This window comes from Pongo abelii, chromosome 6 (genome assembly GCF_028885655.2).
Source record: "Pongo abelii isolate AG06213 chromosome 6, NHGRI_mPonAbe1-v2.0_pri, whole genome shotgun sequence".
Taxonomy (NCBI): Eukaryota; Metazoa; Chordata; class Mammalia; order Primates; family Hominidae; genus Pongo; species Pongo abelii.
The window spans coordinates 106,653,261-106,725,349 of NC_071991.2; positions in this window are offsets into that span (position 1 = coordinate 106,653,261).

Below are 72,089 nucleotides of genomic sequence, written 5' to 3' on the forward strand. Positions count from 1 at the left end.
CAATGTAGAAGAGTGCTTTATAATGAAAGCAAAATATTTCATTTATTATATTTGTATGAAATACAAATATTCTGAAAACATTATCAAAGAAAAATGCGAATACTTTGAAAATTAGCCACACCTGAGCTTTTATGAATTTACAAATTATGCCATTTGCATCACACCTCAAGTCTGCATTTAAATCTCTTTTAAGAGCTAAGACTAAGGTTCCCCTTTGCCTACTCACAATACTTTCCATTCTTTCCTCAAAATTCCTTTCAACACAGTGTATTAGAAATGGATAACACGGCTGGGCGCTATGACTCATGCCTGTAATCCCAGCACTTTGGGAGGCTGAGGCAGACAGATCACAAGGTCAAGAGATTGAGACTATCCTGGCCAACATGGTAAAACCCCGTCTCTACTTAAAAAAATACAAAAATTAGCTGGGCGTGGAGGCACACGCCTGTAGTCCCAGCTACTCAGGAGGCTGAGGCAAGAGAATTGCTTGAACCCAGGAGGCGGAGGTTGCAGTGAGCCGAAATTGCACCACTGCACTCCAGCCTGGCGACAGAGCGAGATTCCGCCACACACACACACACACAAATAAATAAAAACAAAAATAAATGGTTAACAGCTCCAAAAGACTCTTTTCCTAGTAATCTCTGCTTATTTTACTTCCGTTGCCTCAGACACCACCATTTTTCCTTAGGATGAGAATTTAAAGTGGTTACTCTGAATCTGTTTTATTTTTCATGTGTAAAGTTTGAGACAAAGCAAATCTTGCAGCTTGTGTTGTAATTAGTGTAAGAAAGTAATACAAACAGCAGGATGGTGGTTGTTATCATGCTAAAATCATTCCTATGGGATATTTTGAGGGGAAGGCACAGATGTTACAGAGAAGAAAATGCAAAAAAAAAAAAAAAACAGTAGTTATTATATATATCTTTATTGGAGAGGAAGATGAAGGATGCTCCCCCAGTCACTGAAATGATACTTCTACAAACATGGATGGACAAGCTGCCTTGTTCAAGAGTACCATACTGAAAAACTTCTAATTATTTAGTCAATACAATATTGCTCACAGGGTGGTTTTTCAAAATGGCTCAAATTATCTTACTAAAATGTTTTAAAGTAGCAACAAGATGTTTTAATTTTAGTTTGACAATCAATATTGTGAAGAGACCACCAAACAGGCTTTATGTGAGCAATAAAGCTGTTTATTTCACCTGGGTGCAGGCGGGCTGAGTCCGAAAAGAGAGTCAGCGAAGGGAGATAGTGGTGGGGCTGTTTTATAGGATTTGGGTAGGTAAAGGAAAAAGGGGGGCTGTTCTCTGGTGGGCAGGAGTGGGGGTCACAAGGTGCTCAGTAGGGGAGCTTTTGAGCCAGGATGAGCCAGGAGAAGGAATTTCACAAGATAATGTCATCAGTTAAGGCAGAAACAGGCCATTTTCACTTCTTTTGTGGTGGAATGTCATCAGTTAAGGCAAGGACTGGCCATTTACACTTCTTTTGTGGTGGAATGTCATCAGTTAAGGTGGGGCAGGGCATTTTCACTTCTTTTGTGATTCTTCAGTTACTTCAAGCCATCTGGGCATCGCAAGTCACAGGGGATGCGATGGCTTGGCTTGGGCTCAGAGGCCTGACATTCCTGCCTTCTTATATTAATAAGAAAAATAAAACAAAATAGTGTTGAAGTGTCGGGGTGGTGAAAATTTTTGGGGGCTGGTATGGAGACAGAGAATGGGCGATGTTTCTCAGGCCTGCTTTGAGCGGGATTAGGGGCGGCGTGGGAACCTAGAGTGGGAGAGATTAAGCTGAAGGAAGATTTTGTGGTAAGGGGTGATATTGTGGGGTTGTTAGAGAAACATTTGTGGTGTAGAATTATTGGTGATGGCCTGGATATGGTTTTGTATGGATTGAAAAACTAAACGGAATAAGAGAAGGAGAAATACAGGTATTAAAGGACTAAGAATTGGGAGGACTTAGGACATCTAATTAGAGAGTGCTTAAAGAGGTTCAGCATAGCCTTGCCAGCAAAGATTATTTACTTTAAGAGTTAAGAGTGGCGGTTTGGGGATAGCGCCAGGAGATATCAGCTGTGATGGCTTGGAGAAACAGCATAAACCGGCAGTGTAAACAAGAGCAGGGCATGTATGAGTAGTTGAGAACGGTGAATAGGAGTATGACTAGACAAAAAATAGAAAGGATGACAAGTTTTTTGGGGCACAGTCTAAGTTGGTCTGGTGTCTGGGATGAGACTGGGGCCTAATAAAAAGGAGCATCTATACAGGAGCTCAAATGGGCTGTACCCTGTAGCATTCTGAGGACAGGCCTGACTTCTCAGAAGGGAAAGTGGTAAAAATATCATCCAGTCCTTTTTAAATTGGTGGCTGAGCTTGGTGAGGTGTGTTTTCAAAAGATCTTTAGTCCGTTCTACTTTTCCTGAAGACTGAGGACCGTAAGGGATATAAAGGTTTCACTGAATACTAAGAGCCTGAAAAAGTGCTCAGCTGATTTGACTAATAAAGGCCGGTCTGTTATCAGACAGTATAGAGGTGGGAAGGCTAAACTGAGGAATTGTGTCTGACAGAAGGGAAATGACTGCGGTGGACTTCTCAGACCCTGTAGGAAAGGCCTCTACCTATCCAGCGAAAGTGTCTACCTAGACTAAGAGGTATTTTAGTTATCTGACTCAGGGCATGTTGAGTAAAGCTAATTTGCCAGTCCTGGGCGGGGGGCAAATCCCTGAGCTTGATGTGTAGGGAAGGGAGGGGGCCTGAATAATCCCTGAGAAGTAGTAGAATAGCAGATGGAACACTGAGAAGTTATTTCCTTGAGGATAGATTTCCACGATGGAAAGGAAATGAGAGGTTTTAAGAGGCGGGCTAGTGGCTTGTACTATAGCATAGCCTGCCTTTGCTTGTGTGTGGCGATTAGGCCTGGTGGAACTGCAATCAATAAACTAAGTGTGATCAGGGTGAGGAACAGGAAAGAAGGAAATATGGGGAAATGGGGTGAACGTCAGGTGGATCAAAGAGATGCAGTCATGAGGGTCAGGTGTGGTATCCGGAATAATGTGGGAGGCCGGATTGAAGTCCGGGCCAGGAACAATGGTTAATTGTGGGAGGCTCAACAAAGAGTGAGTATAGCTGAAGGAGCCAGGGAGCAGAAAGTATATGCGTCAGGTGTGAGGAGGAAAATAGATTTGGGAAGTTATAAGAAATGAAGAGAGTGAGTTGAGCATAGTTTATGATTTTTAGGGCCTCTAAAAGTATTAAGGTGGCAGCAGCCGCTGCATGGAGACATGATGGCCAGCCTAAAACAGTAAGGTCAAGTTGTTTGGACAAAGGCTACAGGACGCCATCCCGGTCCTTGTGTAAGAATTCCGACTGCACAGCCCTGCACTTCAGCTGTGTGTAATGAAAAGCGTTGCGATGAGTCAGGGAGAGCTAGGGTGAGGGCGGTCTCTAAAGCTGTCTTCAAGGAATGGAAAGAGGAGTGGGGAAAGGATTTAGGATCTATGGGATCAGCTAGGTTTCCTTTTGTGAGTTTATATAATGGTTTTGTTAAGATGGCAAAACCAGGTATCCAAAGGTGAAAGTATCCAACCATGCCCAGGAAGGAAAGGAGTTGTTGTTTTGTAGAAGGGATTGAGGTTTGGGAGATTGGTCGGACACGATCAGCAGGGAGAGCACGTGTGTTTTTATGAGAATTATGCTGAGATAGGTAACAGATGACGAAGAAATTTGGGCTTGACTGAAGTAATGGGGCTGTCTGTGAAGCTTTGCAGCAGTACAGCCCAGGTAATTTGCTGAGCCTGATGGGTGTCAGGGTCAGTCCAAGTGAAAGCTAAGAGAGGCTGGGATGAAGATTGCAAAGGAATAGTAAAGAAAGCATGTTTGAGATCTAGAAGAGAATAATGGGTTGTGGAGGGAGGTATTGAGGATATGAGAGTATATGGGTTTGGCACCACGGAGTGGATAGGCAAAACAATTTGGTTGATAAGGTGCAGATCCTGAACTAACCTGTAAGTCTTGTCTGGTTTTAGGACAGGTAAAATGGGGGAATTTTAAGGAGAGTTTTTAGGCTTTAAAAGGCCGTGCTGTAACAGGTGAGTGATAACAGACTTTAATCCTTTTAAAGTGTGCTGTGGGATGGGATATTGGCATTGAGCGAGGTAAGGTTGATTAGGTTTTAATGAGATGGTAAGGGATGCATGATCGGTCACCAAGGAGGGAGTAGAGGTATCTTATACTTGTGGGTTAAGGTGGGGGGATACAAGAGGAGGATGCAGAGGAGGCTTTGGATTGGGAAGAAGGGCAGCAATGAGATGTAGCTGTAGTCCAGGAGTAGTCAGGGAAGCAGATAATTTAGTTAAAGTATCTTGGCCTAATAAGGGAACTGAGCAGGTGGGGATAACTAAAAAGGAGTGCTTAAAAGAGTATTGTCTAAGTTGGCACCAGAGTTGGGGAGTTTTAAGAGGTTTAGAAGCCTGGCTGTCAATATCCACAACAGTTATGGAGGCAAGGGAAATAGGCCCTTGAAAAGAAGGTAATGTGGAGTGGGTAGCCTCTGTATTGATTAAGAAGGGGACGGACTTACCCTACACTGTGAGAGTTAACTAAAGCTCGGTGTCGTGATGGTCTACAGGGCTTCAGAGGCGATCGGGCAGCGTCAGCCGCTAAGCCGAGAAGATCTGGGAAGTAGTCAGAGAGCCTTGGGCCAGAGTTCCAGGGGCTCTGGGAGTGGCTGCCAGGTGAGTTGAACAGTCCAATTTCCAGTGGTGTCCCACACAGATGGGACACAGCTTAGGAGGAATCCTGAGCTGTGGGGGTTCCTTGGCCTGGTGGCCAGATTTCTGGCACTTGTAGCAAGCTCCTGGGGTAGGCGGTTCTGGAGGAATGCCTGGACACTGCGGTTTAGGCATTTGGAAGTTCTTGTGTGCTGGAGATGTGGCTGGGGTTTGTCTCACAGTGGAGGCAAGGAATTGCAACTCAGAAATATGTTGCTACTTGGCTGCCTCTACTCTATTATTGTACACCTTGAAGGCGAGGTTAATTAAGTCCTGTTGTGGGGTTTGAGGGCTGGAATTTAATTTTTGGAGTTTTATTTAATGTAGGGAGCAGATTGGGTAATAAAATGTATATTGAGAATAAGACGGCCTTTTGACATTTTAGGGTCTAGGGCTATAAAGTGTCTCAGGGTTGCTGCCAAACGAGGCATGAACTGGGCTGGATTTTTATATTTGATGAAAAAGAGCCTAAACGCTATCTGATTTGGGATAAAGAAAAAGGAGTATTAACTTTGACTATGCCTTTTGCTCCAGCCACCTTTTTAAGAGTAAATTGCTGGGCAGGTGGGGGAGGGCTAGTCATGGAACGAAACTGTAAGCCGGACCGGGTGTGAGGAGGGGAGGTGATAAAAGGATTATAAGGTGGAGGAGTGGAGGCTGAGGAAGAATTGGGACTTAGCTCGGCCTGGTGAGGAGGGGAGATGTCAGATAGGTCTGTAGAAAAGGAAGATTAGAAAGACTCAGCGACACTTGGGGTTGGGTCTGAGGGGACAGATGGGAGGGAAAGAAGGAAGATTTGGGACAAGTTGCATTGGGAACAGAGACTGGGGAGGGCCCAATGTGTAAAAGAATGCCTGAATGTCAGGCACCTCAGACCATTTGCCCATTTTACAATGAGAATTATTTAGATCTTGTAGGATGGAAAAATTGAAAGTGCTGTTTTCTGGCTATTTGGAACTACTGTCGAGTTTGTATTGGGGTCAAGCAGCATTTCAGAAGAAAATAAGACACTTAGATTTTAGGTCAGGTGAGAGTTGAAGAGGTTTTAAGTTCTTAAGACACAGGCAAAGGGAGAAGAAGGAGGAATGGAAGGTGGAAGCTTGTCCATAGTGAAGGAGGCAAGCCCAGAAAAAAGAGTAGAGACAGGGAGAAGGGGTGGGGGGTTCTTGCCCTCCAGAAAAGCAGAGAAGGGGTTGGGGCACAGAAATAAGGGATCAGGACACAGAGATAAGAGGTCGGGGTTCCTCCCTCTCCCCCAGAAAAGAGGGACTTGCTGCTAAGGGTGAAGGACCAAGGCAGGCATCCCTGCATGGTCTGACACCTCTGAAACCTGGGTGAATAATCAGAGAGGCATCCCTGCAATTATTAAACACCAAGGGAAGGCTGCTTTCCCTAGTCTGTGACCAGCGCCGGAGTTTTGGGTCCACGGATAAAACGTGTCTCCTTTGTCTCTACCAGAAAATGAAAGAAACTGAAATTAAGAGAAGGGAGAGATTGAAGTGTGGTGCCAAGATTGAAAGGAGAAAGAGGTTGAGGGATAGTGAGGGAGGTTGGAGAAGAGAGTAAAAAGAGGCCGCTTACCAGATTTGAAATTGGTGAGATATTTCTTGGGCTGGTCGGTCTGAGGACCTGAGGTAATATGTGGATCTTTCTCACGGAGCAAAGAGCAGGAGGACGGGGGATTGATCTCCCAAGGGAGGTCCCCTGATCCAAGTCATGGCACCAAATTTCATTCAAGTCCGTGTGAAGAGACCACCAAACAGGCTTTGTGTGAGCAATAAAGCTGTTTATTTCACCTGGGTGCAGGTGGGCTGAGTCCGAAAAGAGAGTCAGCGAAGTGAGTTAGGGGTGGGGCTGTTTTATAGGACTTGGGTAGGTAAAGGAAAAAGGGGAGTTGTTCTTGGCGGGCAGGAGTGGGGGTCACAAGGTGCTCAGTAGGGGAGTTTTTGAGCCAGGATGAGCCAGGAGAAGGAATTTCACAAGATAATGTCATCAGTTAAGGCAGGAACAGGCCATTTTCACTTCTTTTGTGGTGGAATGTCATCAGTTAAGGCGGGGCAGGGCATTTTCACTTTTGTGATTCTTCAGTTACTTCAGGCCATCTGGGCGTATACGTGCAAGTCACAGGGGATGCGACGGCTTGGCTTGGGCTCAGAGGCCTGACAAATATGAATTTATATATGACATTGTATTAATTTTTGACATTATTCTTACAATATTAATGGTTTTAATTAACTCTAATAGGAAATACTTAGATAAATCTAATAAACTATATACCTTTCTATAAATAATTATCACTATTTCATAAATTAGTTTATTATTATTATTTGGAAACACCAACACTACCTACAGCACTCACCACACAAACAGCATTTTTTTTTTAAAAATAATCTGCCTCTTTTATTCAACTATTATTTAAAGCTTGTAGGAGCACTAAACAAATGATTCAGTGTTGTACTCAAGTTCAGGATGCTGGTAAAAATAGTACATCCCCTTTTAAACACTTTAATAAATATGGGTTCTGAAATGCAGTTAAATTGATGGCTCTTCTGCTCATGTTGGATCCTCTGGTTTTGTAATTTCATGATGTGGATTTACAAACTATGTCATTTGCATCACACCTCAATTCTTCATTTAAATCTCTTTTAAGAGCTAAGAACCAGGTTCCTCTTTGCCTACTCACAACACTTCATTCCTTCCTCAAAATTCCTTTGCAATGTAGTATATTAGAAATGGATAACAGCTTCAAAAGCCTCTTTACCTAGTATTCTCTGCTTATTTTACTTCCTTTGCCTCAGACACCACCATTTTTCCTTAGGATGAGAATGTAAACTGGTTACTCTGAATCTGTTTTATTTTTCTTGTGTAAAGTTTGAGACAAAACAAATCTGTAACCAGTGAGACATCTGGTCCTCACCATCTCATTAATTTACTTATTTGTTCATTCAGGGTATACAGTACAGTGGTTTCAGAATTGTCAACCTTTACCTCTTTGGGAAACAAAGTTGTCAACTAAAGTACAGTACTTATCTGTGCTTGTTTTATTCTTGAAGACCTAATTTATTTCCAAAACCACTTAAGTCAGGACCTTTCTCCCCCCGTTGAGGTTATTACATACATATGTAATATAGATAGATAGATAGATAGATAGATAGATAGATAGATAGATAGATAATAGATAGACATTAAGATGGTACAAAAGTAATTGCAGTTTTTGCCATTAATTTGAACAGATATGGCTGTATATATATTTGTCAAATTTCATTTTGGGAACCTCCAGTCTCCACAGTGGTTCTTTTTTTAAACTTACATATTTAATACATTAAGTTTGATTCTTTTTGCTGTAAAGTTCTATGGATTTTCAAGATGGACAGTGTCAGATATCCACTATAATAGTATTATTCAGACAAGATTTACCACCTTAAAATATCTCCTGGGCCAGGCACGGTGGCTCACGCCTGTAATCCCAGCACTTTGGGGAGGCCGAGGCGGGCGGATCACGAGGTCAGGAGATCAAGACCATCCTGGCTAACACGGTGAAACCCCGTCTCTACTAAAAATACAAAAAATTAGCCAGGTGTGGTGGTGGGTGCCTGTAGTCCCAGCTACTTGGGAGGCTGAGGCAGGAGAATGGCGTGAACCCGGGAGGCAGAGCTTGTAGTGAGCCGAGATCATGCCACGGCACTCCAGCCTGGGTGACAGAGTGAGACTCTGTCTCAAAAAAATAAAAAAAATAAAAAATAAATAATTCTGTACTTTCACAATCAACCCTCCCCTTTGAACCCATAGTATTGACTGGCCTCTTTACCACCTATATATTTTTGCCTTTTCCAGAATGTCATATAAAGGGAATCACACAGTAGTCCTCTGTGACTGGCGTCGTGCATTTGATATTATGTATTTATAATTCTTTTATGTATTTGCAATGCTGGTAGTTCATTCCTTTTCATCCTAAATAGTATTCAATTGTATGGATGTCTCAGAATTTGCTTATCTGTTCACCTGTTGATGGATTTCTTAACTGTTTCAATATTTTGGTGATTATTGACAAAGTTGCCATAACATTCAAATGCAAGTTTATGTGTGGATATACATTTTCAAATCAGTTGGGTAAACACCTAGGAGCAGGATTGGTAGAACAAATGGTATGGTGCTGGTTAGTTTTGTAATAAACTCTTCCCCTGCCAGAGTCATGAAGGGATCTTTCTTGTTAGAAACTCTTGGGTCTCTGGAGATAAGACCAATGTAAGTGTAAGAGTTCCACCTCTGAGAATTTTTTACTCTCATACTGGTCCATGCTAAGCCTCCAGCAGTTTGTCAACACTTGCCATTTAAATTTTCCTACCAGTTTGCAACTCCAGCAACTTCTGCTTCAGGGAAGTCAATCGTGACTCCATCTGTCTAAATGTTCCTGTCCTTCCAGATTTCTGGGTGGTTGTTTGTGCTGGGTCAAAGAAAAGTAAATAATTTTGAGTTTGTCCAGTTTTTTTTTTTTTTCTTGATGTATGCACAAAAATGAAAGTAATTTATTTTTGGTTTGTCCAGTTTTTTTTTCTTGATGTATGCACAAAATGACAGCTTGCAAGTTCTTTACAAGTTAGAAGAAATACCAGAATGTATTTTTTATTGAACATTTTTTACAATTTTTCTTCTGTGTTTTCTTTCCGTTTTCAGAATTTCATTCATCAGATATAGCAGATTATGGTTTCATTCTCTCTCCTTTTTTTTTTTTTTGTTTAATTCCATTTTTTTGTTATACTTCCTGGGAGAGTCCTCAAATTTATTTCCAAAATAATACTAAACATATTTTTTAAAAAGAGATGAGTTTTTAATTTTCATAAACCTTCTTGTTTTCTAATTTTCTTCTTTATTATATCCTCTTTTGATTATGGTTGTATAATTTATTTTTATAACTCCCTACAATATAAATTATAGGTTATAGAATCTGTCTTTTGCTGTCTGTTCTACATCTGTTCTCCCCTGCACTGAATTCTGATTTTATTTTCATTTGTCTCATTTTATTTCATGTCCAATTTTCTTTAATATCTGTTTAAAATTATAAGTAAAGCTTTAAAAATGTGATTGATTCTTCCATTTGTGTGAGTGGTGCTTCAGTTTGATCAGTTTGAAGGAATCTCTATCTGCCTGTATGTGGAGCATATGGGGTTAATTTACCTGGGGTGGAGATAATATTCAAGAAGAAAGAGATGTTAGAACAGGAATGTTAGGGCTAGCCTTTCTGGAAAGAAACACAGAAGGCTGATGAAAAGTTCTTCATGTAGAAAATAGGCTTTCATTGAATCTCCTTTCTTAAGTTGTATGCCTCAATTTGCTATCTTCCTTTGTGGTCTTAAATTCAGAGTTTTCTTGTTTGTTTATTCTGGAAACCAAACCCTTTTTCATTTCAGCCATTCAAAATTTGATTAAAATTTGTTATTCTGTCTTTTCCTTGGGGTAAATCCTTTTTTTTCCTTCTATAACTAAATTTTAGTTAGTATTTATTAGAGAGAAGACAAACACATGTTGTTAATGTGTTTACCACACTCAATATTTTGATCTTTTATTGATAAATATTTATGGATAATGTCTTATATTCTTTTTCTACATGGATGTAATAATTTCTGCACTGGGCAAGTTATTAATGATAGCTTGGTAAATAATGTGATTCTTGAAAAATAAAATCAGAAATTAAAAAGTTTCAGTTTCTATAAGATATAAAATTTAAGTATACATATTATAAGTAAGTGCATTTGACTGGTATTACATATATAAGTAACTGCAATTGACTGGTATTACATATATTACACATATACACACACATACATATACATATAAAGTTATTTATTTTTTAATCCATTTTTCCCATAGCTTTAGGTTTACCACTTCTAAAGAAGTATGAAGTTGTATTCTCAATTCATTCAGATAGTCTTTCAATTTTAATAGAAAAATATAAGCCATGTATAATGATTGTCATAAATATTACTTTGGTTGTCTACCCCTACTTTACATTTTGTATTTTTACTCTTTTAATTAACATGAAGTATATATTATAGATTCTTGAAATAGTTTAAAGGCATAAATAACATCTATTTATTTTTTACTATTAATTGCCGTTAAGTTAAAAGATACATTAAATAAGTATCAGGAATAAAAAAGTGTTTATTTCATATTTCACATGTAAGATAAAGTAAAGATTATAAATTTATATGCTTCTGCTTCTTTTTCCCCACACCATTTTTCTTTTGTTTGTTTTACATGTGTACTTGCAAATTTTAGACCCAGATTAGAAACATCTCTTTAATGTTATATACTTTGATTTTATATATTATTTTGATGTTTGTATTTTTAATGTTTATAACAATTTCTGGACATTTTTAAAGCATTTTGAATGTTAGATATGTCTTTTTTAAATTCTCCAACATTCAATTTTTTATAAGTTAAGTTTTTATCTGTATGTAATCATTGTACATATTTTGGGGGCACATGTGATGTTTTGATACATGCATTGACATCCTATTTCTTGAGTTAATCATTTTGCTTTATGTATTGGTCAGCTAAAGTATTGCTTAGTTTCTTATATCTCCAGAAAGGGTAAGCTTGTGATATACTTCCATTTATAAATCTTAGGATATCTGAATATTTTTTCATAACTGAATTACCACCTAGTTAAATCCATTGCTATTGTTCCCAAAGCTTTATAGATACCCCTTCAATATTTATTATCGTGGAGGAATCTGAGGCTAGTTTGACGTCCATCTTGTCTTTATACCAAGAAAAATTATCTTTGGTCTTTTCTGTGTATGCCAAGAGTAATATTGAATGTTGAGTTTTATACCAATGATTACATTGCCCGCTTTATTGCTTCTGTGAATTATTGCTTCTGGGAAAATATAACTTTGTGATTTTAATTTTAATTTTATAATAACCTATTCTTATCTAGTCAACTGTTAAAAATCATCTCAGTTCATTATAACTTCATAACATTTTGACTCTCTTGTTTTGTCATTCATTTTTTAAAATTTCCTAAGAACACAAGGTAAATTTATTTATAAAATTTAACTTTCTTTTCAATAGTAAATCTTTATCAAAAATATATTTTGTCTATGCACCTTTAAAGGACTATTATAGTCAATTACATTGTAATCTATTTAATGGGCACATGTAAGAGTTGCTTATGAACTGCTCATTGAATAAGCAGCAGTCTAAACAGTCTTTGATGATTATTTACCCCTCGTTCTCGCTAACGAACGATAAAGCTGCTGTTCATACCCTCCTTTCAGAACTAGGTTTCAGTGTTTAATGACACAAAAACTTCTTCTAAAAATTAGGATATCAAGTAGTTATTTATCTAATGGGCCTTTACTAAACTGAGAACAAATGGATTGCTTTCTCTGTCTAATAATCTGATATATTATGGAATATTTTTCTTCAGATGTACCTGAGATCTTTTTTTAATCAGCCTCCAGCTGCCTATAAATTCTATAATAGTCAAGGCAAGAGTAAAATGATCAACTCTTTCACCATCAACAAATGGCAGTAGCAAGTATTGTGTTTTATAATTTTAATAAGTATACTTATAAAAATAATTCAGAACTTTATAATTCTCAACAATAATATTTATGAAAATGTTTTAGTACTTGATTTGTTTATAGGTTGAAACATTTCCAAAGTCTGTAGATTTTAGCATAGTAGGAAAATGAAATAAGTATAAAATTGTTAAAATTAACTGCTTCCAAGACTTCCCCGTATTTTCAAGTATCTAGTTTATTTCCAGTTATTCAATGTACCAATAACTATCAAATTCAAACCAAATCACATTATAATTTTGAAAATTATAAAGTTCCAAATAACTATGAAACAGAGAAATCTTAATGATGGAATTAAAATGAAAACAAATTGCCCTGATCACCTCTGGCAGAGCTCTTCATGTGTTTCTGATATATGTTTTCCTTCCCTTAAATAATGAATATTCTAGGTCTCTAAAGTAGGAGTGCTCACTAAGAATGGGTGAAAATCCCATTTGCTTTCTAATTAGCCTCTGTGTTTTACAATAGAATTTAATTTGCTCTTTTATTAATAGGAATTCCTTTTGATGTCTAACAGAGTGCTGCTTAATATTTCTAATTTCTCCATACAATTTTACATTTTATCTATTTTTCTATTGGTCATTTGATGAGAAGTTGGGGGATGTCATATTGGTTAATGCTGGCTAGCTACCACCTTAACGTTAAAGTAAACTTTAAATGGTAATACACGGTTCTAAACACATTGAAGTTTGCAAGTAATTTGGATATACAAAATAGCAATAATACTCTTGCCAGATGGCTGATAAATTATTACAGTAAGGCAATGACTATATCAGAAAAGTGAGATTTGTTTTCCTGAATGTACCTTTGCTCTTCTTCATTTAATATGTGCATTTTGTTATGACTAGAACTTATAGTTTTCCTGAAAATTTTCTAGACATAAAGATTTTAGCTGCTCTAAATATGAAGGTGGAGGAATGATTCTTACTGCTTGTTTTGCTTCAAAGAAACTGCCAGTTCTGTGACAACTAACACATATTCAGTCCCTCTATTTGATACCCATTTATATAGTTGCTCCTTAACCTGAACGTGCATCCACTTGCCCTGCAGAAACACCTGAATGTTCATAAATTGCCTTACTTTTTATCTCCATCTTACTGTACAACAGAAATCTGGATGAGTTGGAAAGACCAGGATACCAAAGGAATTATGATGATTTGGTTTTATAATAGCCAGAGGCATATAGGCCACAAATGGGAAAATAGCATGGGTACAGGAGCGATGAGGTAAGAATCAGGGCAAACAAAGCCCTAGCGTATTAGATCTGTGGTGTTAGTTCTAAGAATCAGCAGAGGCAAATTGTCCCCTTTAGTCTTTCACTTAATTATTTATTTTTTCAATCCACCAAGAGATGGATTCTGAGCATTACCCTGGACATGCTTAATCTGGAGTCCCTGCATTGATGCTGACCCTGGGCCTTCTGCTCGCTTGGGTTATCTGCTACTTTTGCACCTAGAACCAGTCAAGCCTACATCAAGATGAGGTGTTCTGGCTCCTGGTAAATTATTTATAGCTCTCAGAGTTCCTGGGTACCCTTGTAGAGGTCCCCCTGGAGAACACAATGGAAGTGTAGTTTAGAGGAGATGCATGGTGAAATCAGGGTCGTTTCTTCCAGTGCTTACTAATAATTTGTCAGAATTATTGGATAGACAATAATGGAGAAATTTCTCCAAATGATCATGTCAAAAACTTAATGAAACCGTTTTGAGATGAATGGCAACTAACAAAATGTGCCCAGGACTCATAGCATCGGAATGCTGTTCTCTATTTGTAAATCCCATATTTTTGTAGTTGAAACACATTTCTTCTTTTCTAACCTTTAAAACAGACTCTTGATCAAGGGAATAGATCCTTATTTTGTGAATAATCAGTTGACAACATGTTAGTTTGGAGAGATTATCACTTTTTGCCAAAGTCTACACCATCTGTTCCACACTCTAATTACCAATAAAACAAAGGACCTAATTCACAATTGCATAATAAAAAAGTTAAATGTGATTTAAATGTATTTGTTTTTTATTTAAAGAAGTTTCAATGATGCATCTGTTACTCATTTTTCAATATTTTGACACAGATCATAAGAAAATAGTAGAATAAGGATATGGCAAACAAATATGCAAGCTTTCTAGAGGGACAATTTCTATCAGTATATAGACCCTAAAACCTGCATTATTAGCCATTAAGCTAGTGATTGAATAAATGAGTTTATTATAGAATGACTGGGTTTTCAAAAATAGTATTTAGTTTCAAAAATTCACATTGCCTGGGAAATTATATTGGTAAATTTATAAACTACTATATCTAAACAAGAATCAATCACTTTAAATCAGCAAAAACAATTTATATGCAGCCTATTAGTTTCTGTTTAGTCAGTGTGATTGGAGGTGGGAAATGGTTGGGAACTTCCACAGGGATTCTCGGCCAAAAAAATAAAAGTGACATATAATTGGAAAGTGAGAGAGAAATATCAATATATGTCTTCCTTTCTTGAATATACTGATATTACTAGCTGAACAATACTATCGAAATGCACATTTGTAAAATGAAACTGGAAGTTGGGTTATTTTTACCTACCCAGCACCAATACTATCAGTGTTTTGTTTTCCATCTTGTGGAACTGCTTTTTCCTCTACGGTCTATGGCTTTTTTTATGGGATTGGTGGGCATACCTATCAAAATGTTCAGTCCACTCACAATTAACTAGATATGCTACTAAAATTAGATAAATGGCAGCAGACTCTGAACCTTCTTCTAGAAGCATTGGGAAAAAGAACCTCTCCCTACTGGTGTTGCTTATCTGTGAATATGTGAGTTTGGAACCTTCTGGGGCCATCTTTGTATCATGAGGATAACAGAGCCAAGTGGTCAAGAAAATCAAATTTCTGATGCCATTTGAACTTTTGGACCAAACTGTGCTTGAGACTAAATTTCCCCTGGACTTATTAATTATATAATTCAGTGGTTTTATTAATTATGCAGATTTTATTTTAGTCCTTTATCTTGCAACTGAATGAGTTTTTATTAATCTTAAATTTAGTGAGAACACATCAATTCAGTATTCAAGTGTTTTTCAGATGTAGATATAAAAAAAGATAAATACATACTGACAGCCCTATATCCACCATCAATTTTTATGACATTTGCATCAAATATATTTTAAAACACAAACAGAAACAAAATATTACAGGTAAAAATTGAACTCCCCCTCTCCAATATCACTTCTACTTCCACCCAAAAGTCATCATCCCCACTAGAACCTCGTGTTAATTATTAATAATTAAACTAGTGTTAATAATTAAACTAGTGTTAATTATTTCCATGTATGGTTTTATACTTTAATCACAAATCTAATAACATTTCATATTTGCATTATTTATATAATTAAACTCTATTAAATGGCATCATTTTTGTTTTGGTCCTTCTACAATTTAGCTTTTGAATATTTTTTGCTCTTCATCATTTTGGAAACTTGCCTACATCTTAGTTTATTTCTTTTAAATTGCCATACAGATATTCATTTTCTACATATACCACAAAGTAAGCATCTTCTTGTTGATGGACATTTGTATGATTTCTAACTTTTCACTACAATAACACAAGTGCATTGTAATTCTTGAATCTGTAAATTGAAAATACGTATATTCAGAAATAATAGACATAGCTAAAATACTCCTAATTTTTTTAGACAATTATTTTGGAAGTTTATGAGTTATCTAATGAACAGATTGTTTTTGTTCTTTTTAAAAACTGTTCCTTATAATTGCACTTTTCAAAGAATAAATGTCAAGATTCAGATTTATATTAGAACTCTCCTAGCTTTTTCTTCTTAAAATTGAGTTAAAATATAACTTCCGTTAAAATTAATTTTGTTCAATACTCCCCAAGTGAAAACTAAATCTAGAAGTATGATTAAAATCATGGGATGAGTAGACACATATATAATTGGAAATCCTGATATGAAGAGCTTATAATTTTATGACTTAAGAACATATAATTTTATGAAAAGTTTTATAAATCTTATTAAAATTCATAAGATTATGATATAAAGAAAAATACAGGCAGCTCCCATTGTGTAAATAATGTACATTTAAAAATTCAAGGCCAAAGAGAAGAAAATGATGTGTGATTATTGGAAAGTTGAGAAAAGAGCACAGGACCGGAACCAGATATTTGGCTGCTGCTCTTCCCTCTTTCATGGACAAGCTAAATGTTCAAGGACAAGTAAGTTCATGACATAAAGAAATTTTTCAAAATTAAAAAAATTTAGACATTTAAAAATGTTTGTGATTGGAATTCAGGGTTAACTTCTTTAGATCTAGAATTCTTCATCTGTAAAATGAAATTGATGCCTTAGGGTGACATTTTATCTGAGTGTAGGATCCCAAGTGAACGTTACTAAAGCCAAAGAGGTTACTCTACAAAGACCTTTTAAAAGAGTAGAAGGAAAATATTAGAATATGATTAGGGGAATGGTTTGGCAATTCATTGCAGTAGAAGAGGTTATAATGCTCAGAAAATTCAGTAGTTTATGGCTCAAATTTTAGCAAGAAAAGAAGCAAAGAAGATAGATTTTAGGAAGAAATGCTCACCTACTTGAGCCTCCCTATCTTCCTAGATCCTGGCTCAATAATTCTCACTACAGTGTTAGTTTTCTTCTGCTTTGAAGAAGTGCTAGCAGATTCAGTGTCTGGTTAAGAAGGACCATCTTTCTGGCTTGTAGGAGGTCACGTTGTTGCTATATCCTCACATGGCAGAGAAAGAAGTCTTCGGTCTCTCTCTTTTTTAAGGGCACTAATCACATCAGGAGGGCTCCACTCTCATGAGCTCATCTAAACCTAATTACTGTCAAAGTCCTCATCTTCAAACACTATCATATCAGGTATTAAAGCAATTCAGCAAAGGAATTGGGGGGAACCACAAATATTCAGTCCATAGCATTGCAGACATTTATATATATTGACTGACGTTTATATTTATTGAAACAGCTGGCTTCCTTGGCCTGACCTGGGAAAACCCAAGAAGCCATTATAGCACCTTACCTCCTTGAGGGTCAGCTGAAGCAGGATTTGGGTCTGCATCACAGCTCAACTTCTCCCTCAACTGGGTGTTCTTGCATCGTTTTCCTTCATTCCACAGACATTGACCACAAGAGTACGCCTTAATAAGTGTCCTGTGTGCTGAACTCCATCTCAATGTCTGATACCTGAGGAATCAAACTTCTGACAAGGGAAATTAAAGGGAAGAGATATTGAGGAACTTATAGCTCCAAACTACTGAGAAACATCATGCCTCATATACAAGAAACTCAACATAGCCATGAAAATAAGTAAAATGAAGTTATATGCAGGCATATCACAGGAAGATGAATGAGAACTGAGAACAAAGAGAAGCCTTAAAACTAGCCAGAGAAAAAGGAAGGCTAATTTTAAGGAACAATAGTTAGATATTTAACTCCACAATAGAAATAGCGGACACCAAGGAAAATGGAGTGATGACAATCAAGAATAAAGAAGATATAAGGATTTTTGTTAGCAAAACAAACAAACAGGGAGAAAAAATAAAAAAAAATCAAATAGAAAAAAACTTAGAGATCATTGGGTTAGAAACCAATGATAAACATCTGTATATTGTATAAATTAACTATATTACTTTTACATAATTTATGGATTAGGGAAAAGAAACCATAATAAAGACTAGAAAATATTTAAACTGAAAATGATAAAAAATATTTTACATCAAAACTTGTAGGTATAGGTAAAGCCATGCTTTAAGAATAATCCATAATTATAAAACTTGATGCAAAGAAAGCACCAGGCCAAGACAGATTCATCAATGAATTCTATCAAATATTTAAGGAAGAAATTAAAATAAGTTAACATGAACTCTTCCACAAAATTGGAAAAGAGAGAACAGTCTTCAACTATTTCTTTATGTCAACATTACCTGTATGCCAAAAATTGAAAAGAATAATACAAGGAGGTTAAATTACAAGCCCAAGTCATGAAAAAACTAGATACAAAAATTCTAAATAAAAACATTAAGAAACCACATTCACCAGTATATGAATGGGATAAAATATCATAGAAAAGTTGGGCTGATTGTAGGAATATACAATTGTCTTAATATTTTGTGAAACCAAATTTACATTTTAGCAAAATGAAGAAAAACTATTAGAAGACACCAGTAAAAGCATTTTATTATCCATTCTCAGGGAAAAAAACCTTAGCAGAATAAACACAGAAGGAAAGAACTTTGCCTTTAGTTTTGAAATCAGACAAAGATACCTGCTAGTACCAGTAATTTATAATATTTGACTTCTTGCCTTTAGAGGAGTGCAATATACAGAAATAAATATTATAAGGATTTTCAGGCACGAAATAAGTGTCAGTATTTTTAGAGAATATAATTATGTTCATAAAACTTTTTAAATAAAATGAAAATCAGTTAATAAGATTACAGTGATTCTGAAAACAGTTGCTAGGTACCAATCAATATATAAAACTCATCTATAGCCTGCAAATCATCAGCAAACATAAATATATGTACCATCTAAAATGACTCCACGAAAATAAGATATATGTGAATAAATCTAATAAATAATAACTAGGACATTTTCTAAAAAACTGTGAACCATTACTAAAAGAAATGTTAAATAACAAAGTAAATGAAGGGAGATTTCTTGTACATAAACTGGAAAATATCGTAAAGATGTTGGTTTCCATAAATTGAATCATAGACACCATGATATAATCCCAATAAAAATCTCTACAGGTTTTATATGCAGGTATGTGTGTAACTTGAAAGGTAATACAATATATGCAGAAACTCAAAGGGCCAAATATGTGAAGACACTCTTGAAGAAGAAAAAGGATTAATTATATAATATTGATAAATACTGTAGCAGAATAAAGAACTCTGAAATTCAGAGTCTTGCAAACATATGGAAACTTGATTTATGACAAGGGAGTTATTGCAGACTAAACAGCATGAGTAATACCATCAATACATAGTGCTGGCAATTTGATATTTCTATAAAAAAGAATTTTTGTCTTTATTGGATACCAAATAGAAGATCATATCAAGTTGGGGGAGGAAGCTGATCTAGATGCAACAGCAAAGCTACGAAGATTCTATAACATAATACTGAAGATTATTTTTCTGACCTCTAAGTCATGGAATGACTTCTTAAAGTAAAATTTAGAAAACTTGCCAGAAATAAAAAAAAGTGGATGAATTAAAATTGAAATTAAGTATTTATTTGCTTTATAAAAATCTATTGAAGAAATGGGGAAGTAAGCAAAGAAATACAAAAACATATTTACAACACATGCATCCATGATATCACTACTACTTTTCTATTACAAAGAACAGAAAAATTGGTAACTGAAGTAATGATTTTTGTTTTTTGTTTGTTTTTTGAGACAGAGGAGTTTAGCTCCTGTCATCCAGTGCAATGGCGCAGTCTGGGCTTGCTGCAACCTCTGCCTCCTGAATTCAAGCAATTCTCCTGCCTCAGCCTCCTAAGTAGCTGGGATTACAGGCAGCTGCCACCAGGCCCAGATAATTTTTGCATTTTTAGTAGAGAAGGAGTTTCGCCATGGTGTCCAGGCTGGTCTCAAAAAGAAAAGATATCAAAATGTTCAATAAACATATGAAAAGCAGTTCAAAATCATTAGAACAAAGGAAAATGAAAGTCAAAACTTTAATGAGGTAACCTCTATAACACTCACCAGAATGAATGCAATTTAAAAATTCAGAGGAATGCCAAGTAGTGATGGGAATGTATAGCATTGGGAGCTCACATAAACTACTGGTATGTGAGAAAAATTGAGAACTATATACTGCAGTTGAAGCTGCACAGGTTTTAAGAACCAAAATCATACACCTAGATATATACCCAACAGTAATTCATGCACATATGCACTAAGAGATGTGTAACAGAATGTCCCATAACAGCAATACAGGCATAAATTGAATTTTCAATTGACATTAAATGAATAAACAGATTATGTTTCTTTGTAGAAGTAAAAAAATATTCAGCAGTGAAAATGAATAATCGAGTATTGCTACAGGAAATAACATAGTTAAATCTCATAAAGCCAATGTTGAACCAAAGAAACCAGACCAAAAAGACAAATGCTATATGATTCTAAATATTTGAAGTTCAAAATAAGGAGAAACACAAGTATAGTATTCTTACTACACTATAGTATAGTAGTCTCGATACCCTATATAGTATTTATATATAGTATTTATACGCACATTTAGTTGGTGTCTAAAGAACAAACTTCCTTTATAAAGAAAAGCCAGGAAGCATCTCCATAGAAGCAAAGATACTGGTTAACTTTGGATGGGAAGGAAGTGGTAAGTGGTTTGGATAGAACAAGATGAAAGTGAATTTTGGAGGGGTGCTGTTTACTATTTTTTTTTGTCTTGGTATGAATAATGATTACTTGGAATTCATTTTGTGATAATGCATTGAATAAAAATACATTTAACAAAAAATACACAAGCTTAAGCCTTAATTCTTGCCAAAATACCCTTTAGGTAATTCACGCTATAGGGCACCATGAGGCTGGGAATAGAATGAGTATTTCAGATTAGAGCTCCTCATGATCTAAAACAAGTTAGTAATGTTTAAATTTGGATACACAGGTATGATTGAAGTGATAGTCTGAATGTTCCTCTCATTTACAACTTGTTAATGACCTGTTGAGAAGCAGCCTGAGGCTATCTTTCACTTTTACTAAGTCAGTCATTAAGAGAGGAAACTGTAAATGACCAGCAGGAAGTAAATTGCCCTCAGTTAAAAATGAAAATGTGTTAACTTCATTTGACTAATAAAATTACTTTTGGCATTAGGCCATAAAATAGAAAACAGCTACAATTCCTACTGGGAAGTCTGAAAAAGGAAAAAAGATATTATGTACTCTGATGCTTCTGGATTGGGAATATCTAAATTTTGTCTAAAATAATTATATTTCAAAGGGCTAGGAAGTCTTTTATCATTGGCAGATAAGAAATATTTTTGAAAAACATAGGAGCTGTAGTAATAGTAAAATAGTACTAATATTTTGAACTCTTGGTTAAGCAAATGTTAAAGTAATAAAATTAAATTTTATTCAGGAAAATGAAACTGTGCCTTAATTTATTGGCATCTATTCTTGGGTTTTGTTTTGGTTTTTCTTCGTTATTTTGTTGTTTGTTTGTTTTTGTTTTTGTTTTTGTCTGGAGACAGGGTATCTCTCTGTTGCTCAGGCTGGAGTAAAGCGGCGGCAATCATAGCTCACTGGGCCAATTCCTGAGCTCAAGTGATTCTGCTGCCTTAGCCTCCCAAGTAGCTGGGGCCATAGGCACATACCACCATGTCTAGCAAATGTTTTAAATTTTTTTTGTAGAGGTGGGGTCTTGTTTTATTGCAAGACCAACCAGTCAGGTTGGTCTTCAATTCCTGACTATAAGCAGTCCTCCTACCTTGATCTCCTAAAGTGCCGAGATTACAGGCATGAGCCACTGTGCCAGCCAGCATCTATTCTTAAGTCAAGGTACTAATATTAAATGTTGTGTTTTCAAATGCACCCATTACAATTATATGCACTACAAATTGATGCAAATGTGCCAGAACTCTTCTTGAACTTTCCTATTTGCTTCTCTGCCTTTGAGTCCTATGTTTCCTCTGTTGGAAAGATACATCCCTCCCTCTCATTTTTCTGCTTTGGTACGTATACAATGGAGTGACCTAGCTCCTATGCCATCTATTCTAGGAATCTTCCATCTCCTTCATTCCTGGATCTCCTTATTTACACTTTTAGCACATAAAGTGTCACAATAGACTAATTCTTCATTTTTCTATATGTGTTTACATGGCACTAAATTGTAAAATTATTTAAGGACAGGGACATGTCTTATTTGCCCTTGTATGTTCATTGGATACTAACCTGGCTTCTTAGAAGCTTGGGGGATATTTCTTTCTTTTTTTTCTTTTTTCTTTTAAGATGGTGTCTCTCCCTGTCGCCCAGGCTGGAGTGCAGTGGCGCGATCTTGGCTCACCGCAAGCTCCGCCTGCCAGGTTCACGCCATTCTCCTGCCTCGGCCTCCCGAGTAGCTGGGACTACAGGGGCCCGTCACCACGCCCAGCTAATTTTTTGTATTTTTAGTAGAGATGGGGTTTTACCGTGTCAGCCAGGATGGTCTCGATCTCCTGACCCCGTGATCCGCCCGCCTCGGCCTCCCAAAGTGCTGGGATTGCAGGCATGAGCCACCGCACCCTGCCAGATATTTCTTTAATTTAAGATAAAGAAAGACTAAAGACAAGATAGATTGTAAGTTTCATGTTTTCTCCTCTCATGACGAAATTATTTTCAGTTCATGTGGGAATGCATCCCTATTTAGTGACAAAGTTAGCTGTACCAAGTTTTCAGTGGTCCATATTTAAAGGTTTATTATTTGGACAATATTACATCAAGGCCAGTGCTTTAAGGAGCCACATTATACAAGATATATGACAAAACTAATATTTATTATTTATCCATATGTCCTTACACTTTAATAGCTACCATTTATTGAATACTATGTGCCAGGGAGTCTTATAAGCACTTAGTTGATTTATCTTTTTCCAATCATACCACAGACCTAAGGCTGTACTATTTGATCTCCATATTGTAAATATGGAAATGGAAAGTTCAAGACCCTAATCACTAGCACAAAGTAGCTGAGCTACTAGGGAGCAGGAGTTTGACATTGGTAGAAACCCATTCTGTTACTGATACTTTGGGTAGTGTGAAACCAAAGTCAACACTCTAAAACATTATGATAAAGTCTTCTTACAAATTACATCTTGAAAACCTCCAGAATGCCTTTTGCACAGACATCAAGGTTTCAAAATGGTACCTCCCTTGATAATATCACTAATATAAAAACAAATCACTTGTATTTGAAACACGTGAGGGTAAAAACAAATGTGCTATGAGCAAAATAGATACTGATAGTTCAAGAAAGTATATAACCATTAATGAAATCATAATTAAGATGTATAGTGTAATGTGGTGAGTTAAAGTTAATAGTAGCTTGAATTTTACCCTATTTTATAAACTTCTGAACAAACTACTTGACAGATAATGTTGATGCTATAATATTTTAGGTCATAGAGGATTTATGAATTAATATTTTAAGAGGGTCTTTAAACAACCTTTGATTTAAGAAAAATATATGAAGTTATTATAGTATGGTTTTCTTATCAAACTGTTTAGTTATTTCATTGTGTACTTAGGAGTAGAGGAGTTTCCTTAAAACATACGTTAGAAAAGAGCTGGCATAGACTTTGCCTTCAAATGTTTTACTTATTCAGGTTTCCTTAGACAGGTTGATAAGACTTGATGATCTTAACAATGTTATTGTAGCATCACTTCTTTTCATTCCAATTCAGATGACATTTACTGAAGCATAAATCTTAGTCATTTAATAACTAGGCTGACATGGCTTACCTTTAGTTGCTCTTAAGCAAAATGATTATACTATAAAGCTAGGTACTCTTTGAAGGGCTGGGCATACACAATGTCCAATGCATAGTAATAGCTCAGAAAATGTTGTAGAATGATCCTTTGGTTAAGGAATGAGTTGGGGAAAGTATAATAAATGTGGCATGAAACTGGGATAGATAGAGATCCAATGAAGAATTTGAGAAATCAGTTCTGTCCATTCCCCAAGAAATCAGACTTTAAAACAAGTAGCAGTGGCAATGGGTGAATTCCGCATTTGTCTTTGCACTTAGTCTGGTATGTTCTGAGGTGAAACAGTTGAGTGCATAGTTGGCTATAAGGGTGCCTATTTCTATGGAACATGATAGTCCAGAACTAGGCTCTTTACAAGCAAACCTTAGAGCACAGTATTTCATAAAGAATTCTTTTAGCCCCCAGCTTGGTTTAGTTTCAGCAATTTGTGAACAAATTTATACCAACAGAATCTAGATAGATCCTACATCCTCATAAATTGTTCACATGGAGACTATATTCAAACCAGAGCATCAGTTACTGCCTTAGAAATATGGCTGAAATGATAACACAATCAGTTATGGTTCCTCAATAGTGCAATATTGACACTACTATTTAGTTGGTGTTCTTTTTGCAAACAGAAAATATGCTTTCACAGATTGCAAAAAATCAGCAGGTAGCCCACCTATTTTCAGCCACATTTTCCCTCATTTACTGACAACCACATCATGTCCCAAGCCAAATCCTATTTATCAGAGTTTTCTGAAAATTCCATGGTCTCAGATACTACAAAGACTTTTTACTTGTGCTTCCCTAGAATGACCTTCTCTGTACATGATACAATTTTCACAACTCAAGAAAGATTATTAGATCAAAATGGCACATGGGAAAGCTGTCTCAACTTCTCACTAAAATATAATGAAAGCATAGAACAAGATTTTAAAAGGTCACAGATAAAAACTGACAAAATAAAACCCAAGTGCTAGAAAATTACTGGCACTTTCTCTGATTTTAAGACAGATGAAAAATAGTTTTCTTTTGTTTTGTTTTGTTTTAAAGGGACTGGGAGTAGTAAGAAAAGTATGTGACAAAGTCCTGTGAAAGACCTACCTGGTTTCACTTCGTGAAGTAGAGTTGAGACTAAGACGAAATAGAGATAGGAAGAAAACAACTACCTCCTACCTCCAATCCTCACCCCTTGCCCCACGCTACTCCCTCAGCCACCATCAACTGAGATTCTTGATTCAGAAACCCTGAGCCCAGCAATACAATGTCCTCTGACTCCACTTTTTTGGATGCATTGTGTAGTGGGCAGAATACAGCACTCTTCTTTACTCTACTATCGCAAATTCTAAAGTCATTTCTGTTCAGTCAGAGATTTCAAATCCCTGAGGCAAACAAACAAAAATATGTAAGAAAAAAAAAAGTGGGCAAAGTAGCAGGATTGGAATAGAATTCCCATTAGAAAATGAGAGTTTTCAGGGATAGGCATAGAAAGACCTGCAGGAGACATAACAGGAAGTTCCTACCTCAGAGTGGAGGGCAGCAAGGACAAGGGTCCATTCAGAAAGAATGACAGAAAATGTAGTGCTAATATTGAAACGTTTTTGATCTTATTTTCTTAAGCAATGTTTCTGATTATATTTTTATTATTTTAAATGTTTCTATTAATATATACTAGTTGTACACATTTTGGGGGTGCATGTGGTATTTTAATACCTGAATATAATGTGTAATAATAATCAAATCAAAGTAACTGGGATATGCATCACTAAAATATTTATTTTTTTTGTATTGAAAACATAATTATTTTCTCCTAGGTACTTTATAATATACAATAAATTATTCTTAATTATAATTTCCCAACTGTACTATTAAATTTTATAACTTATTCCTTCCATTTAAATGTACCCATTAACCAACCCTTTCATTCTTCTCCTCCTCTGCTTCCCTTCCCAGCCTCTGGTAACCACCTCCATGAGATTCGCTGCTTTAGCTCCCTCATATGTGTGAGAACATGCAATATTTGTCTTTCTGTGCCTAGCTCATTTCACATAACATAATGACATTTAGTTCCATTCACATTGGCACAAATAACGGAATTTCATTCTTTCTTATGGCTGAACAATATTCCATTGTGTATATGTACCACATTATTTCTATCCATTCATCTGTTGATGGACATTTAGGTTGATTTTATGTCTTGGCTATTGTCAGTAATGCTGCAATTAACGTGGGAGTGCTGGCATCTCTTCAATATATTAATTTCCTTTATATATATTATATATTTCATATATTTATAAATTTATATAATATATATTTATAAATATATATTTAATATTATATATTTATAAATATATATTTAATATTATATATTTATAAATATATATTTAATATTATATATTTATTATATATAATATATTATATATTTAATATTATATATTATATATAATATATAATATATTATATATTTAATATTATATATTTAATATTATATATTTATTATATATTACATATTTAATGTTATATATAATATATTTAATATTATATATAATATATATTATATCTATATTGTATATAGATATATATTATATATAATTATATAATATATTGTATATTATATATGTATATTATATACAATATTTATATATTATATAATATATAATATATTTGTGTATATAATATATAATATATAATATTGCATAATGTATATGATATATATTATATATTAAATATAAATATAAATATTTATATATTATATATAAAGGAAATTAATATATTGAAGATATATATATGTGTATATATATGCATATATATGCATACACACACCCCTGCAGCAGTGGGATTACTGCATCACATGATCACGTGGCAGTTCTGTTTTTAGTTTTTTGAGGACCCTCCATACTGTTTTCCATAGTGGCTGTACTAATTTACATTTCCACCAACAGTGTGTGAGCTTTCCTTTTTCTCTGCATCTTCACCAGCATTTATTATTTATTTTCCTTTTGATAATAGCCATTGTAACTGGAGTGAGATAATATCTCATCATGGTTTTGATTCATATTTCCCTCCTGACTGATGATGTTGAGCATTTTTTCATACACCTGTTAGCCATTTGTATGTCTTCTGTGAAAAATGTCTATTCAGTCATTTTGACCATTTTTAAATCAGATTTTTTTGTTTTTTGTTACTGACTTGCTTGAGTTCCTTGAGTATTCTGGTTATTAATCCCTTGTTGGATTGACAGTTTGTAAATGTTTCTCCCTTTCTGTAGGTTGTCTATTCACTTTGTTGATTGTTTTCTTTGCTATGAATTTCCCTGATAATTAGTGATGTTGAACATTTTTTCATATACTTGGAGGCCACTTGTATGTCTTCTTGAGAAATGTCTGATCCTTTGTCAATTTTTAATTGGGTTATTGTTTTCTCATTATTGAATTGTCTGAGTTTTGTATGTATTTTGGATATCAGATTTATTCCTTGCAAATATTGTCTCCCATTTCATAAGCTGTCTCTTCATTTTTTTTTGTTTGCTGTGCAGAAGATTTTTAGTTTGATGTAAACCCATTTACCTACTTTGAGTTTGCGTTTGCCAGTGTTTTGGGGGTCATATTCAAAAAATTATTGCCCAGACCAACATCAATAAGGTTTTTCCCTGTACAGTCTCAGGTCTTAAGTTTTTAATCCATTTTGATTTGTCTTTTGTACATGGTGTGAGATAAGAGTCCAATTTCATTCTTGGTTTTTGGCACTTTTGTTGAAGTTTATGTTACTGAAACACCAGGGATTCGGTCTAGGTCTTGCTGCTTGCAGCACAGAAAGCCAATCACTGAGATGGCAAGTATTAACAAGGAAGAAGGCTTTAATCAGGTTCTGCAGCCGAGGAGATGGGAGCTCAGCCTCACATTCATCTCCCTGACTGACTAAAACCAGGGGTTTATACAGCATGGAAGAAATGTGATGATGTGTAAGAAAGTAGGAGCTAGGCAGGGCAAGAAAGCAATCATGATGAATGAGGGGTCTGGTGTCTCATTGTCTGGATGTGGTGGTCTGGTGAGTTTCAGTTCTTTGATACTTGTTTTTTTTTTTTTTTTTTTGAAATGCCTGTAGGTCCTTTCCTGAGGAAGGAACTCAGATAAAACAAATATTAAATTCCAAGTTGTAAGACCAGAAAGGTCAATTTCTATGTTTATTCGAAAGAACAGTCTATGGGACTATTGGGATGGTTTCAATCACTTGACGGTAAATGTGTGGATTTATTTCTGGATTCTCTATTCTATTCCATTGGTCTATATACATGTTTCTGTATTGGTACCATGTTGCCTTGGTTCTGTAGCTTTGCAGTATATTTTAAAATCAGATAGTGTGATACCTACAGCTTTGTTCTTTTAGCTCAAGATTGCTTTAGTCATTTGTGATTCCATATGAATTTTAGGATTATTTATTATATTTATGTGAAAAATGCCATTGGAATTTTGGTAGGGATTGCATTTAATCTGTAGATCACTTGAGTAGTATGGACATTTTATGAGTATTAATTCTTTCAACCCATGAACATGGGATACCAGTGATATTTTATCAGATATTAATATTGCAATTTCTTTTAAAAACTCTGTTTATATTTTTGCTATTAACCATAAAAACTCAATCCTAATCCTCAGGTATTTTTTTCTACATTATATCCCTCATGGTCCTATCTATTCTCATGCATTTATATGTCAACCTTATGACAAATAACTCCCTTATTTATATAAAGCCTGTCTTCTAAATTCCATATTCACATCTTCAAGTGTCTATTTGACTTATCCCCTTTGATGTATTACAGACCTCCCAAATGCAAATAATCCAAAGTGGAACTCTTGATTCACTTTCTTACCCAAATCATTGCACTACTTACATGCTTCCCTTTCAATCTGTCTTCTGTGTATCAGTAAACAGCCTTACTATCTACCCCATTGATCAAGCAGAAAACTTTCATTCTTCCCTTTCTGGTGGACCAGGCTAGCTATAGGAAGAAAAAAGTATCCCCAATATTGTAAAATATTCTCCATAGTGATCTTCCTAAACCAAGAGTTACACCAAGGTAATCATCTGTCTGTATTCTCTATCACAGTACTGTTTATTCCACCGTACTGATTTTTAAAATTATTTGTGAGTTTTATTTTTCAAAGGGGCCTGAGCTTCTTGAGTTCAAGAACTGTGTATTTTAGGTATACTCGTGTCATAGCGCAGTGGTTAAAATATTCTAAATATTTAAATTAAGGCAGATTTATTTATAGAATCTTTGTTAGTAGTTTACCTTTAAAAATCAGGATCAGGAATCAAAAATTACTTCTAGCTGAATTGCTCCCCAAAGGCATATATCACAATGTTTGTGTTTCTGAATTTTTGAAATTGCCATTTATATGGTATATGAACAGATTAAACCTAACACGGTTTTTAAAGTTACAATATTCATCTCATATCACTGTATCACAGAGTATTGTATAAACAGTGGGTTCTGTGATGAATTTTTCTTCTATAGACTGAATCCTCAATTTCAGTGAATTGTCTTGTTAGTCACATTTTGTCCAAGTTACCATATTCACTGCTTTTCTCCAGCCCCTTCTCTTTACCCAGTTTCAGGCCACAGTAGTCTTGATGGCTTTCTACAGTGATTCTGATTCTCAATCTGGTTATGTTTTGCAATGATCAACTATCCCGATCCTCAGGAAGCTCTGACACTGAAGCCATTGCCCTTGAAAGTCCTAACATAGAGCCAACTTCTGACTTCCCATGTAGGACCTGAAACTTGTAAGTTTTAATCACATACATCATTTTATTTATGTGTCCCTCAGTTTTTCATTTTCTGTGCCTTTCCTTGGTAGCAATAGAGCACAGTTATCTATAAGCCTTAGACATTCCACTTAATAATTATTTCCATTTACTTAACCTAGGATTTGGAACACCAATAAAGCTTATTTCTCTTGTTGATTTGATCCTCATTAAGCTTAACTTCTATGAATGTAATTTTATTTTTCCTTTTATCCTAGTCTAATTTGTTCTATGTACCACTGGCATCGTTACCTATTGGAACAGAATATATATGGATTTGAACTTAAAAAGAATCCCAGACTAGAAAAAATTTTAAATGAAATTTGAGGTTCATGCTAATCTTGATACAAGATTTAGGGACTGACATGTTTACATAGATTTAGATTTCTGGGGGAATATGCAAACAAATATTTACCCATATGAAACAGGAAAAAAAGCAATAAAAATGCATTTAAAAATGTAATACATGGGGGCCAGGTGTGGTGGCTCATGCCTGTAATCTCAGCACTTTGGGAGGCCGAGGCAGGTGGATCACCTGAGGTAAGAAGTTTGAGAGCAGCCTGGCCAACATGGCAAAAGCCCGTCTCTACAAAAATACAAAAATTAGCTGGATGTGGTGGCGTGTGGCTGTAGTCCCAGCTCCTCAGGAGCCTGAGGCACAAGAATCACTTTAACCATGGGAGCGGAGGCTGTGGTGAGCTGAGATCACGCCACTGGACTCCAGCCTGGGTGACAGAGCAAGACTCTGTCTCAAAAAACAAACACAAACAACAACAAAAAACAATACATGAAGATAAGCAAAAGAGAAAAATGAACTGTCTTAAAATATAAACTAATATTTATTGTACACTTTCTCTATGCCAAGCACTATCTGGCAAAGAGCAAAGTTTACATGAATTAACTTATTTAATCTTTACAGAAATGCATAAAGTAGCTACTATCTTTAGTTACACTATACAATTTAGAATTGAGTAAACTGAGACACACAGTATCTTACCTAAAGCCACAAAGTTAGGTACCAGAAGATCTTCCTAATGAAAGGAAGTATGATATTATTACAATTTACCAGACAAATTAAGATTTTTATCATTGTCACAATTATCTAAATATATTTATCATGCTACTTTTGTTTACTTGGAGTAAACAAAGTAATTCTCTAAGTTATTTGCGTTAAAATAGATCAAACGTATAAAATAAGGTAAAGTTAGAAAAATACTATTATTAATAGTTTCAAACAAGGTATCAGACATCCAGATGTTGAAAAATAAGTGGATATTTTATTTCCCTAATTTCAAACGTCCAGATACTTAGTAACTACTGATATTTGTCATCATGTAGCAAAATATCCAATTAAAACTTTTAATTTAAACCAGATGTTTTATCATTACATAAGTTTGGTAATAACCTGCACAAGAACAAAAGACCATATTTTTTCCAGGCTGATAATTGTTTATGAACAATCTACCTCAAAAATGAACTGAATACAAAAGCAGAAATTTCAAAAGTTATCTCAAATAAATTGTGCTAATGTCATGTGACAGCTACACAACAGTTTTAAAAGTATGAATATTAGAATCAAAACATGATTATCTCTGAAACATGAGTAAAAAAGTTTTTGAAGAACATATAATTACATTTATATAAATTAAAGCTACACACAGAATACTACCTGTTACTCAGTAATATATAAAACAATTTTGTAAATGTACTATAAACACATGTGAGATTCATGATTAAGGTGGCCTGAATGTAAGTAGGGATATTGTATAACTTTCTCTCTAAAAGGAAAATTTCGAGGTTATTTCCAGTTTCTTTTCTTAAGACAAAATCAATGTGGTGAAACATGTTAAAGTGTTAGGTTTCTGCCAAAAATCAATTTTTTTTAATAAAAAATTAAAAATTTCAAATTTTATGTGATAGCAACAAAATTCCATACTTATTAACAGTCACACAATATGATGCCCTACCCTCATCCCCTAGCAACCCATAGTCTAATTTCAGTTTCTGGAGATTTGCCTATCCTTAACATTTCATATAAATAGAATCAAATAACATGAGATTTTTCTAGTCTGGCATCTTTCACATTGCATAAGGTTTTTAAGGTTTATCCGTGGTATAGCACGTACAGTAACTTCATTGCTTTTTATAGCCAAATAATATTCCACTGTATGGATGTACCATATCATGTTTATTCAATCATCAGTTGATGGGCATTTGGGTTATTTCCACTTTATGTCTGTCATTTATAATGACTCTGTAGACATTCATGTAGAAGTTTTTTTGTGGACATATATCTTTGATTCTTTGAGGTATACACCTAAGAGTGCAGATACTGGGTCATATGATCATATCATGTTTAACATTTTGAGGAACTACAAACTAGTATATTTTCCAAAGCAGCTGCACCATTTTATGTGCCCACAAGCAATACCAAGTGTTCCATTTTTTCCTTGTCTTGGCAACACGTATTGCTGGGCTTTTTATTACAGCCATCATACTGGATGTTAAGTGCTATTTTATTGTTTGTTTTAATTTGCATTTCCCAAAGGACAGATGATTCTGAATATCTTTTCATGTGCTTATTGGCCACCGGTATATCTTCTTTGAAGAACTGTCTATTCAAATCTTTGCTCATTCTTCAAATATTTTTTTTTCTCTGTTACTTCTCCTCTGGGGTTCTCATTATGCACATGTTAGTGTGTTTCATAGAGTCCAAAATGTCTCTGAGGCTCTGTTTGTTATTCTTTATTTTTTTCTTTTTATCCCTCAGTTGGAAAAATCCCAATTGACTTTGCTCAAGATCACTGACTCTGTCTTCTACCAGTTAAAATTCCCTTTCTAGTGAAGTTTGCATTTAAGTTATTGTAATTTTCAACTCCAGGATTTTGGGGCTTTGTTTTTATATATAATTTCTTTATTTCTTCATTAACTATTCCCTATGTGGGGACATCATTTGCAGCTTTCTCTTAGCTCTTAAGACATGGTTTCCTTTAGTTCTTTAGACTTATTTAAAATAGCTGATAAAATATTTGTCTGGTAAGTCCAACATCTGATGTTCCAAGGAACAGTTTCTATTGCCACCTTTTTTTTCTCTCTCTCTGTATGGACCATACTTTCCTGTTTTTTGTGTGTCTCACAAGTTTTTATTCAAAACTGGACATTTTAGTAGTATAATATTAAAAATTAAAATATTTTGTATATATTAATTTATTGTTTTATAATGTGCAAACTCTGGAAATCAGATTTGTTACTCCATTTTATACAAGGTTTGTCATTGTTGCCATGTGTTGCTCTTGTTTCTGCTGCCATTTGTTGTTTAGTGACTTTCCTGGATTAAAACTTTAAGACTTGTGTTTTGTTATGTCCCACCTCTAAAGTCTCTGCTCCATTAGCTTAGTGGTCAACTAGTGATCAGATAGAGATTGCCTTAAATTCCTTAGGATAGTAAGTCGTTCAGCTTTTGTTAAGAAGCTAAGTGCGTATGCTGGGGCAAGATTTCAAAGCTCCCATTAGGTAGTTTACAATTCTACCTTATCCTTCACTTCCTGTTTGTGCAGAACCTCAAAGTCAACCAGAGTTGAAAATTTAAGAGCTTAGGTTTGCCATGGTCATGTACAAAGTCTTGTGCAAATGCATAGCTTTATAGATGCCCAGGATTGTCAGAGATTTTCAACCCTATGAACATCTCATTTCCCAATATTTTCTTTTAAGATTTTTTTTGGTAAGTCTCTTGTTAGTTCTGATTAGTAGTGCTGCCTCGGATAGTACTGCTGTAATGCTAAATAACTGCTGCTGATTTTTTTTTTTCTTTGACCAATACACTGTGGTTAAGGCTGTTCACATAGTTTGTGACCTGAGTAGGTTTAATTAAAGAGAAACCCTGAAAATGGAACTCTTCAAAGGTTGGAAGCTCCCAAACAGAGCACTTTCTGAAACTGTCAAATAGTGACAGTTCTCTAGGGATGAGACTTCTGGGAACTCCAAGCCCATTCTGTTGGGCTGCCAGACCCAACACTAGGTCGTGGGGGTGACGAAGTCCGGTGGAGTCAAAGGATTGAGAAAAAGACAGTTTGAGAGAGAAAGGTGGGACACCAGAGGGCCATCGTGACTGTGGAGGCTGCGAAGGCCCTGAGCTCTGGGAGCCCATGCTATTTATTGGTAATCCAACAGAGAAACAGGTGGTGAGAATGTGGAGGTCAAAAGGGCAGGCACATGATCTACAGCTGTGATGATTTAGCATTTATAAGGAACATGTTCTTCTACTTGAGATAATGGGAAAACAATTGATCTAGGAGCCTAGGAGGGCTAGAAGCAAGGAGTCTAGACACATTCCAGAGAACACTGTGCAAGCCCTGCCTCAGCTTTCTTCCCAACCCTCAGCTTTTTTCCCAACCCATTCTGCTCCATCCAGTGGCTACTAGTTGTCTGTTTTTCACAGCTACCATGGTTATATGTCTGCTTATTTCCCAGGGTGCCATGGAGCTGGGGAGAGGAGGGTGTGATTTCAGCAAGTTAAAATGCAACAGTACTCACTGCTCTTACTGAAATTCAGCTTTTTTTTTTTTTCTTAGTAAAAAACTCGACATTGTTGCAATTCTTTAGCTAATCTCTAGTGTTCTGAAAAAGTTGACTTTGACAATTTTTTTTTCAGTGTTTTTATTGATTTCATGGAGTAGGTTTCCACCATTCTCAAAGGCAAGTCTCGACTCTTATTTTTTAACAGAAAGTAAGCGTAATGTTTCAGTGATCTGTAGGATGTCATGAACAAAGCAAATGATTCATTAACCATTTATCCTCATATTGGATGTGGGTATGCAAAGGGTACCAATGTGGGATCTTCTCCAGTGAACAATAAAATTACAAAACAATAACTTAAATGGAAATCTACATGTTGTTTTTAATTAGCAGCATTAAACATTTTCCCCTTTTATAATACATAGAGCAAATTTTGAAGGAAACTCAGCAAAAAGACCAGAGAGTAACAATATCTCAGGTAGTGTCTAAAGAAATTTTTGTACAATAATAGTGATAACTCCATGACTGAAGTAGCTCAGAGCAGTCTGAAGAATATGAGGTATGCAAAATGTATCAGGCCTAGAGAGATATGAGCATGAGACTTTAGTCATCTCCAACCCCCAATACTGATGCCCAGGGTTAATTGTTTAAAGGCATTTTGTTTTATTTTCCTTCCCTGTCATTTCCAAGCTAGCTGATAAATTACCTTAAATGTTACAACAAATTGCACAATGTGACCCTCACCCATTATCTTCATGTTCCGGGAATCTGTGATAGTAAGAACAATGTATAGCCAATCTATAGCTTATATCAGGAGTTCCCAACCCTCAGGCTGTGGAACAGTAAGCGTCCATGGCCAGTTAGGAGCAGGGCCACACAGCAGGAGGATAGCTATAGCCCATGAGCATTACTGCCTAAGCTCCGCCTCCTGCCAGATCAGCAGTGGCATTAGATTCTCATGGGAGCAGGAACACATTGTGAACTGTACATGCAAGGAATCTAGGTTGTGTGCTCCTTATGAGAATCTAATGCCTGATGATCTGAGGTAGAAGAGTTTCATCTCAAAACAATCCCTCAGCCGGGCACAGTGGCTCACACCTGTAATCCCAGCACTTTGGGAGGCCGAGGTGGGTGGATCTCCTGAGGTTAGGAGTTTGAGACCAGCCTGGCCAACATGGTGAAACCCCGTCTCTACTAAAAATACAAAAATTAGCCAGGCATGGCAGCGCACGCCTGTAATCCCAGCTACTAGGGAGGCTGGGGCAGGAGAATTGCTTGAGTCTGGGAGATGGAGATTGCAGTGAGCCGAGATGGCACCACTGCACTCCAGCCTGGGCAAGAAGAGCAAGATTGTGTCGCAAACAAAACAAAACAAAAACAAAAACTCTCCCACACCCCGATGTGTGAAAACATCTCTCCCACGAAGCTAGTCTCTACTGCCAAAAAGGTTAGGGACCACTGGCTTATGTCACTTTAATGAACCAAGGTAAATTCTTGGTAAACAACTTAAGATCTGCCCCCGCCCCTTTTTTTGTTTGTTTAAAAACCCACTGTCTCTGTTGTTAATCGGAGATTAATTGGAGATAACAATATATTTAGGGCAACTGGAATCTATGTCTCCCAGGTTGCAGTCCTCAAAGCTGGCCCAAATAAACTCTCTACTTATGTCAATTTTGCCTCAGTTTCTTTTCTTTAGGTAGACATGTAAATCAAGTTGATGTAGCTACATAATATAAATAAAACATTATGTGGCTGATAAAGTAAGTGTCCTTGAAAACATTTTAATAAAACTTTTGGTTAGGTCACAAAATCATCAGATGGAAAAGTCACAAAAAGATAAATATTCTTACTCTACTACCATGTAGAACCACTTATGCATATATTCATTTATTTATTCATTTGCTTACTTACGTTACGATGACCACTTCCCCTTGACTGGCTTCCAATTGGCCATATGATAAATTTCAAAACCTCGTGTTGCTATAAAGTGCTCTTCATCATTTGATCTCCACATACTTCTTCAGTCTCATATCTTGTCATTTTTCCCTGTTTCCCAGAGCCCACAGTCTTCCAAGCAGGTCAGCAGTCCAAATAAATCATGCTTTTGCTTCTGATTTGCATGCTTTTTCTGTTTTTGGAAATACTTTCTGGGTTTCTGTCTTCAGGACTCAGTTTAGATCTGACTTTATAAGCCTCTCCTGAACTTAGAGAAGTCTTAGAGCAGAATGGATAAGAGTGAAGATCCTTAAGTCAACGAAACTCCAGCTATTTCAGTTCTTTTTATTAAAAAAAGAAAAAGAAATAATAACAGTACCTCACAGGATTTTTTGTGAGAATAATTTGGGATGATACATGTAAAATTTTTAATGAGTACCATAAAAATGCTAGCTGCTACTTCTGCCTTTATCACTATATCAATGCTTTCTAGAATATAAGGGGTGTAGAAAGAATTATGGGAGATGAAGCTGGAATGGAAAATGGTGACAATTCTCCCTGGAGTCTGAAGAAGGAAATTAAAGGAAAGCAACATGCTGAAGGTCAGGCCTGGACTCCTCAGACCAGGGATGGGAGGAGCAGGATTTGGGTAGAATATTAGGAAGGATCATCGTGGGCCTGAATTTCTGCTGCTACTGCTAGTTCTCTGCACACTGACCAAAATTTATGATTATGTGTTCTCTAAAAACATGTATAGTCTCATGTTCATATTACATTCAATTTAGTCTTGTTTGAACAGAAAGTACAGAAAGGTCTTCTATCAAGGAAAGAAAAATAAGTACACTGGCAGCATTTTTCTGCAGTATATTCCTCAGAGACCTAGTCCCCTGTGATGTTCCTTGAGGAAAAATAGTCTGTTGGAAAGTAAGCCTGAGAAACATTGCAAACTATCAAATTATATATATTTTCCTACTTCACAGGGTTATTTCAAGGAACAAAATGTGGTTATTTAGGGATGTCACATCAGCAGGACAAATAGTTTTCTGATCCCCCTTCTCTCTCCCATTCTATTGTTCTTTACTTTTTATTCTCTCCCTTACATCTCCTTGTGATTCATTACTTCATTATTTTGGACGTTTCCTTAGTCCCCTTGTCCTCTGAATCTGCTGTTCATACTAAATTCCTGTCTTGGTAATTCACATATTATATTCAACTCTTGCCAAATCTGAACAAGCCTGAAGTAGAATGTCCTGTATAATTCCATTTAACTAATTGTTGCTCAAAATTATTAACCATTGAAAATAACATTTATCCTTTGTTTTATGTTCTTAATTATTGCTTAGTATCCATTAACATTTTGTGAAAAGACATTTCATGATATATAATCTTTAATAAAGACTTTAAAAGCATTTTCCAGTATATATTTTCATCTGTATGAATATAAGACCCCCTTTTGGGCTGAGCCATGGCAAATGCCACATTTAACACAATTTTCTCTCTTTGGGTACCAGACTATTTTCAAAATTAGGCCTTAACATATATAGAAGTGGATACTAGCAAAATTATAATGCTTAAAAACAAGTAAAATGTTATTTTTAAATTTTGAGAGGAGTTCTGGCCACTTGTGATAGAATGTGAAATATTCCTTTTACATGTACTATTCAAAATTTAAACTTAGCCTTTAAACCCCTCAATAAGATCAACTTAGTCACAAAAAGAGAACTTCATGATTTTATCTCCAGGGAAGCCTGAGGTGATAGAACCCATTATTTGGTTCTTACTGCGCCATTTTATCTATTAGAAATTTCTGGTGTAATTACCATCCCTCTTTTCACATTGTAGATCTAGTTTCAAGGACATAACCTATCCCGTCCTGTCCCCCACACCTTCCTTCTGTTAGCTTCCGCAGCTGCCTTTCTTCTTCATTAGTTCCAAGAAAATTTGGAGTTGGCTCTCGGAGTACTTTTCCCATATGCTGAGTTGTCCATTTAAAGGCTTTATTGAATAGAGATACCCTTGAAATTGGGAATTTAGTATGTAATCAATCGTCACATCCCTTTGTACTCTGCTTCATGAAAGTTTCCTTCTTTTTGAATAATTTGACATTTGAATGTGTAATATCACCAAAAAAAAAATGAAGTAAATGTTTTCAGAATTGAATATACAGCTTCATGCCCTGCCGAGTATGTTTTCAGTCTTAGCGCACAGATAATGGTCTGAAGGATGAAAGTAACACCCATGAGAATGACTTCTCTGACTCCAGAGAAGAATGAGAAACACAGTTGCCATGTGTCAGGTGAGTGCAGTACTATAAATTGCCAGATGCAGTGTAGGGAAACAGAAAGCCCCAGGCCTAGAGGCAGAAGGTCTGGTTCTCAGCACTGAGCATAACACATGTGAGGCAAGTGAATACTGTGTGAGATTGTAAAGGCAAATTATATCTTCTTTGTTCCTCAATTTTGTCCTCAGTTTAATGGCCATTATATATATTTTCCTACTTCACAGTGTTATTTCAAGGAACAAAATGTGGTTATTTAGGGATGTCACATCAGCAGGACAAATAATTTTCTGATCCCCCTTCTCTCTCCCGTTCTATTGATCTTTACTTTTTATTCTCTCCCTTACATCTCCCTATGATTCATTACTTCATTATTTTGGAAGTTTCCTTAGTCCCCTTGTCCTCTGAATCTGCTTTTCATACTAACTGTGAAAACCCCAGTGCTGGATCAATTCAGTTATTGCCTTTCTTCTTTCTTCAACTGTGACTATGGAGCCCGCTGAAGAAAAATAACACACATTTAAACATTAGGGCTATGATAAATCCGTGTCCTCCGACCTCAGCTAGACTCCAGGACTGTCCAGTAATTCCTTTTTTCTGGGTAGGGTATTATCCAGTGGCATTTCCAAATCATGTCCACTCTTCTCAAATACTCAACCTCTTCATTATGGATGTTTGTCTCTTTCTTAACAGAAAAGCAGGAATGTCACACAAGATATCACCAGAGTTTTGCAACTGCACAATGACTTACAGGTAATTGTAATCCTAACAGAATTTTAATTCATCTGTTCCTCCCACTTTAAACTGATATAGTAGAAAAGATGATGTCACAAATATAAAAAGTAACCTGTGCTACCAATGTCCTCATCTCTGCTTCTTCAGTGATCTAAACCTGCAGATTACCTTTTCTATTTTCTGTTTTCATCTTCCTTATTTTTAAAAATAGAATTGATTTTTAAGAGCAGTTTTAAATTCACAGCAAAGTTAAACAGAAAGTACAGAGATTTTCCCTAATATCTCCTTTCCCCACACAAGCACAGCCTCCTCCACTGTCATCGTCACCAGAGTGGTGCATTTGTTACCACTGATGAACCTACATTGATACATCATTATCACCCAATGTCCGTAGTTGACACGGGTTCACTCTCGATGTTGTACATTCTATGAATTTTTACCAATGTGTAACAACATGTATCTACCATTAAGGTATCAAACAGTAGTTTCACTGCCCTAAATTTCCTCTGTGCTCTGCCTATTCATCCCTCCACTCCTTAGCCCTTGGCAACCACTCTTTTTACTATCTGTATGGTTTTGCCTTTTCCAGAATGTCATATAGTTGGAATCATACAGTATGTAGCCTTTACAGATTGGCTTCTTTCACTTGGTAAATGTATTTCAGATTCTTCCATTTTATTTATTTATTTATCTATTTATTTATTTAGGTATCCCTGGGTGGGCACAAACCTCCATTTCTTTTCATGGCTTGATAATACATTTGTTTTTGGTGCCATCTCTGTATTTTCACTGTCTTATTTCTTCCTAAAGAAGTAAATAGTCCTTTGTTTAAGTACTTTCAAATCTCATCAATCTTTTAAAATCTCATCAATCTTTAAAACAGACAAAAAAAAATCACAAAACAAAATGTTCCTACAAAAACTCTTCTTCAGAGATTATTCTCTTCCCCTTCTCTTAATAATCTAACTTCTTGAATGTTTGCAGTCACTTTCTATTTTCTTTCTTTTCTATTTCATTCCCACACATACACTGAAATCTAACTTTCACTCACATACATCTACAGTTTCTATTCTGAGTTTGAACAACAACAACAAAAAGTTTTCTTAGATTTCCATGAAAACAAATTTTTGGCTTTCCTTCTACGCTTTTTTCTTCTCCTTGATTTACCTTTTTTTAAAAAAATTATGGTCTTCTTATTGACTAAATCTTCAAATAGATTTCATTATACACCCTCCTTGGACAATCTTATCTGCATTAATGCCTCTTATATATAAACTACAGATAGTTCTTGCTTTACCTGGCACCATGTTAACTGAAACAGGTGCATATTGGAACCATGTCTTTGTTTTGTGCAGTTACCATAAAAACATGCAAAGTAAGGACACATTTCCTACATGTACAATATTTAGTTAATAAGATACCATGAAAAATGAGGACTATCTACATTAATTATATACTCCATCTTTATTCTGATCCCTACACCTGAATACATAGTTTTCTACCAGTTATCTCCACTGGTTTTCCAAAGGTCTTTTTCAAATTTATATGTCCAAATATAACTTTTTCAGCCTCCATCCCCAGTCCTCCTGGCCATATTCTCTATCACAAGTAATTAGTTAATCAACAGAAAATTGTATATTATTCCCAGGCACTGTGCTAGATACTACTGATATAATGGTGATGGTATTTTAACAACATGTTCCATTCCCTCATGCAGTTTACAATCTAGAAGGGGAAGCAACCATAAAAAAAAAAAAACTATAAAAATGAATACATTATCCATTGTCCTTTTAAAGAGACTATAACTTGGAAGAGAAGATATATCTGGAAGATCTCTCAGAGGAGGTGATAAATAAGCTGAGGTAATGAAGGTAAATGAAAGTTAGGTATAAATCAGGAGAAGTGTATGTTAGAATAGGAAACCACATATGGAAAAGCTCAGAGAAAGAAAGAAAGAAACATAGGCATTTCCAGGAATCGATATTACTCTATTGTGATGAGTATAATGAAAGCCAGAGGAAGCCTAGTACAGAAAAAAAATCTGGAAAAATGAATAGGGAATGGTTTAAAAGGGTTTTTTTTCCCAAGTCAGTATCAGTAGATCATTCTCGTTCCTCCCTATCTCTCACTCTATGATAAATATTCTATTACCAAGTATCATCTCTGTCTCCTGGATAGCAGTTCAACTTATAGATATATTTTCTCATTCCCACTTCTTCACTCATTTCCAACCAGTATTATCTCTACTGGATTACTCTTTTGTTGTCTGGCATCTCATTCCCTCATCTCTGTTTTTTCCCATATCTTAAACTCCAGCTATGCATTGTCCTGTGACGGATGAATGGATACATTAACTCTGGTACACCCATAAAATGAATATTACTCAGCAATTAAAAGAAACGAAATACATGTAACTGATTAATTTTTAACACTTACAGGAGACACTGTTCCATGTATAAACTCTTTTAATCCTCACTGTTATAATGTTTTCTGACTACTGTTTTTATGTCCATTTTACAAATAAAGGCATTGAAGTTCAGAAAGCCTATTGCGTGTTCTTAGAATAGCTTATCATGTTAAAAGGCCCTGCGTATGCTATTTCTTTATCATGAAACTTCCACTTTCCTGTCCTCTTTCTCATCATGAGTGAAGCTAAAACTTTACAGAGTGTTAAAACTTTAGTCTTACTCATTCTGTAGGGGTCTCTTTATCAAGGGGGATTTTCCTTACCTTTGAGGCTTAATTTTATCTCTTTTTCACATGCCCCATACTACACTATACAGTATTATAATAATCTACTGCATGTCCTTTTTCTTCTCTGGACTATAAGCTTGTTGTAACCACGTATGTAATTGTGATGCGATAATTTCTTAAATGAATCAATTAATGGATGAATCAAATGACATATTAAATGCAAAAGTGCTTTGAAAATGATAAATGATCAGAAATGTAACATTGTTTATAAATATTAAGGGTACCAACAATAGAGAAATTATGTTTAGTTTTATGTCATTCAGTTGACAATTGCCTATTATTTACAAGACATTATATTATGTAAAGGGAGTAAATAAAGATGAATAGGAAATTACTACTGCCCTCAAGGAACTTACATTAAAAATAATATTAATTTACCACAAAATAGCTTTCTGAAATGAATGCATTTTCAAGTTAAATGCCTTGAAAAATAATGGCCTAAAAGTAATATATTCAATACCATCTATATTGCTTTACTATCTTTCTATTTGTAAAATATTGAGAATTATAAAACAAAACATTTTTGCATAAACATTATATAGACTTCTGTAATAAGTAAGAGGCATGGTTTGTTGGGTTACCTGAATTTGTTTAAGTTCCTGGCTCAATGGATTAACATGGATATTATATAGAACTTCATATGTTCATTCATTCATTAACTCATTATTCCATTTATTTAACATTTGTGCATATAATATAAATATTGTGTAAAAAATACTTGATTAAGGCCTGGGCATACAATTTTAATGCAACTGTAAACAACAAACAAGAAAAATTCCTTGTTCATTTAATGTGGGAGTGGCTACAGGGATAGGTATTGTAAGAAAACTGCAAGAGACTCAGGAAATGATACGGGGAAAACGTAGGGGGAAAAGAAGCATCTTTTGAAAGTTCTTCCTACAAGCATCATTGGTGCAGCTTAAAATTATTTTTACTTCAGAGAGCAGTGGGCTAGAAAGACAACAGCCATTGTGTACTCTGGATTGCTGAAAATTTGAGAAGCAAATCTGCTACAGTTCAAGACATTTTCTGGATGCCTCCAAGATTTAATGTAAATCCTAGAGAAAGAAGGTTCTCTTTTCTTAATGATGTGTTGCTTTAATTGTTCATTATGATCTTGGTGGGAAAGGAAAACAGTACATGCAAACAAGTCTTGGGAAACATGGAAGGTGCAACATGAAAGTGTCTTCTAAGGTATGATGTAACCCACCACCTTGTGTTGGTTTGAAAAGAAAATATTTGAATCTGATAAGCCAGGTAGAACAGTTTAAGTCAATCCTATAAAATTTAACATCTCACAGTTCAAAAAACTAGTCAGTAAATTGTGAACATTTTACTTCCCTAGAAAAATTGACTATGACTCATTGGACTAGCATATTAACAAAAGAGATTTAATGAAATCAGAGTTAAATGTTCTGTTATCAGGGGAACCCACTCCCAATATTTCAAAGTAGATTCTTTCTATTTTCCCATAAGTGTTAGGCGGCTAAGAAATAAAGAGAAAGAATACAAAGAGAGGAATTTTACAGCTGGGCCTCTGGGGGTGACATCACATATCAGTAGAACCATGATGCCCACCTGAGCCTTAAAGCCAGCAAGTTTTATTATGGACTTCAAAAGGAGAGGGGTGTAAGAACAGGGAGTAGGTCACAAGATCACATGCTTCCACAGGGAAAAAGGAGAACCAAGATCACATGCTTCTGAGGAAACAGGACAAGGGCAAAATCACAAACTCCTGATAAGGGTCCAACAAAGATCACAAGGCTAAGGGCAAAAGCAGAATTACTGATAAGGGTCTATGTTCAGTGGTGCACATATTGTCTTGATAAACATCTTAAACAACAGAAAACAGGGTTTGAGAGCAGAGAACCAGTCTGACTTCAAATTTACCAGGGTGGGGTTTTTGCCCACCCTAGTAAGCCTGAGGGTACTGCAGGAGACCAGGGCGTATTTCAGTCCTTATTTCAACCGCATAAGATAGACACTCCCAAAGTGGCCATTTATAGACTTCCCCACAGGAACACATTCCTTCCCCAGGGTATTAATTATTAATATTCCTTGCTAGGAAAAGAATTTAGCGATATCTTCCCTACTTGCACGTCTGTTTATAGGCTCTCTGCAAGAAGAAACATATGGCTCCATTTTGCCTGACCTTGCAGGCAGTCAGACCTTATGGTTGTCTTCCCTTATTCCCTGAAAATTGCTGTTATTCTGTTCTTTTTCAAGGTGCACTGATTTCATATTGTTCAAACACACATGTTTTACATCAATTTGTACAGTTAACACAATTATCACAGTGGTCCTGAGGTGACGTACATCCTCAGCTTAAGAAGATAACAGGATTAAGAGATTAAAGTAAGACAGGCATAAGAAATTATGAAAGTATTACTTGGGAACTGGTAAATGTCCATGAAATCTTCACAATTTATGTTCCTCTGCCATGGCTCCAGCCGGTCCCTCCGTTTGGGGTCCCTGACTTCCCACAACATTCTGTCTTCGAACAGTCCTATTTTTTCCACTCAGGCTTATTATGAACATGTTATCTGCAGTGAAAATTATATGTAAAAGGTATGATAAATTGTGGAGCTATTTTATATTGACTTCTTAAATAGATTAGTGGAAGCCATTTCTTAATTGTGTTTGGATAAAAACACATCTTTTGCCTTATGCTTGACTTGGTTATATGCATTCAAATTTGACATTGGTTTTCTTATCTTAGATTTTGTTTTTATAGAGGAAACTAGGTGAAAGAAACCTATAAAAATGAATAATTAACTTAGATATTACATGTAAAACATATCTCATATAATGCCAACATTATTGTCAATGATGATAGTATGACTTATACAACTTAAAGGCATGGTTCTTATCTGTGGGGAGAAAATAAGACATACTATTTTTTGTTATTGTGTTGTGATAAAATTATAATAGTATGGAAATCTTAAATATAGATTGTTGAGTCCTGACAAATGCACATATCTGTGCAAATATCACTCCAATAAAGGTATAGACGTCTGTCACCCTAGAAAGTTCCCCTATGCCCTTTTCCAGTCAATCTCCCTAGCCCACCTCCCCATAGGCAATCACTATATTTTTTAATATAGTGGTACTGGAGGTACTATTCCAGATCAATAGAAAATATTCACAACAATATTCTACTCCTTAAGAAAAAATAGTAAAAAAAAAAAAAAAAAATAGAAAGCTCACCAGGAACTATATAACTCAAAGATACTAATTAGTAAATCTAGGAATGGAACCAAGATCAATTGCAGTTAAGGCTCATTCCTTTCATATTAGAACATGCTAGATAATAACATGGAAACCTAGATAAGAAACAATTTTAACTAGAAGAAGGGGTAGACAACATGAAATTCTGTAAAGGCATCAAGATAGAAGGGCTGAAGGATGTCTGTTGAAATTGGCCAATTTGAAGTCCTGCTTAACCAGAGCCAAGTTACAACAAATTCCACTTACTTGGAATGTGACATACAAATCCCTTCAACGACTCTCAGTGAAACTTGTAATTAAAATGATGCTGACTCCATCTCAACAATCACAGCTGCTTGCTGTTTTGATAAAGTATAACCATTTATAGGCTTCATGGTAGGATGTGAAAGGCAAGAAAAATATGACCAAGGTTAATAACAGAGGTTAACCTAGGAAATGCATCTGAGACATGTATTATAATATGTAATTCATTTTCTCTAACAAAGCCACTTCAGTGAAGGCTATTTGGTTAGATTTTGACAGGAAACAAAGGGTTTGAATGAAGAAATTTTAAAGATAGGCCTCCTTACAGAAGTATATGCAGGGTTAAGAAAAAATAAAAAACAAATACCAACAAAAACAAGAGCACTGTATCCATAGCTAACAACAATCTGAAGTCCTTACTACATCTATGGTTGAATGGGCAAGAAGAGTAAACCATATCATCAGAGCACTTGAGATTGAAACCAAGGAGAAGAGGGCATCTGCTGGGGGCGGGAGTTATTTAGAAATTCAACAAATACTTAAGGAAGGTGCCACAGCAAGGAAGAAGTAGAGCAGTAATACTCTAAATTTCTCTTCTGTTTTCTCTTTTCTCCTACCCTCTGATGTTCTGTGGTGCTCTACATTGGCAAAATCACATGGCAAGCCAGTCAGCAGGAGGTCCAGGTGGAGCAGATTCCAAGGTCTTCCTCTCATGACCAAAAATAGGGCAGGGAAAGGTGGAAAGCAGATCCCTACCGCAGAAAGAACGTAACCAGTATAAGGAATTAGTATTTTCCTTCTAAACATGAGAGGAAAAATAGAAATCACTAGTACAGTTATGCATTTCTCTAACTCATTACATAATGCCGCTGTGTTTTATTTTAGACAAAAAGGATGTGTAATATTTGGAATTGTGTTCAACACATTGAAGTAGGTATATGTGATACTCAGATATGAGATGCACTATTTTCAATTTACTAAATATTTATTGTTTGACTTGCTATTACGAGATTTGTTCTGAGATGATTGGATATACTTGTTTACAATCAAAGGCAGAACAAAGAATGGGCTTGAAGTGCAAGACGAAGAATTTATCATTAGCACTAGTAAGACTATGACATTGTATTAAATATTTATCTGTGTAAGCTGACTTAGATTAGTAAAACTACAGACAGAGATGAAAAATCAGGTTTCTTCACACCTAGGTTGTAATTTTTTCTAATGGATGTTCATGTGGAAATAGAAAGGCTAGAATTTAGTAATTCCTGCTCACAGGTCCAAAGAAATTTAATCTATTCATAATGTCAATTTATGAGAACAAATGTCATAGAAATAAATTGCTTTAAGAATTTTTTCCCCCATAAATATAAGCAAATAAGAGGCTATCAGCATCTGTAATGTATACTTGCATGTGCCAGTATAGAATCACTCTGTGGGATTTGTTTACGAGCTTCAATGTCAAAACTACACTCAACAATAGAGGCGATTTCTAGAAAAAATTTAAATAGCAGGTTATTATTTACCATATTTTACCATATATGACTGCACTACAAATAAGACTAGACATTTTTTTCCCACAAGTCATCTGAAAAATGCCATACAAATAAACCCTTTTCTCCCACCTGAAGAGTGTATTAGATTCCTGGGGTTATACAAAATACCACAAACTGGGTGGCTGAAAATAACAGAAATTTCTAGGCTTACAATTCTGGTAACTGGAAGTCTGAAACAAGACTTCAGGGCCATCCTCTAGCTGAGATCTGTAGGGAGATCCTTCCTTCCTGCCTCTTCCTATCCTTTATTGGCTTGCCAGTGTATAGTCAAAGAGGGAAAGTTTCTCCTTTACCCTCTGAAGGTTTGCTGAAAATGAACTGACAAAAGGCAGCTTAATTGGAGAAAAAGACATACAAAATTTATCTAATGGCATAAACACTAGGGAATTGCAGAAGAATGATTACCCAGTAACTCAATGAGGTCCAGATGCTTATATACCCTACTTTATCTGGGACAATGAGATGGGGGTTGTAGGATTAAGACATTTTAGGTGAAAGTAATGAGCACAAAAGCAATGGCCTGGGACTGTTTATCTGAGCTCTAGGGTAAGTGTGGGTAAGGTGAGGGGTGGAACTTCACCATAAGCAAACCTTGTCTTATTACGCAGATAAAGTCTCCCAGATAATCTCTTGAAGCTATTCACAAAAGAATAGACAAAAATTCTCTCTAAGTGTGAGGAAAATGCCCAGTCTGTTCTCTTCTCTGGTGGTTAATCTTCACTGATTATTTGATAAGATCACTAAGGAGGGAGGGGGTCTTAAAACAATTGTATTTCTTTTGGAGAGAAGTTATTTTAGTCAGATAAGGAAATTCCAGTAAAGTCTCCCCCAGCGCTTTGGGGGAAAAAAGAAAGAGAATTGGCAATTGGTAGGTGGCAGGAATGGGTGGGGAATGGTTGGGGGGTGGGGAGATAGGAGTAGAGGGTGTTAGGGAGCCAGAGAGAGACTTTGGTTCTGAAACTGGTTTCTGAAGCTTTTTAATTTTCTATAATTAAAAGCGCTCAGCATTCCAAAGCCTGATATTTTGGAGTATTGTTTTCTGCACCCCAACACCAGGAATCTTTGGATTTCCTTGCCTTGCAACTGCACAACTCCAGTACTTGCCTTCATCATCACGTGGCCTTCTCCTTGTGTGTCTCTTATCACATGGTTATTTTCTTCTAAGAATACAAGGCAAATTGAATTTGAGATCCACCCTACTCCATCATGGCCTAATTTTAGCTTAACTAATTATATTTGCAAGAACCTTGTCTTAGTCTATTTTGTGCTGCCATAACAAAGTACTTGAGACTGGGTAATTTACTAAAAGCCAAAATTTATTTCCTCACCATTCTGGAGGCCGGGAATTCTAAGATTAAAATGCTTACATCTGGCCATTGTCTTCTTGTTCAGTCATCACAATGACAGAAGACATGACATGGCAAAAGGACAAAGAGAAAGAGAGTAAGACAAGGTGAACCCACTCCCTCAATAATGGCATTAGGGCATTCATGAAGAATCCTCATGACCTTAACAACTCTCACAAGTCCCACCTCCCAATACCATCACAATGGAAATAATTCAATTTTAACATGAGTTTTGGAGGAGACAAACATTCAATCAATAGCAGACATTATTACCAAATAAGGTCAGATTCTAAGGTATAGGGATTAGGACTTCAAAATATCTTTTGGGGAGACACATTTCAATCCATAACAAAGAGTAAGGAATGAAATTTTAAGCACATGTCTAAAAATGGACACTGAATAAGTTCTTATAAAATAGTTCTATCATCATTCTATTTTTTTAACAAAAAATATTTCTGACGTTTGTTCAAATAACTTTTGATTGTTAATTCAAAGGTAGCCATTTGAAATATAAACTAATTAAATAGTATTTTAATGCATTCAGTAATCAAAAGCTACTTTAATTTTCTATCACCATCCCATTTTATTGGCAAGTCATCTTGGTATTAGAAATACTTAGAGTTTTAGGAAGATTAATTGGGATAAATCAAGATAGGATAATATTGGAGGAAGAAGATTAGTTTTAGTGTGTTGCTATAATTCAAGCTATAAGTAATAGGGCCTAATTTAGACTTAAAAAAGGAATAGAAAGGAGGCGACATGATATGGTGTGGAACATTCTAGCGTTAATATGTTCTATTAAAAGATTGTGCATTAGCTAAGAATCTTTGAAAAAATCAAATTTCATTTTTGATAGAAAAGTAAAAAGGAACTTTATTAGATAGGCAAATCAAACATCTAGGAAAATACTTACTCATCCTTTCACCCATTTATTGGATGAATAGTTATTGATGATTTCTGCGGGCCAGAGAGGATAAAACTATGGCTATGAATAAAACAAGCCTACTTGGATTAAACATTTTTATAAAGTAAGATGAACAAGAAACCTATGATAAATTTGTGGCAAAGAATGTAAAACATATGCAGGATAAGGGGAATGAGAGTGCTTAGGTTGGGAGTAAGAGGACTGCTATTTTACAAAGAAGGGAATGGCTTTTCTGATCAAGTGACTTGAGAAGAAAACTGAAGGAAGTGAGTGAGCCTGCCATAAGGATATCTGGGGAGAATGCTAGCAGGAAATGGGAAATTAGCAAGGCCCTGGAGGGAAAGCAGGTTCAAGGGACAGCAAGGAGGCCACTGTGTTTGGAACACAGTGAACAAGACAAGAGTGCCCTTGAATGACACTGGAAGCATAAACAGGCCTTGTAGAGCACTGTAAAGACACTGACTTTGAATTTGCCTCAATTAAGCGCAGTTTTTAAAAGTTACAGATGCTATTGTCACCTTAGACAGGAAACACTGCAGGTCATTGAAATAATCATGGGAACAGAAGCTTCAGCCAGCACCTCCACTGCTACTGTTTCTGAAAGCTCAATTACTCTGCCACCCTTAATCAATTCTAAATGTCATGTTTTTATTCACTTTATTCTCTCTAAACTTAAGTATCTGATGGCTGTGTCTGATTGTGAGAGTTTAGGTCACAAGCCCTTGAAAGGCTATGTTAAAAGTTTCAGGCTTTCACCTTGAGGTGGGTCTCAACGAGCAGAAATCCCCAAATATGGAAAGCATGGTCAAAGCATAACAAATGTCTTGTACATATTGAAGGTTGAGGAAAAAGGAAAACTCAGAGTTAACCCTGAGTATTTGAGTCAAAGAGTTTAGGATGTTAGTTGTAACTTGAGCAAAAGTGTTAGAAGAAGAGAGCATTTGTGGAAAATGAGATGAATTTAATTTAGAATAAGGAAAATTTAAGGTAAGATACACCAAGTAGAATTATGCACCTAAGAAGTGACAATGAATATGGACAGAAGGATGAAACTGAGGTTTGATGAAAACATAGATTTTGAAGCCAAATTCATAGATTTACACATTGTCCCTGGCCAATATATATTCTTTTTGGAAATTAAGCAATGACAATTTAACAATTGGTGAATGGAAGTACTCACTACATTTATTGTTCTCATTGGTGGGGTGGGAGCAGCAAGAGAATACGACGGATCTGAATACACTAAGGTGAAAAAAGAAGAAATTGAGAGCAAGAGTGATACAGTATGACACAGAAATTAAACATTCAAAAGGAAGAAGAGATAGTAAAAGGAAAAGGAGATAGTTAAAAAGGGGATTAGATAAAAAAGCATTGTGTTTTATTTTTGGTTCAAAAAGAAAGATGTCTTCTTCTGCAAAGTAGGTATACAAACATTTTTTAAATAAATATGTTTCTTATTAAATATATTTGTTTAATAAGAAAATATGTTAAATTTTTAAAAATTTATTTAAAATTAAAATTTGTTTAAAAATTATTTTATAAAGAAGAAAATTGTCTAAAAGGAAGAAACAAATTTCAACTGGAGATATGGGAATTTCAGAAAATACACATCCTTATTTATTTGTATTATACAATCATACATACTACTTGTTATAAAATGCAAATTACATAGACATGTTTAAAACATTGCAAAAAGGAAAATGCCTTCATCAAAACCTTTTTTTATCCTATCCTAACCCTTTCCCGAAGGCTCACTACACTGTTAAAAGTTCACTATGCATTTGTAAGGGTGTGCATATGTGTATGTAGGTGTATGCACATTTACATAGTCACATGAGAAACTTACATATTAGAATCAATGGGTTTGTGACTAATATAAATATTAAGAAATATTAAAACAACACATACTATTTTTTCAAACTTTATTAGCCCTGTTAAGAGTATGTCAGGTTGCAATAAGAAATTAATTCCCAAATTTGAATAGATTAATAAAACAGATTTCTTTCTCACTTAGGTAATATGTATAATGCAAGTGAGTCAGGAACTCCATTATATAAATAAAGTCATTCAGCACCTCCGACTGACAAAGATTCCACTTTTTGTAGTTGTATCACTTAAAACATGTAGCCTCTTTTCTAGGCTTCAGCCAGGAAGTAGCACACTTTATTTCCCTTTACAGCACATATTGGGCAGAACTGGTCATATTTCCTTGCCTTACTACAATGGTACAGAGATATGTTGGAAAGCGCATTTGTAGTCACCCAGCAGTAAACAACTCTCACATGCTGACTTACAAGCACATCATACTACTTGTCATGTGTGTCCGTGTGAAGAGACCACCAAACAGGCTTTGTGTGAGCAATAAACCTTTTTAATCACCTGGGTGCAGGAGGTCTGAGTCCGAAAAGAGAGTTAGAGAAGGGAGATAGGGCTGGGGCTGTTTCATAGGATTTGGGTGGGTAGTAGAAAATTACAGTCAAAGGGGGTTGTTCTCTTGTGGGGAGGGGCAGGGGTCACAAGGTGCTCAGTGGGGGAGCTTCTGAGCCAGGAGAAGGAATTTCACAAGGTTAATCGCTCAGTTAAGGTGGGGCAGAAACAAATCACAATGGTGGAATGTCATCAGTTAGGGCAGAAACTAGCCATTTTCAGTTCTTTTGTGATTCTTCACTTGCTTCAGGCCATCTGGATGTGTACGTGCAGGTCACAGGGGATATGATGGCTTAGCTTGGGCTCAGAGGCCTGACATTCCTGTCTTCTTATATTAATAAGAAAAATAACATAAAATAGTGTTGAAGTGTTGGGGCAGTGAAAATTTTTTTGGGGTGGTATGGAGAGATAATGGGCAATGTTTCTCAGGGCTGCTTCTAGCGGGATTAGGGGCAGCGTGGGAACCTAGAGTGGGAGAGATTAAACTGAGGGAAGATTTTGTGGTAAGGGGTAATATTGTGGGGTTGTTAGAAGGAGCATTTGTCACATAGAATGATTGGTGATGGCCTGGATATGGTTTTGGATGAATTGAGAAACTAAACAGAAGACACAGGGTCTGGATAAGGGAAGGAGAAAAACAGGTATTAAAGGACTAAGAATTGGGAGGACCAAGGACAACCAATTAGAGAGTGCCTAAGGGGGTTCAGCATAATTACTTGCTTGGTTGGCAACTTTAGGCTCTATCCTTGAGTTTTTTTTATGTTGTCATATACCAGGCCAGATTTATTTAGGTAAAAACAACACTTTTCATTTAAAAATATACAGAGTCCTTTTTTTTTTTTTTTTTTCTCAGTGAGTAATTTGAGGCCTCGGTGATTTTGGAGGAAGAGAAATGCAAAGCCAGCAATTGTTTGTTAAAGAAGGATTAGAAACGGCGAGGAGAGACTGAGAGAGATTGATAGTGTGGTGGAGATAGCTGGGGAGAAGTAGAGGGTGGCATAAGAACGGGAATGAGAATAAGAGTGTGTATAAAAGTAAAGAATAGGACTTCATCAGGGTGAAAGTATTGGAGTGTACCCTGTCAGCAAAGATGATCTATCCACTTTAAGAGAGACTTAAGGGTGGAGGTTTGAGGTAAAACCAAGAGATGTCATTTATGATGGTTTGAAGGAAAAGTATAAACTGGCAGTGTAAACAAGGGCAGGGTATTTACGAGTAGTTGAGAATGGTGAATAGGAGTATGACTAGACAGAAGATAGTAGGGATGACAAGTTTTTGGGGTGCAGTTCAAGTTGGGGCGGTGTCAGGAATGAGACTGGGGCCTAATAAAATGGAGCGTCCATACAGGAGCTTAAATGGGCTGTACCCTGTAGCATCCTGAGGACAGACCTGAATTCTGAGAAGGGCAAGGGGTAAAAGTATTGTCCAGTCCTTTTTAAGGTGGAAGCTGAGCTTGGTGAGGTGTGTTTTTAAAAGACCATTAGTCTGTTTTACCTTTCCTGAAGACTGAGGATGGTAAGTGGTATGAGGGTTCCACTGAATACCAAGAGCCTGAGAAACTGCTTGGGTGATTTGACTAATAAAGGCTGGTCCGTTATTGGACTGTATAGAGGTGGGAAGGCCAAACCGAGGAATTATGTCTGACAGAAGGGAAGAAATGATTGCGGTGGCCTTCTCAGACCCTGTGGGAAAGGCCTCTAATCATCCAGTGAAAGCGTCCACCCAAACCAAGAAGTATTTTAGTTTCCTGACTCTCGGCATGTGAGTAAAGTCAATTTGCCAGTCCTGGGCAGAGGTGAATCCCCAAGCTTGATGTGTAGGGAAGGGAGGTGGCCTGAGAAATTCCTGAGGAGTAGTAGAATAGCAGATGGAACACTGAGAAGTGATTTTTTGAGGATAGATTTTTATGATGGAAGGGAAAGAGAGGTTTTAAGAGGTGGGCTAGTGGCTTGTAACTTACATGCAAGAGGTTATGAAATGACAATAGAATAGAATGGGCCTGTGAGGCTGGAAGGAGATATTTTCCTTGGTCCAAGAACTATTTGCCTTGTGTTGGAAGAGATTGATAGGTGGAAGTTTCAGTGGGGGAGTAGGTGGGAGTGACCGATGGGAAGGAGAAAAACTGGCTGTGAGGGATAGAAGTTGGAATGCTAGCTGCTTCTTTAGCTACTTTATCAGCATAAGCGTTGCCCTGAGGGATGGGATCTGATGCCTTCTGATGGCCTTTGCAATGAATGACTCCAGCTTCCTTTGGATGTAAAGCGGCCTTGAGAAGAGTTTTTATTAAAGAGGCATTAAGGATGGAGGACTTTTGTGTAGTGAGGAAACTTCTTTTTGCCCATATAACAGCATGGTGGTGCAGGATATGGAAGGCATATTTAGAGTCAGTATAAATATTGACGCGTAGTCCTTTTGCAAGAGTGAAGGCTCAAGTTAAGGCAAGGAGTTTGGCTTGCTGAGAGGTAGTGGAGGGGGGCAGAAAGTATATTCATCAGGTGTGAGGAAGAAAATAGATTTTGGAAGTTATAAGAACTGTAGAGAGTGAGTTGAGCATAGTTTGTGATTTTGAGGGCCTCTAAAAGTATTAAAGCAGCAGCAGCCACTGCATACAGACATGAGGGCTAGGCTAAAACAGTAAGATCAAGTTGTTTGGACAGAAAGGCTACAGGGTACTGTCCTGGCTCTTGTGTAAGAACTCCTACTGCACAGCCCTGCACTTCAGCTGTGTGTAATGAAAAGGGAGTGATGAGTTAGGGGGAGCTAGTGTGGGAGCTGTTTTTTAAGGAATGGAAAGGAGAGTGGGGAAGGGATTTAGGATCTATGGGGTCAACTAGGTTTATCTAGAATAGAATAATGGGTTGTGGAGGGAGGTACTGAGGATAGGAGAGTATATGGGTTTGGCACCATGGAGTGGATAGGAAAAATAATTTGGTTGATAAGGTGCAGATCCTGAACTAACCTGTAAGGCTTGTCCATTTTTAGGACAGGTAAAATGGGGGAATTGTAAGGAGAGTTTATAGGCTTTAAAAGGCCATGCTGTAACAGGTGAGTGATAACAAGCTTTAATCCTTTTAAAGCGTGCTGTGGGATGGGATATTGGCATTGAGTGGGGTAAGGGTGATTAGGTTTTAATGGGATGGTAAGGGGTGCATGATTGGTCGCCAAGGAGGAAGTAGAGGTGTCCCATACTTGTGGGTTAAGGTGTGGAGATACAAGGGGAGGATGCGAAGGAGGCTTTGAACTGGGGAAAAGGGCAGCAATGAGGTGTGGCTGTAGCCTAGGAATAGTCAGGAAAACAGATAATTTTGTTAAAATGTCTCAGCCTAATAAGGGAACTGGGCAGGTGGGGATAACTAAAAAGCAACACATAAAAGAATATTGTCCAAGTTGGCACCAGATGTGGGGAGTTTTAAGAGGTTTAGAAGACTGGCTGTCAATACCCACAACAGTTATGGAGGCAAGGGAAACAGGCCCTTGAAGGTAATGTGGAGTGGGTAGCCTCCATATTGATTAAGAAGGGGATGGACTTATCCTCCACAGTGAGAGTTACCCAAAGCATCTGTGATGGTCCAGGAGGCTTCCGAGGTGATTGGGCAGTGTCAGTCTTCAGCCGCTAAGCCGAGAAGATCTGGGAAGGAGTCAGTCAGAGCCTTGGGCCAGTTGGACAGTTAAATTTCCAGTGGGTTCCTGTACAGATGGGACATGGCTTAGGAGGAATCCCGGGCTGCAGGCATTCCTTGGTCCAGTGGCCAGATTTCTGGCACTTGAAGCAAGATCCTGGGGAGGAAGTCCTGAAGGAATGCCTGACTGCTGTGGCTTAGGTGTTTTGAAGTTCTTGTGTGCTGCAGATGTGACTGAGGTTTCTCTCACAGTGGACACAAGTAATTGCAACTCTTCTCTATTATTGTACACCTTGAAGGTGAGGTTAAGTCCTGTTGTGGAGTTTGAAAGCTGGAATTTAATTTTTGGAGCTTTATTTAATGTTGGGAGTGGAATGGGTAATAAAATGCATACTGAGAATAAGACAGCCTTCTGACCCTTCATGGTCTAGGGCTGTAATGCGTCTAAGGGTTGTTGCCAAATGGGCCATGAACTGGGCTGGGTTTTTATATCTGATGAAAAAGAGCCTAAACGCTAACTGATTTGGGAGAGGTTGGATGAAGATAAAGGAGCATTAACTTTGACTGTGCCTTTAGGTCCAGCCACCTCTTTAAGAGAAAATTGTTGGGCAGGTCAGGGAGGGCTAGTAATAGAACGGAACTGTAAGCTGGACTGGGTGTGGGGAGAGGAGGTGATAGAAGGATTATAGGGTGGAGGAGCAAAAGCTGAGGAAGAATTGGGGGCTGATTCAGCCTGGCGGGGAGCGACCTGAGGAGTGGTCTGGGGATGAGGGGAGAGGTCAGATGGGTCTGTAGAAAAGGAAGATTGAAAAGACTCAGTGATGCTTGGGGTTGGGACTGAGGGGAAAGGTGGGAGGGAAAGGAGGATTTGGGATGAGTCGCATTGGGAACAGAGACTAGGGAGGGACCAATGTGTAAAAGAATGGCTGGATGTCAGACACCTCAGACCGTTTGCTCATTTTACAAGAATTATCTAGATCTTGTAGGATGGAAAAATCGAAAGTGCCTTTTTCTGGCTATTTGGAACCATTGTCCAGTTTGTATTGGGGTTAAGTGGCATTGCAGAAGAAAATAAGGCATTTAGGTTATAGGTCAGGTGTGAGTTGAAGAGGTTTTAAGTTCTTAAGAATACTGGATAAGAGAGAAGGAGGAGGAATGGAGGCTGGAAGGTTGCCTATAGGAAGGAGGCAAGTCTAGAGAAAAGAGAGGGTAGAGACACGAAGAAAAGGGGTGGGGGGGTGCTTGCCCCCCAGGAAAGTGGTGCTTGCCACTAAGGGTGAAGGATCAAGGCAGGTGTCCCTGCAGTGATCAGACATCTCTGAAATGTGGGTGAATAATCTAGCAGGCGTCCCCACAGTGATTAAACACCAAGGGAAGACTGTCTTCCTGAGTCTGTGACCAGCACCAGAGTTTTGGGTTCACAGATAAAATATGTCTCCTCTGTCTCTACCAGAAAAGGAAAAGAGCTGAAATTAAGAGAAGGGAGAGATTGAAGGATGGTGCCAAGATTGAAAGGAGAAAGAGGTTGAGAGATAGAGAGGTTGTAGAAGAGAGAAAAAAAGAGGCCACTTACCGGATTTAAAATTGGTGAGATATTCCTTGGCTGATTGGTCTGAGGACCAGAGGTTGTAGGTGGATCTTTCTCACAGAGCAAAGAGCAGGAGGACAGGGGACTGATCTCCCAAGGTAGGTCCCCCAATTCAAGTCACAGCACCAAATGTCACACATGTCCATGTGAAGAGACCACCAAACAGGCTTTGTATGAGCAATAAAGCTTTTTAAATACTTGGGTGCAGGCGAGTGAGTCTGAAAAGAGAGTCAGCAAAGGGAGATAGGGATGGGGCCATTTTATAGGATTTGGGTGGGTAGTGGAAAATTACAGTCAAAGGGGGTTGTTCTCTTGCAGGCAGGGGCAGGGGTCACAAGGTGCTCAGTGGGGGAGCTTCTGAGCCAGGAGAAGGAATTTCACAAGGTTAATCGCTCAGTTAAGGTGGGGCAGAAACAAATCACAATGGTGGAATGTCATCAGTTAAGGCAGAAACCGGCCATTATCACTTCTTTTGTGATTCTTCACTTGCTTCAGGCCATCTGGATGTATACGTGCAGGTCACAGGGGATATGATGGTTTAGCTTGGGCTCAGAGGCCTGATACTACTGATGTAATATTGAGGTTCCAGAATAAAGACAGAGGAATAATAGAGAGTTTATTATCACAGTGTTGGTAGGTAAATATCAACCTCCTGTGACCACATAATTTTGTGATTTCAAGTAATTAGCTTTTATCAAAAATATTTTTAAAAACATAGTTTCTTATTCTAAACATATATTGTCTTAATTTGTTTTATGCTGCTATTAACAGAATACCTGAGACTGGGTAATTTATAAGGAACAGGGATTTATTCCTTACAGTTCTGGAGGCTGGAAAGTCCAAGGCCCTGGGGCCTGCATCTGGTGAGGGCCTTCTTACTGTGTCATCCTATGGCTGGAGGTTGAAGGGCAAGAAAACGTATGCTAGAAACATAGATTAAGTGAAAGAGAGAGACAGAGAGAGAAGGGAAAGGGGGCAAAATTATACTTTTATCAGGAACCCACTCTCATGATAACTAACCCACATTTGCAACAATGGCATTAATCCACTAGAGCCCTCATGACCTAATCACCTTTTAAAGGTCTCACCTCTCAGCATTGCTTCATTCAGAATTGAGTTTCCAACAGATGAAGTTTAGGGGACACGTTCTAATCGTAGCACCAGCAGTTAAATCATTTCTCTATCAACCAAGCACACACAAAATAACCCCCTTTATGAATAATTAAATTTCATAGGAAATAATGTTAAACTTTTAAAGAGTGGCTATCTCATACTCCTAAGTAAAGAATAGTTAGAATACTTAAAACCAAACTTTTAATACTTTGGAAAGATCTTGGCTCTTGTTAGTATACAGACATTGATATAAATTTACCTTTATACAAAATTGATATAGATTCAACCTAAAATTTATTGTGTCCCATACAAATATTCACTAAACTTTTTTTTTGTATCTTTTAGAGCAATGCTATAACCACTTCAACATCCATTAACACATGTAGCCCTATTAGCAACTTGATGGTTAGGTGCTGTCATTGTTCCCACATTTACTAAGTTACTTGTAAGAAGCAGATGAGTGCTTAATTTTTCTTACCAGTGACATCAACAGTTTTGTATTGGTTCAATATTTTTTATTAAATCACTAACTGAGATTTGTGGCTTCTGTACTTACCTTTCTCATTCCAATAATGTTTGAATTAAATAATATGGGCTTCTAATTTTCATTGGCATAAATAGGGTGACAAAAATTGTACTAATAGTTATCTTTTGGTATTCACAGGGGAATTGGTTCCAGGACATGCTCACATACAAAGTTCATGGATGTAGAAGTCCTTGATATAAAATAGTGTAGTAAATATTTGCATATAACCTATGTATATCCTCCTGTATACTTTAAATCCTTTCTAGATTATGTATAATACTAATGCAATATAAATACCATATAAATAGTTGTTATACTGTATTGTTTTTATTTGTATTATTTCTTCTTATTATTGTTATTTTATATTAGTTTTTATTTATTTATTTGTTTATTTTTTGCAACAAGGTCTTACTCTGTTGCCTAGGCTGGAATGCACTGGTATCACCACAGCTCACTGCAGCTTTGACCTCCCCAGCTGGGGTGATCCTCCCACCTCACCCTTCCAGGTAACTGGGACTACAGGCGCACAATACCATGCCTAGCTATTTTTTTATTTTGTAATTATTTGTGGATACAAGGTTTTGCCATGTTGCCCAGGCTGTTCTCAAACTCCTGGGTTCAAGGGATCTACCTGCATCAGCCTCCCAAAGTGCTGGGGATTGTAGGCATGAGCCACTGTGCCTGGCATTTATATTAGTGTTTTTTAAAAAATATTTTCAATTTGCAGTTGATTGAATCTAAGGATGTTGAAACCATGGATATGGAGGGCCAAGCATGCTACCATTTTAGTCTCTTAATCTTTGATTATTGAATAGAGCTTACTTAACCAGTGCTCTATTGATAAGCAATTGAGTATTTCCCCCCAATTATTCTACTGAAAAAAAAAAATGTTCCTTGAATAGCTCAATTAAAGCACATGTATATTTCTTTCCCAAAATCTCCTCCAAAAAATGCTGAGCTTACACTTTCTCCCTACAGTGTTTGCGTGTGCCTCCTTTTCTTTATATATCAAATCATTGTCATCTGATAAAAAAGTAGTATATGCAATTTTTCACATGTGACTGGGTGTCAGTATCCTATATGCACCTTTTTCTAGATTGCCTCTCATCTTTTTTGCATACAGTTATATGCAGTAGTGTGTTATTTTCTTATTAATACAAAAGTCCTTTGTCTATGTGGGATGCTAAATAATCACACCTCCAAAGATGTTAACATCCTAATCCTCAGAATCTGTTAATATGTTTCCTTTCATAGCAAAAAGGACTTTGCAGGTATTATTAAATTAAGTATCCTGGGGAGATTATCCTGGATAATCTGGATGACTCAGTGTAATTCAAAGTCTTCATTAGAAAGATGCAGGAAGACAACAATCACAGCAGGAGATGTGATGACAGAAGCAGAAGGAGAGAAGGTGATGTGATAATGGAGGCAGAGTAAGGCAATTACTGGAAGGGTACTGCAACCCAAGGAGTGTAGGCAGTCTCTAAGAAGCTGGAAAAGGTGAGGAACAGATTTACCCCTTACAATCTCCAGAAAGAATGCAGCCCCGCTGACCTTGATTTTCTCCTGTAAGATTCATGTAGTATATAAAGGTAAGTTCTTGCCACTGCCAGAACTGTAAGATAATTCATTTGTGGTGTTTTAAACCACTATGTTTGTGGAATTTTATTATAGCAGCAATAGGGAATATGCAAAATGCTAAGGCAATTAGTCATTTGTCAATTGATATTTGTAATTGCTTTTCTTTTTTAAAAATTTTTTATTTTTATTAATAAGAATTTTCTTTACATTCTGGGATGCATGTGCAGAATGTGCAGGTTTGTTACATAGGTATACATGTGCCACCTATCAACCCATCTTCTAGGTTTTAAGCCCCACATGCGTCAAGTGTTCATCCTAATGCTCTCCCTCCCCTTATCTCCCACCCCAACAGGCCTGCATGTGTGATGTTCCCCTCCCAGTGTCCATGTGGTCTCATTGTTCAGCTCACACTTATGAGTGAGAACATGCAGTGTCTGGTTTTCTGTTCCTGTATTAATTTGCTGATAACGATGGCTTCCAGCTTCATCCATGTCCCTGCAAAGGACATGATCTCATTCTTTTTTATGGCTGCATAGTATTCCATGTTGTATATGTGCCACATTTAAATGCCTATCAATGATAGACTGTGTATTTGCTTTTCTAACTCTGCCCTTTAGTCTTTGTTTCTATTTTTTGCCACAGTATAATTTAAGAATTTTATTTGTGTCATGTGTCACTTAATAACAGGAATACATCCTGAGGAATGTGTAAAAGGATAATTTTATCTTTGTGTAAACCTGTATAACATGTTACTGTACTGAATACTATAGGCAATACTAATACAGTGTTAAGTATTTGTGTATCTAAATGTAGAAAATTTAGTAAAAATACAATACTATAATCTTATGAGAACATCATTATATGTGTTGTCCATCACTGACCAAAATGTCCTTATATATTTCATGACTGTACTTAAGAATTCCCTTTTGTCCTACTGATTTGAGGTCCTATATTAAAATCCCAAAGGTTTTGATGTTTATACCAGGGCAAGCTCTGAACTATATTTCATTAATTGGTGAGCCAATATGTTGTCCAGTATCAGACTATTTTCATAAGCATAGTTTAATAATATATTTTAATAGCTTATGGCACTATTCTACTCTCATTGCATTTCTGTTCCAGAGTTTTGCTGATTCTTCTCCCATGTGTGTTTTCCACAAGAACTTCTGTGTAATTTTAAACTACATAATCATCATTATCACACCCTAAGAACTACAGAAACCAACAATCTCTCTGATGATATTTAAGTTGAGATAGTATTAACTAGATAGATTATTTTAGACAGGATATAACATTTATAATATTGAAGAAAAATGAATTCAAAGGAAGCATATCTGATATTAAGATTTACTATAAAAGTTACAATAATTGAGATAATGCGGTATTTAAGAAAAGACAGACACACAGATCAATAGAATAGAATAGCAAATCCAGAAATACAACCATAAAAATATTGCCAATTTCTGGCAAAGGGGCAATGGCAATCCAAAGGAGAAGAGACAGTTATTTCAAGAAATGAACAATTGGACATTGACATAATGAATAAAAGAACCCACCCTAAATATTGCAATTTACTTGATATTAACTCAAAATGGAGCATAAGTCTAAATGTAAATCTATAACAATTTTGGAAGAAATATAGAAGAAAATGTGACCTGAGGTTAGTTGTAGAGTTCTTAGACATATTCCATAAAATAAAAATTCCTTTATAATGATAAATTGGACTTTATTAAAATTAAAAAGTTTTTTTTTTTTTTTTTTGATAGAGTTTCACTCTTGTAGCCCAGCCTGGAGTGCAATGGCATGACATTGGCTCACTGCAACTTCCGCCTCCCGTGTTCAAGCAATTCTCCAGCCTCAGCCTCTCAAGTAGCTGGGATTAGAGGTGCACGCCAACACGACCGGCTAATTTTTGTATTTTTCAGTAGAGGCAGGGTTTCACCATGTTGGCCAGGCTGGTCTCGAACTCCTAAACTCAGGTGATCCACCCGCCTCAGCCTCCCAAAGTGCTGGGATTACAGGTGTGAACCTCTGCACCTGGCCCAAAATTTAAAAGTTTGTATGTCCAAACACATTTCTAAAGGAGCAAATAGACAGGTTGTAGACTTGGAGAAAGCATATGCAAACTACATATCTTACAAGGCTTGTGGCCGTAATATATAAAGATGTATTTTTAAACCCTCAGAACTCAACAGCAAGAAAACAAACAATTCAATTTAAAAATAGGCAAAAGATTTAAAAGATATTTTTTAAAAGAGGATATGTGGATAAAAATAAGTACATGAAAATATGTACAACATCATTAACCATTTGGAAAATTCAAATCAGAGCCACGATGATATTCTACTACGTACATATTAGGATAGCAAAATTTAAAATCAAAATTAGAAATGGCTATAATACTGACAAAGACAATTTTTGCAAGGATGTGGAACAATCGGCACTCTCATACATTGGTGGTGAGAATGCAGAATAGCATAGCCACTTACAAAAATTTTTAGTTTTGTTATATGCTACTTAAACTTTTAACCTAACAAGCATCATTTCCCAAAAAGATCAGAAGATCCCAAGTGTTGGTGATGTGTTTTATAACTCTGATTACTTCAGAAATGTATTTCTTGAACCCAGCTGACACTCAAAAATGATTGCTTAGAAACGGGGTGTGGTGGCTCATACATGTAATCTCCACACTTTGTGGGGCTAAGATGGGAGACTCACTTGAGCCCAGGAATTTGAGACCAGTCTGGGCAACATAGGGAGACCCTGTTTCTACAAAAAACAAAACTATTAGCCAGATCTGGGGGCACACACTTGTAGTCCCAGCTACTTGGGAGGCTGAGGTGGGAGGACTGCTTGAGCCCGGGAGGTAGAGGCTGCAAAGAGCGGCCACTGAGCTCCAGCCTGGAATACAGCAACACTTTGTCAAAAAAAAAAAACAAAAAGGATTACCTGTCTCAAAAACAAAAAAAAAAGAAAGCAAAAGCAAAAACGATTTCTTTGAAAGATGATAATTATACTTTTTTGTTGGATTTAGATTGATGACAATTAAGATTTCATTAAAATGAAATGAAATGACTAATTTCTCTTCAACCTGAATAAGTATGTAAGAATGCAAAGGAGATGTGAAAATATGCCCCCAAACCAGGATAAATCAGCCTTTTTCCCCTAATTTTTCATTTTTTGATGTTAAGAAAAAGAGAATACATTGAAAGTCACAATTTGTCCTATTTTATATCTGAAATATTCAGAGCAGAGTAATTATTAATGGCTTTTGTGTCAAGCAGGTAGGTGATTGATTTGATTGCTTAATTCACTAGGTACCATATCACTTGGGACAAAGAAGAAAACAGCAGACTAACTGATTATTTTTGTCACTTTTAAGTCAATAGGTTCCTGGGGAGGCCTCTGGAGAAAAGCTGCCCAAATGATGAATGGGGATTTGCACCCTCTGAATCGCATCCATGGCTTTTAGTATTCTAGCCATCTTAATTATTTTCTTTCTCTTCTATGTTCATTTATAAATCTCTCAGAAAGAGGTAAAGAGACACTCTCCTTGGTGAACATTTAAAAACATCAAGGAAACTAACATAAAGCAGATACCACTAACTTTTTATTAAGTTGCTGAAAATAAAAGGAACATGTGAAAGGTTTATAGCTTCGTCATCAAGCTACAAGGAAGCATATTGAACTGTAGGCATGATAGTGGCTTGGAATTAATGTGTTCAGCACAATTTTAATAAAACTAAAGGAGAGAAATGAAAATTTGAAAATACTGATTTGTACTTCTCAAAATATTTCCCCATATTTCAGAGAAATTAGTTAGGAAAGAATCCTTATCATCAGTGTTGAAAAGGAGTTCTGCATCTTATAATCAGTTCCATTGTGTTCAGGAGTTACTGTAGACTGAGCTTTTTCAACAACAGGAAAAATTTATCTTAAGTAAAAAAAAAATAATAATAAAATAAAAAGAATTTCCTGATGAACACTTGGAAAACATTAGAATTACAGAAATTCTGACATCCAATTAGGTTGTAAATCCAAACCAGCTTATGTATGTATCAAATACAAAGAAACTGGTCTTAAACAAGATGCACACTGAGCCTGCATCAATAGTGATCACTGAAGGTTGACCTTAAATGCATTGTTGAGGTTTGAAAGATCAGCACATTTTGGTAATCTGTTTATATTTTTTGGGACAAGAATTTGCACTGCCAAATAAATTTCTGGTGCCTGAAAAAATTAAATAAACCTATCTTAGCCTATCTCTTCTACTGTTTGCAACTACAACTCTGAATAAAATACAAAAGCCACTTGTTAAGGACTCTAAAAAGTTAAAAATGGCAGGCACGTTAGTGAGAGCAACCAAAACTTGAAGAATAACCTATAACCAGGTTGAGTTTCTTTTTTTTTCAATCTGTCTTTTGTTTTTTTTTGTTTTGTTTTTTTTGTTTTTGTTTTTTTTGTCTCTCAACTTGTTCTGAAGATACTACCAGTTCCAAATATCAAATTTGGAACTGCACAGCAGGGGTGAGCAGAGAAAATGAGATAAGCTGTCCTGAGAATGGGGATAAGGAGCCCCAGGAAGCCATCACTATGGATCACTATGCGTAGGATCACTATGGTTGTTGTTGATGCTGTTGTTGTTGCTCTCTTTTGGTCCTGTGTCAAAGGCAACCCCAACCATACAGCTGCAATGTGGCAGTGATAGCTGATCTAAAATCCTAAAGGAAAAGCCTATCTTTTTGACAAGAAGAACTAAGAAAAGGGAGCCATAAACTCCAAAGAGTGACAGGGTGGGGACCCCATTATTTTTCTTTTTTTCTGTCACTGTGGTGCCCCAGGGTTGACCCAGTTATGCAGAAATGAGCAAGCAATAAAGCCAGGAGCTAATACTCTGCAAGAAGCTCTATCTTTCTATTCAGAAGATAGGCAAAAGGGATCCCAGGGAGTTACTGAGTACGTGAGAGATTCTATAGAGAAGAGAGCTAGAGGAGAGGTTTCCCTGACTCTATACATGAAATGATACAAGTCCCAGACTCTTCTCTGAAGAACACATGCATGGACTAGACCGAAAGCATAATCTCAAAGGCTGTGAGAGCTGAACTCTAATATAAACTGAGATCCTAATCGTACACTCATCCCTGAGAGATACATGTATGACAGACCTGAAGAAACAGAGCAAAGTCTCTGAAAATTCAACTTACCAGGACTCACAGAAGTTGAGACAGGATCTGCAGTCTGACCTAATTAGGTCAATTAACCAATAAAACAAAGCAAAAGAAAATGTACTTTCTCCAGAAGATTTTCACATGACTCAGAGTACCACAAGATAATATACAAAATGGCTCTGGTACAGTCTAAAATTATTCAAAATACAGAGGGCGAGGTAAGTATGAGCTATTCTCAAGGGAAAAGTTAATCAACAAAAACTCCAAAAGGACCCACATGTTAGAATCATCAAAGACTTTAGAGTAGCTATTATAATCATGTTCCATGAGGTAATGATAATTACCTTAAATTAATGAAAAATTAGTATTTCTCAACAAAGAAATAGATATAATAATAAGAACCAAATGGAAATAATAAAATACCTGAAATTTTGAAAAACATTAGATAAGCACAATAGCATAATGGTGATGACAGAGGAAAGATTCAAAGAAATTGAAGATAGATTAATAGAAATTATCCACTTTTAGAAGATAAAAATATACATTGAACAATATGAACCACAAGGACCTGTGAGACAATATCAAATTTGGATAGATTCACCCATTATATCTTCAAATGTTTTTTTCCTGTCCTAATAATCCAATGACTCAAAAAGTTAGACCTTTTGACATTGTATTTTGATGTGAGTTTTACAATTAGTTTCATGAATCAACAGGACTTTAAATATTTTGTAAATATAAAACTTCACTTGAAGAGTACTATCACGTTTCATAACCCAAGAAATAAGGCTGAATCATTTTAGCAAATAGAATTTTAATGAATAGGTCATAAGCTTGAATCTTGGAGAAAGAAAATGAGTTGAGTTTCTGAAAGTAGCATCTCAGATATCCAGAATAAGACCATTCTAAAATGAATAATAAAACAAACAAACAAAAGAGGAATCTGGATCAAGTAGGGCAAACATTAAATTCATAGTTAATCTTATGTTCACAGGGGGAATTTTCCAGGGATTGACCAAAAAATGCTTAAAAGCAAAATGTGAACTACACTGAATGAATTTGCAAGCGTAGGTTATAATGGAGCTTCTATATTGACAATTAATTATTAACTATTAGTTTCTAACCCAGAGAGAGCTGTAAAGGACAGCATGAACTGGAGAGCTGGACCTGAAAAACCTGCTTAACATTGCTATCCTCAAATAATGAGAAACTAGATTAGAATTTTAAAATCCCATTCATAAACAAGGATAATATAACAAGTATTTTTTTATGTTTCAAACTGAGTTCTCGAGTGGAAAAACAATGTTTACTAAAACCATAAGCACAGGCCTGCCTTTATACAGGATTGAGGTCTAAATTTATACTACTTATATTATTATGGAAATGACAAGCTGATAAATGAAAATAAAAACTGGATCAGTTAGTAACTTTTCTGTGCTATCTGGAATAAACAAAATTAAATCTTAATTGGAGAAACTTAACCTTCAATGAATGCCTTATAAGGATTCTGACATGTAAAGCTCCACCAAGCCTTAGTATAATCCCAAATTATAAAGATATATAAAGAAAAATGTCAGGAGGATTGTCAGCATAAATTAACGAACAAATTTACATGCCAAGACATTTAGAAACTAAAGTAAATAAATTCTTTTTTTAAAAAAGCAAACAATTGCATACTTCATTCTAACAAACACATCTACACCATATTGTACCAATTCTGTAGAACAATGAGGACAAAACAAAGATCTTAAAACAAACTAGCCTAGTGCTGTCAAATCAGATTAATGGGGATGCTTTGTCCTGACTTTCCACACACCAGAACAATTATTTAATGAATTATTATATGACCAACCTAATAAAAAGGATGCAAACAATCATACTAACTAGTCTTCTCCTGTAAACAGAGCCTTAAAGTTCGCTCCTACTGTAAGTGCTGTTCAGAATTTAATGGCTGAAGGACTGGAATATGTAGTTTATCAGGAGATCTATGCCACATATTTCTGCTGTTGGCAGAATCTAATAGAGTAAGAAGATAGAAATTTGTGGAATACTATATGGAAAGCTGCCACGTAATTAACTTACTTCTATCAGTGTAATTGTGCCAAAGGAGTCTTCAGGACCAGACTCTTGGGATGTGGAGAATGCAAAATAATTATTTAATGTTCAGGATCAGCATCATCTTCTTACTCTGAGATGGGTCCATACACACCTAACCCTTCATCCAAAACTGAATTATTATCCAGCATTGATCTTCACAATCACTGTTCCTATCAGCTCATGCTGCCAGAGGCTGTTGTCATTGTCTGTTCATCAAAGCATAAAGACATGCATGGCATCTCCAGGCTTACCAGTTCTGGCACGTTTGGACTTTCTGCTTATATCAAGAAGGGCTTCCAGCTGACCACCAAGGAGCCCAGGCTGTTTAGTTTATGTAAGCATATGTTGGTAAAAAACATAAAAATAATTATGCTGGATCTGAGGTGATATGTTTCTAATATTAGCACCATCAACATCAGACACCTGCCTATGGGCATGTGGTTGCCTGATTTTCTTAAGATGTTTCCAGAAATGACTGATATTTTAGATGAGAAAGTTTTATATTTATTGCACTTGCATATTTAGAAATTTTCTTCTTGGGCTGGTCTGTCTCAAGAGTGTTAAATTAATACCTATTAATGAATTCAAATACTATGACCAGATCAAGTGTACTATATATAACAACAACAACAAAAAGAAAGCAAGTGGTGCATGGAGGAAGGAAAGAAGTAGAAAACAGAGGGAGGGAGAAAGAAAGGGGAAGGGGAAGGAAGCCAGAAAGAAAAGGAGAAAGAACTTCACAAATAAGAATGTCAATTAGACTGACTACAGAATTTCAACAAAACAAAAATATTCTAAAAGAATCGAGAAAAATAACTGAAAATGTATGATTTTCTACCAAAGTAAACTATTATTCAAGGAAGATTTAGAAATAAAGACATTTTCAGATAGCTAAAATTCAGAGAGGTTATTGCTAATCTGAATAAAGGAACTTCTACAGAGAATTCCCAAAGAAGGAAATACAAGGCAGAAAGATAACCTGAATTGGAACAAGAAATGACCCAAAAAAACCTGAAATATACATGAATAAATATATATTTATACTAATTAAATATATATTTTATATTAAATATATATATAAATAAACATTGAACAGTATAAAATAATATATAATATCTACTTTGAGGAGAAATGTGAAAATTAAATATTTTAAATAATATACAATAGGGTAGGTGGTAATCAGAATCAATTATTAGACTCGACACTGTATTATTTCCAAATCAGAAATAAAAAAGGAAAAAAAAAAAAACCTCTGTTAATCAAAAGTAATATACTTAAAAGGAGAAAAGGACAAGTAAAAATAACCCGGGTAAATAAAAATCAGATATGTTATAAAATTATGACAAATATATAGTGCACATGACACAATCAAGTTAATTAAAATCATCTATTAAATGGCAGTATGTATCAGAGTGTATTTGTTTAAAAACACGTTTTTACAGATATATACCTAGAACACAACGGGAAGGAGAGATTAAAAGTTTTGAAGAATATATACTGGGTATATAAAAACCAAACTAAAACTTGGTTGGTTCTATTAATATCAAACAAAATTTTCTGTCACCTCAAATATTAATAGATATAATAAAAGACCACTAAATTATGGAATACTCTGACAACAGAACACCATATAGCAGCAGAAATAAATTAATCAGAGCTAGAAGTTGAATAACAATATACATTGCCGAAGGATTAACATAATTATACCATTTATATGAATGTATAAAACAGTAAAAATAAATTTTTAATTTTATCTAGATAATTAGAGTGTCTTGAAATAAATGTTTAATGTGGTATACTGGGGAGTATCAATAGTAGTTTTAATGATTTCTTTACCTGGGTGGGTACCCAGGTAATTGTTACATTCTTCTCTATGCCTGTTGTATATCAATTACACATCAACACAGGGGAACAATTTAATAATTTAAAGAAACCAATTTAATAGTATTGGGGGTTTCTTTGGCTTATATAAGACTTTTTCTGGGAATGATAATATTACTGGCTTTATGTGATGAAAGAATAAATCATTATCATCATCATAGGGTTGATTTGGAAATAGCATTTTTTCCCCTCAACCACAGCTGGCTGAACCTTGTCTAACTGGTAAATTCCAGGATGTATTGCTGTCCTTTTGAAGAAGTCACATCATTTATTTTCTGCAGACATTAATTTTATTTCCAGTTTTTCTTCTCTAGTAATTGGAGAATCTTGAAGTCTGGTCCATTATTCATCTGGGATTTATAAATCCTTCTACAGCTTGCACCACCTTTCTAAGTTTGAACCTACTTTCGAGGGTATATATCCTTCCTTCCCCCACAACTCTGAAAATATGTAGCTGAAAGAGAGCCAAAATCTTTCTCTCTCAAACTACAAGTCTCAGTTTTATCCACAGTTAAAAGCAGAGAGTTTCTGGTAGCATAGAAACTACAAAAACAGTACATTTTATGTATGTGTATACATATAAATACATATATGGATACTCAAATATGTGCATACATGTATATGTAAAAGTATATGTAAAAACATACATTTTTTATCCTATATATAGTATATATTATATATAAAATGTATGCATATAAATTTATACGTAACATTTTTTACAGTCATGACCTAAGTTTTGTTTTGTTTTAGATTTTATATCCCCTTGGTGGTGATATTATGGTCTGAGTTTGGGGTCCTAGAAAATATATTTCCTTCCTCCCAAGCTGCTTCTGCCCCAGCTCAGCATCCTTTGAAGATGTTTATCTCAACATCACAATGAGTAATGACTATTGTAGACATATCTGTGTGTGTTTACTTGTCTGTGGGCGTGTGTTTCCTTGTTCTTCTTGGCTTCTTTTCATATTAATTGGATTATTTCCTATGGTGAACCTACTGGTACGCCAATTTGTTAGGCCCATGTCCAGGCCCCTGCCTACAGATGTAGGCATATAACTTAGGATAGACCAATAAAAGAACCTCATCATCCTCAGTAATTATTTCAATCAGGGTATGTGACTCAAGCTACTCTGAGTCCTTCTTATGACTTATACGTGAAGTATCAGAATAGAAAGCTTCTCCAGCCCAAGGTATTTAAGTTTGTGTGATACATGGGGACACTGACTACCATCTGGCATGCTAAGAGAAGACAGCCTGTCCAAGGAGATATATATATATATATATATATATATATATATATATATATATATATATATGGTCTAGTTGCCACTAGACCATCTCTCTCTTTCTCTCTCATATAGATATAGATATAGATATAGATATAGATATAGATATAGAGAAGAGAGAGAGAGAAAGAGAGAGAGAATCTACTGGCAACATGTAAGGCCTTGGGCCGAGTAAGCAAGCAGAGACAAGTAAGCCTGGATATACAGATAGATTCTGGGCAATGCCATATGTTCCAAGTTCATCTAACCCAGCTGTGCCCTAGGGCTTTCCAATCATTTGAGATTTGTTTCCCCCCTAAGCTACTTAAAATTGCAAGCTACTTACAATTCCCCACTAAGCTACTTCCCCACTAAGCTACTTGCTATCAAAGTCTCCAGAATAACACTAGTACTTTTTTGTTTTGTTTCTGAACTTTTAATTAAAGTATATATCATACATACAAAAATAATTGAACGTCACAAGTATTTGGTAAGTTTTCACAAAGTAACACTCTCAATATCCAGCACCCAGATTAAGAAATGGAAGACTCCCAGCATCCCTCAAACCTCCTTATTCTCCTTCTAGTCATTGCCCTTTCTAGTAGTTACTACAATGCGCTTTTTAAAAATATTTTATTATAAAAAAATCTCCACATACAGAAATTTTGAAAAACGTTTACAGTGGACACTTAAATAACCACCACCTAGATTCTACAATTAACATTTTACTATAGGTACTTTATCACATAATTAGCTATCTACTTATCTTTCTATTCATCCTTTAATCCACCTTACTTTTTGATGCATTCAAAGTAAGCTGCTGACATCAGGAAGTTTCCTTTCAGGTTCTTCATCATGCATATTTTTAAGTAGACTGAGTATCTTCTGTTTAGGAAAAACATACAATGAAATGCACAGTCCACTCTAGCCAACCCTAGAAGCTCCTCAGAATCAAACATGTTTCTCTTCTGTTTTCATTCATGGTGTCTGAATGGGTTGTCTAAAATTAAAAACATAGAGGGATGGGATGCTGGCTACATTTTTTGCTAGATCATCTAAGCATTTAATGTTGCCATTACATGTAATGATCATATTCCCATTTTTTCCTCTTTGAGTAATCCAGTAAATGTCAAGAATACTTATATTCATTATTTCCCAATGAGGTTTAACTGTGTTAGGTATCAAACAGACCTGGGTCTAACAGTTTTAGGTAGTTCTCTATAGAAAATTCTCTCTGGGTATCTAATACCAAATCCGCAGCAGAGGACCGAAATGCTTAGTGATCAGTCTTCATTCTTCTCATGGCTGTTCTTACTGTTAATGTCAATTTACTCCAAAGATGACCAGGAAAGCAATAGGTCTTTTGAGAAATTCAAAATGCAGTCCTTAGTTCTTGGTATAATATTTTTAAAGGAGTCAGAGAATCAGTATTGCAAACCTTAAATGAGCCTTTGATTTATTGAGTGAATTACTAAATTCAAATTATTCAAGTGTTTATTCTCACCTCAAATTTGGAATAGGTGCAATATGTTTACAACAAGCAGGTTTTGTGTTGATAAATGCAGTACTTTGAACCAAGAAATAACCTATTTCACTTAGGTTGTCAGTAGGATTGTATCAGATGTTTCTATGCTAACACAGATATTCACAT